The sequence below is a fragment of the Bos mutus genome, chromosome 19 (assembly GCF_027580195.1).
Source record: "Bos mutus isolate GX-2022 chromosome 19, NWIPB_WYAK_1.1, whole genome shotgun sequence".
NCBI lineage: Eukaryota > Metazoa > Chordata > Mammalia > Artiodactyla > Bovidae > Bos > Bos mutus.
The window spans coordinates 6,221,807-6,280,221 of NC_091635.1; the positions used below are offsets into that span (position 1 = coordinate 6,221,807).

At 59.8% G+C, this 58,415-nt stretch overlaps 4 protein-coding genes and 2 pseudogenes across 7 annotated transcripts; 3 read left to right on the forward strand and 3 right to left on the reverse strand.

Annotated features, from left to right (window-relative positions):
• The first annotated feature begins 269 nt into the window (after positions 1-269).
• On the forward strand, positions 270-36,884 carry KIF19 (kinesin family member 19). Of its 4 annotated transcripts, XM_070389025.1 has the most exons (20): positions 270-408; positions 1,964-2,044; positions 13,483-13,593; positions 14,243-14,330; positions 14,614-14,750; positions 15,982-16,107; positions 16,458-16,652; positions 18,384-18,530; positions 20,166-20,288; positions 21,989-22,154; positions 22,790-22,964; positions 23,074-23,272; positions 24,369-24,639; positions 24,731-24,852; positions 25,318-25,454; positions 25,699-25,804; positions 25,946-26,033; positions 34,289-34,683; positions 34,837-35,044; positions 35,295-36,878. In XM_070389025.1, the coding sequence occupies exons 1-20, from the start codon at positions 370-372 to the stop codon at positions 35,423-35,425; spliced, it is 3,045 nt and encodes a 1,014-aa protein (XP_070245126.1). In that variant the 5' UTR covers positions 270-369; the 3' UTR covers positions 35,426-36,878. The 4 variants fall into 4 exon arrangements, 3 of the variants coding, with proteins under 3 accessions (XP_070245126.1, XP_070245128.1, XP_070245127.1); XR_011467862.1 differs by lacking the exons at positions 34,289-34,683; positions 34,837-35,044; positions 35,295-36,878 and adding exons at positions 26,691-27,083; positions 27,237-27,372; XM_070389027.1 differs by lacking the exon at positions 18,384-18,530 and having other exon boundaries at positions 35,295-36,884.
• LOC138983960 (BTB/POZ domain-containing protein 17-like) lies at positions 29,718-32,415 on the reverse strand (annotated as a pseudogene).
• A 447-nt stretch (positions 36,885-37,331) lies between the features above and the next one.
• On the reverse strand, positions 37,332-39,066 carry LOC138992072 (BTB/POZ domain-containing protein 17-like; annotated as a pseudogene).
• An 84-nt stretch (positions 39,067-39,150) lies between these two features.
• LOC138992073 (kinesin-like protein KIF19) lies at positions 39,151-43,408 on the forward strand. Its single transcript, XM_070389231.1, has 8 exons — positions 39,151-39,165; positions 39,541-39,805; positions 39,919-40,016; positions 40,482-40,618; positions 40,866-41,001; positions 41,864-42,259; positions 42,413-42,620; positions 42,875-43,408. Exons 1-8 carry the CDS (start codon positions 39,151-39,153, stop codon positions 43,003-43,005), a joined length of 1,386 nt encoding a protein of 461 aa, XP_070245332.1. The 3' UTR covers positions 43,006-43,408.
• A 535-nt stretch (positions 43,409-43,943) lies between these two features.
• LOC102267675 (BTB/POZ domain-containing protein 17) lies at positions 43,944-54,890 on the reverse strand. Its single transcript, XM_070389028.1, has 3 exons — positions 53,354-54,890; positions 47,550-47,826; positions 43,944-45,818 (listed from the first exon to the last, which is right to left on the reverse strand). Exons 1-3 carry the CDS (start codon positions 53,775-53,777, stop codon positions 44,744-44,746), a joined length of 1,776 nt encoding a protein of 591 aa, XP_070245129.1. The 5' UTR covers positions 53,778-54,890; the 3' UTR covers positions 43,944-44,743.
• Positions 54,891-55,116: 226 nt separating this feature from the next.
• Positions 55,117-58,151, forward strand: GPR142 (G protein-coupled receptor 142). The gene is given in 4 exon segments (XM_005910889.3): positions 55,117-55,256; positions 56,011-56,169; positions 56,991-57,282; positions 57,284-58,151. Coding segments are annotated over 4 exon segments (1,053 nt in total). The 5' UTR covers positions 55,117-55,231; the 3' UTR covers positions 57,861-58,151.
• The last annotated feature ends 264 nt before the right edge of the window (positions 58,152-58,415 follow it).

Below are 58,415 nucleotides of genomic sequence, written 5' to 3' on the forward strand. Positions count from 1 at the left end.
GGACGGACGGACGGGCAGGCAGGCGGACGGGGCAGCCGATGCGCGTGGCCCGAGCGGGCAGAAAGAAGGCAAGGAGCACGGGCGCCCACGGGGCGGATGCAGAGCCGGGCCGAGGGCCCGGGGGTCGCCCAGGCCGTTCGCAAGTTCGGCCTCCCGGGTGGAGACGTCCACCTCCCGTTCGCAGCGCGAGGGGGGCGGGTCGCCTTCGGGGCCCGCCCCAGGCCCCGCCCGCCCCGGTCCGCGCCCTCGGCCGCGCGCGCCTTGTTGGTTTCGGGTTGTCAGGCAGCGGCCGCGCGGCCCCGGAGGCGGTGGGCGTGCGGCTCAGCCATGACCGCGATCTCGGCCTGAGCCCTTCCGCCCACCGCAGGCATGAAGGACAGCGGGGACTCCAAGGACCAGCAACTCATGGTGAGACCCCTCCTCCTTCTCTACCCCATCTCTGGCCCCCAGAACCCAGACTCTGCCGGCGGCCCCCAGACTGTACTGGGTGTTTCCACTAAGAGGACACTTAAGACCAGGGGCTGCGACGATCCTGAGCAACTTTGCCAAGTCGTGGATATCAAGAAGGAAGGCATCCTGGCCACCCTGCTAAGACCTGAGAAGTTGGCCAGGCTTCAGTCCCATCCCCCTTTACACCTTCCCACCGGGGGACACCCTACGGCCAGACTGCTATATGATCCTGAAGAGACAGGGGCAGGGGGCGCCCGACCCATCTTCTGGAAAAGGAAAGTGGAGGTTTCCTGGTGAAGGAGGGTACCTGGAACTGGTGGGGTCAGGAGGTTAGAGGGTTTTGAGGACCATAGGTGGGCAAGAGTCCCCACGTGCCAGAGGAGCGGGCACAAGATTGAGGGTGGCTGGTTATTGAGTTGCTGTCCATGTCAGGACTCTAAATATTTCAAAGAAGTGCTGGAAGCCACCTAGATGGCCCCCCAGGGTCCTGGGGACTGAGGCAGAGGAGGAGGTGTGAATGGGGGTCCAAGAAGCAGCTAGAGACAAAGACAGATTTCTGATTATCAACAGGGCCAGGTCAGAGTGATGAGGGTGGGGGAGACTCAGTGATCCCAAGGCCGAGGCGCCCTCCCAGCCCCTAACTTCTGAGATCTGGGGAAGCTCCTCCACCAGCAGGTGGGTGATGATGTAACTGAAGGATAAGGCAACCCCAGCAAGCCCCAGGCTCTGGAACATCCTGTCTGGCAGTTTAGAATTGTCTCTTTGCAAATGGCTTGCCTTGGCAGGTGTGGACAGAGGGGCTGCCCCTCCCATCTGTGGAGTTTGACTGAGGAGGCAGGAGGGCACTCTGACAATGAAGTGCCTCTGAGAGTGAAGGCTTCTTACCGGGCCTGCAGATGGCTAGTTATACCCACCCGCCCAGCAGGTGTTTCCCCTTGATCAGAAGAAGAAACACCTCCCCCTTCTTTTGGGGAGACCCACACCCAAGATGGGGACCCATCATCTCTCTCTGGCCGGAGGACAGAGAGAGGAGGGAGCCCCTGATGGCGCTGTCCTTGGGTAGGGATGTAGTCAGCACGAGGAGGGGAGGTTCCCTGGGCCTCCATCCCACCACCTGGCCGCCACGTGCAGCGCATCACTCACAGACGCACAGACAGGCTGCCCCGGTGCCAAGGGCTCCAAGTTCAAAGCCCAGGGGAGCTGCAGGTGCTTAATTCGGGCATGTGACTGATGCAGCCGGGAGGAGCAGACGGCTGTCTCCTCTGGGGCACAGGCTCCTGGGAAATTTATAGACACAGACACAGCCCACACGCTGTGGACCTGGTGCCCTCGCCCTGGATGGTCGCCTTGAACCACCAAGTTTTCCTCAAGATGAACCGGGCGTGGCTGGCTGATCAGAGAGGAACCCACGGGGCTTGTCTGAGGGAAGGATCCTGGGGTCCTCTCATCCTTCTCTCAGGGGCCCAGCACAGCCCTCTCCATCTAATCCCGGGGGTCTGACCTCCCCTCCCAGGTGGCGCTCCGGATCCGGCCCATCAGCGTGGCAGAGCTGGAAGAAGGAGCCACCCTCATCGCCCACAAAGTGGACGAGCAGGTACAAGGGGACTGTGGCCGGGAGCCGCAGAGCAAGGCAGGGGTCTGCTCTCATCTAGTGGGGGCAGGTACCTACTCACCTGGTGGAGGCAGGAATGACCCCTCCTCTACTCTCTGAGCTCTCGGTTGTACTATTGATAGCATCGTCAAGGAAACCACCGCCCTTCTTCCAGGAAGCCTCCCTAGATTGATCCAAAGAGAGCTAAAAGCTTCCCTGGTCCAGGGGGAAGTGAGCTGAGCCCTTTCATCCAGCCCGGAAAAAATTCACATACCTTCCATGTACTCATGACTTAACTTCCCCACCTTAATGGATCTGCTCCCCATAGGGCATGTGTTCCTAGGGTCACCAGACTGTTCATGGTTTGCAGAGTCTTTGGACGTCTGTTTGCTCTCTCGGTCTTCCTGTCACTATTATGAGCAGGGCAGGGCAAGCTCCACCTCCACTTACACAAGAGACAATAAATATTTATCAAGTACCCACAACACACTGGGGATAGTGCTAGGAGCCAGGAAACCACGGTGAGCAGAAAAGACCCTGTCTTCCTTCCATGGCTTTCTTGTGATGAAACGTATGAGTGTGTAGCCAGCAAGGGCTGCAAAGAAATGTATACTGCTGTGGGAGTAAGAGGGAACTTGACCTTGTCTCGGAGTCATGGAGGACTTCCCTGAGAAAAGATGCTTGAGCTGAAAATGCGGGATGAAGAGGAGCTCTTTAGGAGTGTGCTGAAGGGGGAATTTCAACCAGAGGGGCTTGTGTGTGAAAAGGCCCTGGGGTGAGAGGGGTGGTGGTACGCTTGGGTAACTTAGAAAAGGCCAGCGTGGCTCAGGCTGGAGAGAGCAGGGGTGAGAGGAGGCTGGAGGTGCGGGCAGGAGCCACATTGTCCCCCACGGCCGGGCTGTTTTCTGCTTGTTTGTTTGCTTGCTTTTAAAGGAAGGTTTTATTTTTGACATTTCAATCTTTTAAAAAATTTTTTTATTTTTGGCTGCATCGGGTCTTATGTGGGATCGTCATTGTAGAGCGCGGGCTTCCCTCTAGCTGTGGCCCCAGGGCTCAGCAGTTGCAGCACGCAGGCTTAGTTGTTCTGAAGCCTGTGGAATCTTAGTTCCCCAGCCAGGGATCAAACCTGTGTCCCCTGCATTGCAAGGTGGATTTTTAACCACTGGACGAGCAAGGAAGTCCCAGCCAGGATGTTTTTTGGGGTAGGCAGTTGAGGATCCAAGTGCGGGCTGGGGGTGGGCACCGTGGTGGGGGCAGCAAGGGCATTCTTGGTGCCTGGGTAGAGGCATCATGCTGCTCTAGCCTATGGGGACCCTGAAAGCGGCCACTTGCCTCCGGGAGCTCCGTAGCTGCTGCCGGCTTCTCCTGAGCTCCAGGGCTCATCAAAGCGGCAGAGTGTGCTGGGGAGCGGTCAGAGGAGTCGGGGTGGCCCCGCGTGGTGCAGAGAGAGACGCAAAGTGAGCACTTGCTGCCCTTGATCCTGGAAGGTGGACTCAGGAAGCCCGACGGCCATGATAAGAAGAGCACAGGCAGGCAACACAGCACGAGCTGCCGGCCTGCCCCTGGGGTTCCCACGAGCTGTGGGCATGGCGGAACTGGGTGGCACCAGCCTCCTGATCTCTCTTCCTCTGTTCCCCCTTGGAAAGGGGTAGCCTTCCTCAAAGACCTCAAGGAGAGCAGGGGAGGGCTGGGAGGCCCCACCTAAAGGCCAGCAGGAGCAGGATGTACGCACACAGCAGTCGTGCAGGGTGGGCTCTGCCTTCTACCAGCCGTGTGGCCTTGGCCAGGTTGCTTCCAGAAGCCTCAATTGCCTCCTCTGTGACTAACCCTTCCCTAAAGACTCTTTAGGGAGCGCACTGATGTGTGCACAGTGCTCCCCCAGATCCTGGGATGCAGTAGGCATTTAGTAGCTGTGAATTATCATCTGCTGGGCTTCCCTGATGGCTCAGATGGTAAAGAGTCTGCCTGCAGTGCAGGAGAGACCAGGGTTCGATCCCTGAGTTGGGAAGATCCCCTAGAGAAGGGAATGGCTACCCGCTCCGGTATTCTTGCCTGGAGCATTCCACAGACTGAGGAGCCTGGAGGGTTACTAGTTCATGGGATTGCAAAGAGTTGGACATTATTGAGCAACTAACACACACGTCATCTACTGTAAGTTCCCTACCTACTAAGGAGTTCCATCCCGAGAGCACATTCGTAAGTCCACTTTGTGCGTAAGTCCGACAAAGTTAGCCTAGGTACACAATTAACACCATTGGCTATGTAGTATTGTACTGTAATGGGGAAGGCAATGGCACCCCACTCCAGTATTCTTGCCTGGAAAATCCCAAGGACAGAGGACCCTGGTGGGCCGCAGTCCATGGGGTCGCTAAGAGTCGGAAACGACTGAGCGACTTCACTTTCACTTTTCACTTTCATGCATTGGAGAAGGAAATGGCAACCACTCCAGTGTTCTTGCCTGGAGAATCCCAGGCACATGGGAGCCTGGTGGGCTGCCGTCTATGGGGTCGCACAGAGTCGGACACGACTGAAGCGACTTAGCAACAGCAGCAGGAGCAGCATTGTACTGTAATAGGTTTATAATGCCTTTCACCCAAATAATATATTTAAAAACAAACACAAAAAATAAAGAAAGCCTTTTTAATCTGACAGTACGGTGCCTTGAAAAGGACAGTAGTGTGTACAGGGGCTGGCGAGGAGTGAACAAGCAAGAAGGGTTACTGACTGGAGGGGGCGAGGAGGTGGGAGATGGTGGAGCTGAAGGATCGTCAGCAGGAGGAGATGGAGGGCAGGCTGCAGTGTCATGCACGCCTGGCGCTGATGGCACAGGCTCCAGGTCCTTGCTGGAACCAGGTGTACCTTGGCATCTTTGAATGTTCGCACCTTGAAGGCTCAGTGTAGGGGACTTACTGGATTAGTGAGAGAAAGTGCCCGGGGTTCCTGGACTGGCTGATGAGAGGGGCCATCCATGAAGGGCCAGGGAGCTCCAGAGGAGAGCCCTCCTTCCCGGCAAGGCCACTGCCTGTTGGTCCCACGTGTCCCCAGGGCTGCAGGGACAAAGATGCTGTCTCTCTGCGCTGCTCCTGGCTCCCAGCCGGACTGGGGGCTGAGGACATTAACCGATGCTGATGGAAACGCTCTGGTCCAGGGCACAGCCCGTTGTGTGCCCACACACGGCAAACACAGGCTCCTTTCTGTCCCTGCCAGTAGAGAGGGAGGCTGGACTGCGCCTCCGAGAAGGTCCTGGGCTGGGCAGTGCCGACGGGCCTGCTCCTTTCTCGGCTTAGACATACAGAGGGTGGTCTGAGCGGCGTGGGCCCAGGACTCTCAATACGGACTCCAGGCCCTGCAGGGGGAGAACACTAGGCTTCTGCCCCCAGCATCTTCTCTCCCCACTGGGTTCAAAGATGCACTTGCCTGCGACTTCCCTGGCGGTCCAGTGGTTAAGACTCTGCCCTTCCCCTGCGTAGGAGTTTGATCTCTGGTCAGGTGACTAAGATAAAACAAGGATGCACTTGCCTGGCCTGCAGTTTGGGAGAAGCCACAGTGCGTGGCAGGCTGGGCACCTCTCAAAAACCAGCCACCACTCAAGTGCTCCGTTCCTCTGACCAGTAAGACCCCGGGCGGCCGGAGGTAAAGACACACAAGTCCAAGAAGCAGAATGGCGGACTTCTCTGGTGGCCCAGTGGTTAAGACTTTACCTTCCAACGCAAGGGGCGTGAGTTCAACCCCTGGTTGGGGAAGTAAGATCTCACATGCCTCGAGGCCAAAATTTAAGAAAAGGGCAAACTCCCAGTCTGGCCAGGCCCTGCACCCTGACCTCCGTGGCTCTTTGGTGACCCCCCAGGGCTCGTCTATGTCCCTGGCCCCCCAGGCCTGCATCATTGACCCCGACAGGGCTCGGGGCTGCAGGCTTGACCAGCCTCACTGATGGGCCAGCTGTTCAGCTCCTCCTTCTTGAGGTGTAGAGCCTGGTGACTGGCAGGGAGAGCGTGGGAGCAACCCCAGCATAACACGGCCATGGAGCCGCTTCCCAGCAAAGGTGCCGCTGGCCCAGGCAGCCTGCACAACGCCCCGCCTCCACTAAAGAGACTTCTGCTTGGGAAGCAGACCTGCCCTTGACCCAGCGGCTTCAGTTGCCCCCTTGCTTGTGGCCCTTCCTCACAACCCAGCCCCACAGAGGGGCTCCCAGCCCAGTCTGCCCTGGCCTGGGCTTCTAGGCTCTTTCTTCCCTCTGTGGTGGAGGAGTTACTTGCCCCCGTGCTCGGGCCAGGGGGTGGGGAGCAACCCAGAGGTCACACTACTGAAGCCCGGCCCTTGGTGGTCAGCAGGGAGGCCGTGCTGTCAAAGCCTGCCAGTCGGCGGTCCTAGTGGGGAGAGGTGGGCCTAGGCGTCCGTCACCTGCTGGCATGAGGGGGGTCCCAGCACAGCCTTGCTTGGAGCTGGGGGTTGTTCTCCTGGGACTGAGAGAGTCCGTGTTCCCCTGGCTTTGCAGAGGTGGACACGGGCAGGGCAGAGTGTCCTCTGCGGACCAGAGGCCGGTGCGTGCATTCTGAGGAAGCTGGAGCCAGGTTTGGATTTGTAAAGAGGAGGTTCAGGTGCCTGTGGTCTTACCTGCCCCACCCACCACCCCCGGGGATGTTGATTTGGGTTGACGGTTGATTTGGGGCGTCATCATAGCGCTGTCAACACAATGCCTTCTTACATGTCTCCAGGGCTTCCCTGGTGGCGCTAGTGGTAAAGAACTCACCTGCCAATGCAGGAGACATAGGAGATACAGGTTCGAGCCCTGGGTCGGGAAGATCCCCTGAAAGAGGGCCTGGCAACCCACTCCAGTATTCTTGCCTGGAGCATCCCATGGACAGAGGAGCCTGGTGGGCAACAGTCCATAGGTTCACAGAGTCCGACACAACTGAAGCGACTTAGTATGCACACGTAGACGTCTCCACGGGTTCCTGGATGCCCAGTGCTTCCCCAGTGCCTGGTGCGTGGTCGGGATTTAAGAGATGTTAGTTTATCTCAAGGGCTGACAGTCAGGATGGTTTCAGGCCCCGGAGATAAGTGAGACCCTGGCCCACCTCCTGCCCACCCGCTTCTGGCTTCAGGGCTTTCTATCTGGTGGTCCCCAGTTGGTCACTGCCACATATATATGTTCGGGGAAGAGTCCAGTAGGAGCTCAGTCTCCTAGCATTGGGGGTTGGGACTAGACTCTGATGCCAGACCCTTCAGGGAGTGCCCCTGATGACTGTAAAGTGGGGGAGGGCAGCCTGAGAGGGCGGTGGGGCCCAGGAGTCCCAAGGCTGGAAAAAGAAGCTCCCAGAACAAAGAGCTTCCTTCTCCCCACCCCACCCCCACTGCCCCGAGGAGCCCACAGCCCACTGCCTCTCCCCTCAGCCTCCCCGACTGTGTTTATCTGCAGGATTTAAGTCACCTGCCCATATGCATAATCCCATAATTAGCCTCAAAGCCCAAGTGTCAACCTCCCTGTACCCCTGGGGGTCCTGTCTCAGGAGTCAGGCGAGGGGCTTCCTAGTCTCTGTTTTCTCATCAGAAAGCAGGATGTTAATAACCTGCTCTGCCCGGCCCTAGAGCTGTTGAGAGGATTAGAGCGATCCTGTGAGGGTGAGGCTATTGTGAAAGATAAATAGAGGATAAGGTGGCAGGTGCTGAGCGTCAGAATCCGTGAGTGTTGTTCGGGAGCCAGGGCGTCTTCAGTCTGCTCACTGCCCCAGGGGCAGGGCCTCCCTGCACGCCCACCGCCCACCGTCTGGTTGCTTCCCGGCTCTGTGACCCCAGAGGGCCGAGCCTGGTGGAGCGTGACTTGGGAGAGGATTTGGGGAGCCTTTCCCTCCACCCTTAGCCACACCACCACGCATCTCCCCAGCCCCCTCCCAGCCCCAGACAACCACTTTCCATCTCTGTAGATTCGCCTGCTCTGGACAGTTCGTGGAAACGGGGTCCTGAAATGTGTGGTTCTTCGTGTCTGACTGGTTTCACTGAGCATGTTTTCAGGGTTCATCCGCGTTGTCGCCTGGGTCAGAGTGTCATTCCTTTTCGTGGCTGGATAGGATTCCATGCTGCTCTGCATCTGATCGACCTCTCCTCAGTTGAAGGACATTTGGCTTGTTTCCTATGTTTTGACTGTTATGAATAATGCCGCCAGGATGCAAGAATGCTTACACTTAGCGCCTGAATGGGTGCACGGCAAGCTGTGTGCTGTATTGTTGTGCTCAGCCATCTCTGACTCTGGGACCCCGTGGACTGTAGCCTGCCAGGCTCCTCTGTCCATGGGATTCTCCAGGTAAGGATACTGGAGTCGGTTGCCGTTTTCTCCTCCAGGGGATCTTCCAGACCCAGGGATCAAACTCGCGTCTCCCGCATTGGCAGATGGATTCTTTACCACTGAGCCACAAGAGCAATGGTTAAAAAGGCAGATCTGTGGGCCCAGTTCCCCAGAGTTTCTCATTCCGTGAATCTGGGCAGTGCTGGGAATCTGCATTTCAGAGGCTTCCAGGAAGACGGTGATGAAGGGATCAGCAGACCCTCGAGAAAGGCAGCCCTGGACCATGTCGGTCACGCCTCTGCTTACCCAGGTCCTCACAGTCCTGTAGGAAGGTGGGGACCTGGCCAGGATATCAGCCAGGTGTGGCTCTGTTGGGAGCAGTTGGCTGGACCTCGGTGGCTTTATGAGCTCAGCATTCTAATCTTTTTTCATCTAGCCTCAGGGCTGTCAGGGCCCTGTAACACCCTTCCTGGGATCAAAATCTCCTTTCTTGAGTACCCACAGGATGGTACAACTAGAAATCTGACCAGCCATGAATTTTCCTTCTTAAAGAACAAACAAATGCAGAAACAGCTTTACAGAGGTGATATCCAGCTGGAATCCGGCTTTTGTTTTGCTGTGTCTGGTTTACAGCCCGAGAATAAAGGAGCTGTGGGCTTAGTAACCTGGACTGGAAATGATGTCTCCTGAGCTAGGCACCCCCTCACATTCCTGTTCTCTGCTGGGGCTTCCCGAGCAGGTGAGGGGTGATGGGGTGATTTCTTCTCTCAAGGCTATGGCCCTGTGGGTCCTCCCTGACTTCTGGCCAGGGTGAACGTGAGGCCCAGAGAGGTGGTGCAGTCTTCCCGGGGTCACCCAGCAGTCTGAAGCCTGAACCCAATTTGCACATCGCCCCCGGCTCAGAGAACTTCGCTGCCAGTTTGGTGGCTTGAGGGGGAACAGCGGTTTTCAAGCGGGGGTAATTGTGCTCCCCCGGGGGGCATGTGGCAATGTCACCCCTGGAGGAGGCAGTGCCGGGGCCTCCAGTGCCGGAGGGCTGCTGCCAACCATCCTACAACGCCCGGGACAATTCTCGCTCGCAGTGGTCCAGCCCAAAGCATCAGAAGCGCCAAGACTGAGGAACCCTGAGCCATCCACAGGCCAGAAAGACGTGGTTAGTGCTGCTCAGCTGATCAAAACCCCGCAGCTTAGCGCTGCTCAGCAGGAAGAAGTCCCCACACGCTTTGTTCCTGGTATTTCTCACCTAGGAGATGCTGGGGAGGAGCCTGGCACCTTCTGCGGCCCCATCTATGGATGACATGTCCCTCACCCAAGTCTGAGGCCCCCCCTAGCTCCCCAGTGGATCTTGGGTTTCCCAGCCCAAATCTAGAGCTGTGCAAAGATCACAACTGGCCTTGAGTCAAGAATAGGTCTGGGTGTGGGGCAGTGAGGGCAGGGAGAGGCAAGCCGGGGCCTCTGCGGAGTCAGGGGGCCTGGATCAGCGGAGACAGGGCCCTGCCATGTGCTGCCACCTGGCCCAGCCCCAGCCACGCCTCCCACCCCACCCCCTGCCAGTATGGGGGGGCCCTGTGCCTCTTGTGTGGTCAACGTCCCCCTTGAAACCTCCCAGAGGCAGGTGTCCAGCATGCTACAGGTTGAACATGGACACTTAAGACTCAAGGATTTTGTGAAAGGACGCTCCCAGGCTGAGCCCACTGCCTCCGGGCTGAGGGAGGGCCTGCCTCCGGGCAGGGGGTTGGGGGGTGATGTATCAGTTTCCAAGGCTGCTGGACCAAAATACCACAGTTGTTCAGTCACTCAGTCGTGTCCGACTCTTTGAGACCCCACAGACTGCAGCACGCCAGGCCTCCCTGTCCTTCACCATCTCCCGGAGTTCTCTCAAACTCATGTCCATCAAGTCGGTGATGCCATCCAGTCATCTCATCCCCTGTCGTCCCCTTCTCCTCCTGCCTTCAATCTTTCCCAGCATCAGGGTCTTTTCTAAGGAGTCAGCTCTTTGTATCAGGTGGGCAAACTATTGGAGTTTCAACTTCAGCATCAGTCCTGCCAATGAATATTCAGGACTGATTTCCTTTCGGGTGGACTGGCTTGATCTCCTTTCCTCTACATGTGTTTGTGTCCTAATAGCCCCCTTTTATAAGGACACCACCGGACCTTATAAAAGGGCCACATCCTAACTCAACTGATTACATCTGCAACAACGCTATTTCCAAATAAGGGCACACTCGGAGGGGCTGGGGAGTTGGACTTCAACATTTAAATCTGGTGGGGGGGGCACAGCTCAACCAAACAGAGGAGCATCCCCCCGCCAGGCCTCTGTTATTCCAGAGGCAGGGACAGGAGGCCTGGTTAGGAGCCTGGGTTCTGGAACCCAGTGGCTTTGAATCCAGTGAGCTCTGTTGTTGGCAGTGCAGCCTTGGGTACCAGTCTGACTCCCCATTACAATCTTGCGATAATGAGGGCCTGCTCTAAGTTGTCGGAGAAGATGAGAAAGTGTGCAAAGCATTTAGCACTGCACATGGCCCCAGTGTGGCTTTATTTAGAAAGCTTTCCTTGGGGACTTCCCTGGTGGTCTAGTGATTAGGACTCTTGTGTTTCCACTGCAGAGGGGCATGGGTTCAATCCCTGGTCAGGAAAGTTCTAGAAGCCGCAAGGTGTAGCCAGAAGAAACAAAACATTCCCTGGGCCGATGCTGGGTGCCAGTCTGGGTGACTTTTCGGAGCTGCTTTGGGCAGGGGGGCGGGGCGGGCAACACGTGCTCACAGAGGGGCCCCTAGGTCTCCTTCTGTGGTCATCTTGGGTCTGTGCTCTCGGAATTCCTGGCAGTGAGGACAGGAGGAAAAGTTCCTGAGCTCTCGTTCCAACCCTGAGAACTGCTGGTGATTCTGTGCTGAGGTCACCTGCCCACAGCCTGCCTGTCACATCACGGCCTTGCTCGTGTGGCCCCCTTGACGCTTTCCCACCTCACGTTCCTCCGCCAGTTCTTGCTCATCCTTTAAGACTTGGTGCTGGGACTTCCCTGATGGTCCAGTGGTTAAGACTTTGCATTTCCAGGGCAGGGGGCACAGGTTCAATTTCTGGTCAGGGAACTGAGCTCCTGCTTGCTTCATGGCATGCCGGAAATTTTTTAAAAATAAAGTAGATATGCAACAAGGACTTACTTCCTGATGGCTCAGTTGATAAAGAATCTGCCTGTAGTGCAGGAGACCCTGGTTCGATCTCTGGTTCAGGAAGATCCCCTGGAGAAGGAAATGGCAACCCACTCCTGTATTCTTGCCTGGAGAATTCTATGCACAGAGAAGCCTGGTGGGCTCCAGTCCATGGGGTCGCAAGAGTCGAACACAACTTAGCAACTAAACCACTAAGCATCAGGGATTTACTGTATAGCACAGGGAACTATATTAAATATCTTATTAAAAAAAAAAAAAAGAGTTCTGGTACCTCCTCTTCCAGGAAGCCCTCCTGCAGTGGAAAAGCTGGGTCGTGTGCCCCCTCTCTGCACTCTGCCTGCCTCCCAGAACCCAGCGCTTGTTACTAAAATGGTCTGTTCCCCGCTGTACTCTGAATGTCAGGCAGGAAATCACATCTCTCTCTGACCCGGAGGGTATCACTTAATGCCTGGGTTACATGCAAGGTGCCCAGCAGTTGTGGTCACTCGGCCCAAACTCACTGTGCTGCCTCCGTGGCAGCCCCGAGCACCCCACCCTCACCCCAGCCCTCCGCAGCTCAGCTCCAGTTCACCTGGCCGAGGGGCACAAGGGCTCCATTGTGTGCCCGAGTGGACAGGGAAGGGGGTGATGCTCTGAAGAGTGGGGTGCGGGCAGGGGTCCAGACAGATGGAGACCCAGACGAAGCCCTCTTTTAAGAGGGGCTCGTGGCAGCCGTGCTGACAGTGTCCTGATTCAGGAGGCTGGATGTCAAAGGAACCAGATGCCCACGGTGCCCATGAACTTGGCAGTGCCGAAGGTCATCTGAAGGTGATCAGTGGGGGATGGGCATCTGTGCAGGCTGCTCACCCTCCCCTGCACTGAAAGCCCCCAGAGGGTGCCCCTCGGGCCACTGGCGCTCCTGGTGTGCCCAGGAGCTCTGACACCGAGGGTGAGAGCCATGCAGCTGGTCAGGTTCCCTTGCATCCCTCTTCTGGGACACATGCCTGGGGACTTGTGGGCGGATATTTCTTCATTTGGGTCTGACACTTGATCAGGGCTCCTGCTGCTGGTATTAGGGCCCGAGCCAGGAAGTGGATCCTGGGAGAGGCTTACATGGCCCTGGGGCTGAAGCCCAGAGGAGGTGGCTGGAGACAGGTGTGCACCCCAGATACACTGCAGGCCCCAGTGCCCTGCACTCGACTCGCTGTGGCCACCCAGGCTTTAGCAGTCTGTGAGGGGGGCCGGGGCAGTGGCCTCCTCGTTTTCCCTGCAGCAGTCTGTGAGGGGGGCCGGGGCAGTGGCCTCCTCGTTTCCCTGCACAGAGCCCCAGCCCAGCCTGTCTGGGGCGTCTCCTCTTGTGACTCTGGAATCCCACCTGACTGACTAAGACCTCTGCGTGAGGGTCCCGGGCTCGGGCCTCCTGGGAAGCTGTCTTACCTCTTCCTTCTTCCCTCCACTGCAGGTCTCAGAGGAGGGCCCTGCTGGGACCTGGGAGATGGGGTGGGGTGTCTTTAGGCCGGTTTAGATGCCGTGAGCACCAGCGTGTACCTGCTGGGAGGAGCCTGGTGGGAGCCCCAAAGCTGCGGTCCTCCCAGCACCGGGGGCTCCTGAATCCTGGTGCTGGATGGGGGTGCACCCAGAGGGACCCCTATACATCTCCTGAGTCCACGGTACTGGACCGGGCTCCCAAATCAGCCTCCTCTGTCTGCCCCCCAGGGGCCAGCCTCACTCCTTGTCTCCTCTCAAGCTCTCTTTGGGCCGTCACTGGCCCTGACTCCCCTGCTGACCCCGGAAGGGAGCTCTGAGACCTTGGGGTGGTCCCAGGGCAGCCCGTCCGCTCAGTGTCTTGTCCTATGTTGGGACTTGGTTGACCTTGACCCTGGCGCTCCCAGACGCCATCCCTCTCTCATCCGGCCCCTCCCACTCCTTAAGGTCAGTGGTCAGTGTGGACATTGGGGTGGGCCTGGGGCTCCTGGGTGACTGCTCGCCTCCCCTTGGGACCTTTGCAGATGGTGGTTCTTATGGACCCAATGGAGGATCCCGATGACATCCTACGGGCGCACCGCTCCCGGGAGAAGTCCTACCTGTTCGACGTGGCCTTTGACTTCACTGCCACCCAGGTGAGGGGGCGCCTGGGCCTGGGGACACACGGGATCCCCTCTCTGCCCTCTGACTGACTTGAGAGGGAGCCCTTAGGGGACCCTGGCACCGAGCCCCAGGAGACCCTCCATCACTCACTCTCTCCCTGCCGCATCCCCACATACACACGCATGTGTGAGCCTGCATAGCGCATACAGAGCCGTCTGCGTGGACACACCACGGTCAGCACACAAATGCCACCCTCCACAGGGACCCACACAGCACTCCCCACAGGTGGCCCCTAGGGGAGCTGCAGGAAGGTGCTTGAAGCCCATCTGGTGCTGGGAGGGGCGCCTCAGGGAAGCTGACACCCTCCCAGGGACCCCCATCTCACCCATCCGTGGATGCTCCAAGGAGCAGGTGTGAGGCGTCCTCTGGGCTGGGGGCTGGGAGCCAGCTGTTGGTGGGGAGGGTCTCAGGTGTCCTGAGCACTCTTGCAGGCTGGCATTCCCTGCCCCCCCGACCCATGGGGGGAAAGCAGAGACAGCCATCCCCCTTCCCACACCCACATCTCAGGGCCCGAGGGCTCCAAGGATGAAACTGCCTCTTGGGCATCAGGGTGAGCCCGCGGGCCCGTGTGCTCTGCCCTGGCTGTGCCCAGGGCCCTGATGGATCTCCTCTTTCCTACAGGAGATGGTGTATCAGGCCACCACCAAGAGCCTCATCGAAGGCGTCATCTCAGGCTACAATGCCACTGTCTTTGCCTATGGCCCCACAGGTGAGGGCGAGTGCCCCCAAGAATCAAGCTCCTCACCCTCTACCTCAGAGCTTGTCTGGCCCAGGCCGCAGCAGGAATCAAGGACGTGGCCGATTGAAACTGCCCTCTCCCAGAGCCCTTTAGACCCAGAGCCCCACCCCCAGCCAAGGATGCCATCTTCTCCCCCTACCCCACCTCCCGGCCACCTGGGAGGCTCCAGCCTTGAGGACACCCCCAGGTTTGCCAGGGGCCCCCGTGCTCCCAGTCTCCATCCTGCTCACCCACCCATCCTGCTCTGCCCCAGGCTGCGGGAAAACCTACACCATGCTGGGCACAGACCACGAGCCCGGCATCTACGTTCGGACCCTCAACGACCTCTTCCGTGCCATCGAGGAGACCAGCGATGACATGGAATACGAGGTGTCCGTGTCCTACCTGGAGGTGAGCCCTCGGCCCACCCCGTCCTGTGGGCTTGGGCCAGGAGGTCCACAGGCCCGGGCTGGTTTACCTCCCAGGGGTCAGGTCAGGGGGCAGTTTCCTGGGGGCGCTCGTCACGGCTGCTCTCACACGTGCATGTGGTCGGCCTGACTTTATAAAAACTCAGAGAGGTTAGGCAACTAGATAGCCACAGTTCCGCGGTCACACAGTAAGTGGGGGAACAGGAATTCAGACTCAGGACCCTGCGGCTTTAGAGCCGGGCCCTGCCCACTTGGCTACTCCAAAGCTACCTGGTCACTGCACACAGACCTCAGCCAGCCTCCCAGAGGCCATCCTCTGGACCCACTCCTCCACTTCCCTGGTGGCTCAGATGGTAAAGAATCTGCCTGCAATGCAGGAGACCCAGGCTTGGGAAGATCCCCTGGAGAAGGAAATGGCAACCCACTCCATTCTTGTCTGGAGAATCCCATGGACAGAGGAGCCTGGTGGGCTACAGTGCATGGGGTCTCAGAGAGTCGGACACGACTGAGCCAACCCTGTTTGCTTTGCCAGGCTACCTGTAGGCACTCTGTATATGTAGGTACAGGTGAGAATGTTACATACACAGACAGGCTTAGACCTGCCAGCCTTCTCCACCTTGACATAGCCCCCGATGCCCACCTGTGGGAGTGCTATCACTAGGCAATAGCAGATCAGTGTGGGTGGGGGCCCACAGAGGCCAGAAGCGGCGGGAGAGCCACTGGGCTAGGCTCCATCTGGCTCCTGGCCTCCCTGGCTCCCTCTGGAAGCTGATAATCTCCTGGGTGACAGCTCAGGAGGGGCAGCGAGGCATTGCTGCCAGCACCTGCTCCAGCCAGCATCGTGTTGACTTAGACAGCAAAATGCACTTCGATGGCCGTGGCTAGGGAGGCTGGGTGAAGGTACCATAAGGGTTGCCTAGCAACCACCAGGGCTTGGCCATGGGTTAGGTCCTATCCTCTGCCTGGTGCCCGGCCGGCCTGCTACCTTCTGTACCGTTGGCTCTGGCAGCCCAGTATTTCCCCCCTGGATGCTGAAGCCCCCTTATGCCCACCCCATAGGAAGGAAGGAAGGGGTCCATCTCCTTAACCCAGGGTTTCCCTGAGAGGAGCCTGGAGCTCTCGGGAGGGATGGAGAGCCCGGCTGTTGCCTGAGCCTCCTGCTCTTGGTCTCCCGTTAACGTCTGTCCCCTGCCCCTCCCAACCGGTCCCATCAGATCTACAATGAGATGATCCGGGACCTGCTGAACCCTTCCCTGGGGTACCTGGAGCTGAGGGAAGACTCCAAGGGAGTGATCCAGGTGGCTGGAATCACTGAGGTCTCCACCATCAATGCCAAAGAGGCGAGTCTTGTGCAGCCAGTCGGGTGGTGGAGGACACTAATCTCTGTGTGTGGGGGTATGACCAGAGGCGGCAGGGCTCTGCAACCAGGGAGCCACTGCAGTTCAGGTGGCTGGAGCTGGGGCAGACACAGAGGACCCTGGATGACACGCCCCCGGCCACGCCGACCCTGGGACCGCCAGGCACCCAGCCTCCCAGTTGACAGACAGGCCCTGAACACTCGGCCCCCACAGCACACGGGCGGCTGACCCAGCCCTGCCTTGGGCCCCTTCCCAACCTCGCAGAGGCAGGACTGGGGAGCATCCCCACAGGCCCCCAGGAGTGGCCTCCCTGCTCTGCCCTGCCCACCCAGATCATGCAGCTGCTGATGAGGGGGAACCGGCAGAGGACCCAGGAGCCCACGGCCGCCAACCAGACGTCCTCGCGCTCCCACGCCGTGCTCCAGGTGGCCGTGCGCCAGCGCAGCCGGGTCAGGGACGTCCTGCAGGAGGTGCCGCAGGGCCGACTCTTCATGATCGACCTGGCTGGCTCTGAGCGGGCCTCCCAGGTGAGGCCGGCTCCCCCCGGGGCTGGGGGCAGAGCTTGGGGGTGCGGGGCAGGGAGGCTGGCCCACCCCGCTCCCCAAGGGGTGGAGTGGGGACTGTCTCAGGGAGGGCGGGAGTGGGGGGTGCTCCAGAGGGGCGGGCACTGAGGGATGTCACAGAGGACAGAAAGGGTTGGCTGGGTGGGTTAGGGTACCCCAGGGAGATCCCCCCCGCCCCGGCCAAGGGGCTGTTTTGTGGGAAGGGGCCTGGGAGTGTGAGGGTCTCTCCAGGGAAGGAAACAGTGTGTGTCCCAGAGGACCTGGGGAAACAGCCAGGAGAATGAACGGGCCCGGTGAGGAGCTGGCGCCCCGGGGAGACGATGTCCCCTGAGGGAGGGGACCCTGCCCACCACATCAGGGAGAGAAAAGAGCCTGCCACCCACTTGTCAGTGTTCGTCCCTCCCCATCGCCGTTTGCCCAGCCCTGCCACCCTGGCCCCCTCTTGTGGGCAAATTCAGAAGTTTCGTGGTCGCCTGAATCCATGGGCATCTCACCATTAGCACTGAGGCAAACGCAAGCACCAGGGAGAAGCAACAAGGGTTTCATGTTGGAACACGTGGGGTTGGTTTCCACAGGGTGGAGTGGGAGAAACACATTTTCTTTCCATAAAGGCCTGAGGGCTTCCTGGAGGAAGGGGGCGGGGAGCAGCCAGTGGGGAGAGGGTGTGCCCTGCAGCCACCCGATCCCAGCTTCACCAGGCTGGGCAGAGATGTCTCCCAAGGGTGGCAGAGCCTCCTGGGACTTGGTCCTGTCCTGCTCTTACATCCATTCACGCACAAATTCATGCATTTCCTAATGCACAGGTTTCCTTTTTTTTAAATATTTACTTATTATTTATTTATGTATCGGCTGCTTCGGGTCTTAGTAATGGCACATGGAATCTTTAGTTGCAGCATTCAAACTCTTAGCTGTGAATATGGGACCTAGTTCCCTAACCAGGGATCGAACGCAGGCCCCCTGCATTGGGAGCGTGGAGTCTTAGACCCTGGAACCCCAGGGGGTTCCTCACACACCTTCTTATACACATATGCACGCTGTCACATGTACACATGCAACTCACACACGCTCACACACCCTTCCCCACGTACACGCAAACTTCCATCCTTCCCCTCTGGAGCCTGGCTCTCTCTCTAGAGCCGGGAGCCCACGGCCGTGAGGGCTCCCAGCTGAGCTGCCTGGGAAGTCGCGACATCTCGCCCTCGGCGCTGCCCTTAACTGTGCCAGTGGGTCAGTCCCCAGGCAGACGAAGAGCCAGGCTCTCAGCCCTCCGTGGGAGCATCCTGTCCCCTGCTCTTGTCCAGCTTGCGTGCTCAGTTGCTTTGGTCGTGTCCAACTCTGTGACCCCATGGAGTGCAGCCTGCCAGGCTCCTCTGTCCATGAGATTTTCCAGGCAAGAGTATTGGAGTGGGTTGCCACGCCCTCCTCCAGAGAATCTCCTAGACCCAGGGATCGAACCGGTGTTTCCTGTGTCTCCTGCATTGCCAGGCAGGTTCTTTACCACTAGCACCCGCCTAGGAAGCCCCACTCTTGTCCAGAGACCTTCTTGTTCTCTGACCTTCTGGAATGCCCTCCCTGGGCAGAGGGCAGACCAGGTCCTCAGCGTCTCTTCCTTGCAGAGCCCTGGGGGATGGGGAGAGGGTTTACAACCCAGGATGGCCTGGGGTGGGGAGTCATACCTGCTGCTCGCCCCCCCAGACACAGAACCGTGGGCAGCGCATGAAAGAGGGGGCCCACATCAACCGCTCGCTGCTGGCCCTGGGCAACTGCATCAATGCGCTCAGCGACAAGGGCACCAACAAGTACGTCAACTATCGCGACAGCAAGCTCACCCGCCTCCTGAAGGTACCAGCTGCCACCGGGCCTGGGCCCTGGGCACCCGGGGTGGGGCTGCCAGCTGCACAGAGAGAAATACAGGATGTCCAGCTGCATGTGAATAAATAACAGATAAATAACGAAATCTGGTTTGGGTATCAGTATGTATGTCCCATGCCATCTTTGAGACATACTTATACTTTAAAAAAAGCTCACTCATCCAAATTTCAGATCTAAACTGGGTGTCCTGTGTGTTAGGGGTTTCCAGGTGGCTGAGGGGGTAAAAAAAAATCTGCCTGCAATGCAGGAGATGGGGGTTTGATTCCTGGGTCAGGAAGATCCCCTGGAGGAGGGCATGGCAACCCACGCCAGTACTCTTGCCTGGAGAATCCCATGGACAAAGGAGCCAGTCCACGGGGTCTAGAAGAGTCGGACATGGCTGAAGCAACTGAGCACGCGCTCGCCGGCCCCTGTTTGCGAACAGCGGGGAGGAAAAGAGGTTGCATCTGAGCATCTGACCGCCCCCCTCCCACCCAGGGCTGTGGATTTGAGGGAACTGGGAGTCATCTGGATTTGGGGGTTCAGGTGGACAGTCAGTCTCGTGGCTCCCAGAGGCTGCTGTTGTGGGGTGAGGGGCGCACTCCTGGCTGGTCTCTGAATGCACTGCTTCACCCCGCCACACCCAGTTCCTTTTTGGAGAGGAGGGAGCCATTCTGCATGATTTGTGGGATCTTAATTTCCCGACCAGGGATTGAACCCTGGGCCCTCAGTAGTGAAAGCATGGAGTTCTAACCACCAGACGGCCAGGGAATTCTCCTCAGTTCCTTTTATCGGGTAGCGTATCTGAGTTAGGGGGTCGTTAATCCCATTTGCAGACGAGGACACCGAGGCACCAAGAGGCTAAGTAACCTCCCCAAAGGCTCCCGCCAGTAAGTGCTGGATGGAGGGCCCCAGCAGAGGTCTGGCTGGGCTGATGGCAGAGCTGCAGGTGACCTAACGCCGGGCATCAGCCTGCCAGCATCACTGCACCTGCAGGCTGGGGGTGCGAGAGCCGGCTCCTGCCACCTAGAAACCGGAGGGAGCTGAGGGTTAGGGAGGTGAAGGAGCTTGCTTGAAGTTGCTCAGCTGGTCACTGCCACGCCCAAGGGCTTTGCCCCCAGGCCCCTGTAGCCCCGCACACTCTCTCCGTTGAAGAGGGCAGGGCTAAGCCCGGGACAAGGGAGGCAGTGGCCACAGGCCCAGTTCACTCCATCACCAGCCTCGCTCCAGCCAAGACAATGGCACCTTCCGCCGTCAACAAACGGGGTGACCTGGATGGCCCGAGGAGATGGCGGAGAAGCCCAGGACCCCTCAGAGCTCTTCCCGCTCTGGTTCCAGCCAACCTTTCCTCATCCTCATGTATATGAGCGGGGGAGGAGGAGAGCTGGGAGGCCCTGACTCAGATGCTGGAAATTTTCTAACATGAGCTTTGGAGAAGAAACGGAGAGGGAAGAAGCGGGGAGGCGGCAGAGGGGGCGGGAAGGTCCACGGGGTGCTCGGCACCAGCACCTGTGAGTGTGTGAGAGAGAGAGAGATGCACACACATGCCACGAGGGCATCACGAGCGGGAGCAGGGTCCAGGGAGGCAGCCCCCTGCTGACCGATGCCCGCCCCCGGCCCGCCCAGGACTCCCTGGGGGGAAACAGCCGCACCGTGATGATCGCCCACATCAGCCCAGCGAGCAGCGCCTTCGAGGAGTCCCGGAACACCCTGACCTACGCCGGCCGGGCCAAGAGCATCAAGACCCGGGTGAGGGGCCCCTGCTCTGTGCCCCCAGGATCTGCCCTTCTGGGCCAAGATTCAAGCCCCCTGACTGACTCCAAGGCCTGCCACCCCCAGCCCCCCGAACACACACACTGGACTGAGCCGCCACTGATCTGGCCCCCTGTGACTTGCCAGGAAGCCCACAGCTTCTGAGGGGCTCCTTCTCTTTTCAAACTTTATTTGGCCACGGTCAGTCTTTGTTGCTACGTGTGGGGTTTCTCTGGTTGCGGCGAACTGGGGGCTCCTCTCTAGTTGTGGCCACTGTGGTGGGTTCTCTTGTGTGACGTGGGCTCTGGGGCGTGTGGGCTCAGTAAGGGTGGCTTACGGGCTTAGCTGCCCCGTGGCATGTGAGATCTTCCCAGACCAGACACCAAACCCATGTCCCCTGCATCGGCAGGCAGACTCTTAACCATCGGACCTCCAGGGAAGTCCCGGTCCTCCTCTTGCTCAAAGTCTGTGCTCATCCCCAAGGTCTGTGCCCCGAGCCCCACCATCCCCTTCCATCTTCTGTTTTCATCTTAAAAGATGCTCATTCAGACCTTTACTCCTCCGAAGGCCCTAACCCCGACAGTTCCAATAGTGACTGTTACTGAGCACTTATACTGTGGGCCCTTTATCAGTTCATCTCATGTGACCCTCGAATGAGGCAGGCGTTATTTCTGTCCTCATCTTACAGCCGAGGACAGTGAGGCTGAAGGGAGCTAAGCGGCTTCCCGGCTGGGGAGGAAGGGCACTGAGCTCTGCCCAGTTTTCAAGGTTTCCCTACATTTTCTGATCAGTGTGTTAGAATCCTGGCTATCTATGAGGTCATCTGGGCCCACCCATGTGAAGAGTCTAAGAACCTAACCAACATTCTCCTAACATAGCAGTTTTCCAGCTACTGTGTCAGGAGCTGGATGCTTTATCTCTACTCTCTCCATTAAGTACTTAATGGTGGGAAGAGACCCTTAAAAGAGCGAATTGATAGTTCAGAATATTATTAATAGCAGTCACGCCAACAGCAGGGAGGCCAGTGGGATCCCACGGACCTCTTTAGAGACCGTGAGTGGGAATCTGAAGGGTGAAGAGGAGACTCCAGAAGGGAGGGAGCAGTAAAGACAGAGGCTCCTAAGGCAGGGAGGAGGTGGTGTTGGCGGCAGAGGTGGGGTGAGGAGAATGCTTCCTCCACTGGAGCAGTGAGCCAGATGAAACTAGAGAGAGCAGTGTGCCTTCAACACCAAATGAAGGAATCAGGACATTCTCCCAGCAGTAGGGAGCCAATGAAGGTTGAGTGGCACAGAGAGCCGGGGCTTGGGGGTGTGGCACATAATTTTAGGAGTATGCCTCTCTGGTGGGGGCATGTAGTTTGATAGGTTGTAGGGTCGGAGGCAGGGCTTCCCTGGTAGCTCAGGTGGTAAAGAATCCGCCTGCAATGCAGGAGACCTGGGTTCAATCCCTGGGTTGAAGATCCCCTGGAGGAGGGCATGGCACCCACTCCAGTATTCTTGCCTGGAGAATCCCATGGACAGAGGAGCCCGGCAGGCTACAGTCCATGGGGTCGCAGAGAGTCAGGCACAGCTGAGTGACTAAGCAGAGCATAGAACAGGGTTGGAGGCGAGGAGGTCATTACTGTCAACCAGCAGAAAAAGAGGGTCCCCACTGGCAGGCCCTGGCCCCCAGGTGACTGTACCCCGCCCCCTCCCCAGGTGAAGCGGAACCTGCTAAGCGTCTCCTACCACATCGCCCAGTACACGAACATCATTGCTGACCTGCGGGGCGAGATCCAGAGGCTCAAGCGCAAGATCGAGGAGCGGGGTGGGCGGAGCCCGGACCGAGCCCAGCTGGGGCGGGGCGACATCCGCCACATCCAGGGTGTGTGCCTGGGTCTCCGTGAGCCAGAACCCGTCTCCCAATGCCCCTCAGGGTGCTCTGCGGTCAGACAGTGCTGGCTTCAAAGCCGGACTCGGGCTCTTTCTGGCTGAGTAGCCTTTAAGCCACCCGTCCTTCAGCTGTCAAACAGAATCGTGATCTCTGCCTCAGAGACCTCACCCGAGGATTCGGTGGTATCAGAGTGAGAGTCACCTGGGCATTTAGCTGTGTGGGGGCTTCACTCTGGGGACTGCAGTGAGGGCTGTCAGACTGGGCCTGGCATCGCCAGGAGGGATACGGTTCCCTAACAGATTTTCTGTACTTGCTTTGATGATCTTGCAGCACATGGCAGTAAAGTGTCTAAGGGGTGCCTTTTACTAGGTGACAGAAAGGCACTCTAAAGGCTGGTGGAAGCCCAGTTCATACAGGGAGCTGGGAGTCACCTTTGGGTCACTGCCTGAAGACAATGTGGAAGGTGGAATGTGGGAGGGGGTAATCTAGGAGGTCTTCCTGGAGGAGGTGGTTGCACAGAAGTCTTTTGGGGAGAAAGAGAGGGGGAGGGCCCAGGCAGACCCAGACTTTCCTGGGCTGACCTTTCCTCCTCCACTGACCTCTCCCATCTCCCATTCAACGGGCAGCCGAGGTCCAGCTGCACAGCGGGCAGGGCGAACAGGCTGCAATGGAACACCTTCGTGAGCAGCTGATCAGCACCTTCCAGGAGCAAATGGACACACGGAGACGCCTGCTGGAGCTGGAAAACCGCGGCATGGAGCTGGAGATGGACACCTCCCACCACCTGCTCACCATTGCCAGGTAAGCACAGCTGGCCTGGGATGGGAGCCGGAGCTGGAGCCGCACCTTATGCCCCCCAACCCTCCATGGCCTGAATCCCCCGTCTCCTTTGGGGTTGGGGCTGTGGCAGCTGGAAGCATGAGAAGTCACGCCGGGCACTCAAGTGGCGGGAGGAGCGTCGGAAGGAGTCCTTCACTAAGGATGACACCAGGAAGGACTCGGACAACGGTGACAACCAGCCAGACATCGAGGAGCCCGCCGAGGTGGTGTCTGCCCGCGAAAGCATCGCTACCTTGATGACTGAGCAGAAGAAGCTGCGAAAGCAGAAGGTGCCTAGGGCTCTGGGTCTGGGAAAGGGGGTTGAGAGACTCAGCAGGAAGGGGCTGGGGGAAGCTTGTGGGAGGAGTGAAACCTGGGCTCTCAGGCCACAAATCCCCTGTGACTTTGAGTCTCTCTTTCTCATCTGAGAACTTCGCTGGTGGCTCAGATGGTAAAGAATCCACCTGCAATGCAGGAGATGCCACTTCGATCCCTGGGTCGGGAAGATCCCCTGGAGTAGGAAATGGCTACCCACTCCAGTATTCTTTCCTGGAGAACCCCATGGACAGAGGAGCCTGGTGGGTCACAGAGTCAGACACCAGTGAGGGACTAACGCTTTGTGTGTGTGGACTCAGTCGCTCAGTTGGGTCCGACTCTTTGTTACCCCCTGGACTATAGCCCACCAGCCTCCTCTGTCCATGGGATTCTCCAGGCAAGAACTCATCTTTAAAATGGGAGTGGTCAACCCTAGTGGGGTTGATGAGAAGAGTAAATAAATCCTTTCACACATTAAAGACTCAGAAAACTGTTAGCCAACATTTTAATGAGGATTTTCCAGATCTCCCTTCTCTGTTCTGGAGCATAGCCATACCAGGGGGCTTCAGGGTCCACCAGTCCAGAGGGCATGAGATGGGCTGCGGTTGAGCTGGTCCACGGAGCTCATTTCCCTGGATTCCCTGGTGGCTCAGATGGTAAAGAGTCTGGCCACCAATGCGGGAGACTGAGGTTCCATCCCTGGGTCGGGAAGATCCCTTGGAGAAGGAAATGGCAGCCCACTCCAATATCCTCGCCTGGAGAATCCCATGGAAGAAGGAGCCTGGCGGGCTGCGGTCCATGGGGTCGCAAAGAGTTGAACAGAACTGAGCGACTTTACTGCACCCAGCTTGTTTCAGGGATGGGTTGCAAGAAGGTGGGCACAGAGGGGTCACTCAGGAGCAGTCCCCGGGTGCAGAGTACAAGACACAGCTTCGAAAAGCAGGCCACGGAGTGGGGCTTCAGCCGGCCGCACAGCATCCGGGGGCTTGGAAGGGCGAGGACCCGCTCAGCGGCGGGCGCGGGCGGCCCCTCATCGGGCACCTGGTGCTGACGGCCCGCTCGGCTCCCCAGCTGGCGCTGGAGCAGCGGTGCCGAGAGCTGCGCGCGCGGGGCCGCCGCCTGGAGGAGACGCTGCCGCGGCGCGTCAGCTCGGAGCAGCAGCGCGAGGCGCTCGGCCTGCTCTGCCGCGTGCACGAGCTGGAGCTGGAGAAGGCCGAGATGCAGTCGCAAGCCCTGCTCCGCGACGGCGCGCTCCGCCACCGCCGCGAGGCCCTGCGCCGCCTGGAGCAGCGCCTCAGCCTCTGCGAGGAGATCATCCGCGCCCAGCGGCAGCTCATCCAGGGTAGGGTCCCCGCGCTACCTACCCCGCGAGTCCGACCCGCTAAGGCCCGAGAGCGCGCACTGAGCCCTGCCTCTCCGCTCCCCCACCGCAGACTGCAACCTGGCCGTGCCGCAGCATCTGAAGGAGCTGTACGAAGTGTACCTGCGGGAGCATGAGGAGGGCAACCTGGAGCGTGCCACCATGATGGACCGCCTGGCTTCTCGGGCCCTGCAGGTGGGCGCCCGGGCCGCACCATGCGCCCCTGTGCTAGGGGCAGGGCTGATGCCCAAGGCGGCGCCTTCCAGCAAGTAGGCTGGCCTCGGGACCGGGCTGGCTGGTCCCCAGAAAGCTGACACCTCCTCCTTATCCGACACAGAGCCTCGCCAAGCTCCCCTCCCGTGGTGTTCTTCTCCCGCACGTGTCCCCATTCAGGGTCTGAGGGTCAGGGTTGGCCATCTGAGATATCACTAAGGGCCCCAGATGCCCTCGCAGGAGCCCAGGCCACCAGGCGGTGCCCCTGGGGATGCCTAGCAGACCACGGCTGGCCCCTGGGGACTCAGAACACAAGCCCCCCTGTCTTCTGGGGCTCCCAGCCCAGATTACAGCCCCAGACACTCTGTGTGCCTGTGTCACCCAGGCTGTTTACTTGGTCCGAGACCAAGTCTTCTGACTCCCCTCTCCCTCCTTTCCTCTCCCCAGGACAGCGCCTTGCCCAAGATTAGCCCCCCAGGAACTGTGCCGACCCCGGAGGAGTCTGACCTAGACAGCGTCAAGATGCCGAGCTCCGAGTCCCCACACCAGCACGGAAGCTTCCTCCCTCTGCTCGGCACTGAGAGGTGAGCTGAGGACCACTTCCAGCCATCCAGCCCGCCTGAGCCACCAGGCCGTGTCTCAGAGATGCCAGCCCAGACCTGGCTTCAGGGAGGATGGAGCAGGAAAGAGGGGAGGGGGGCACAGGTCTGGAGCCAGGACTTTGGGGTCCTCGTTCCCACAATGTAACAGTTCTCAGGAGGGGTGGCAGTGGGACCCCCATGGTACCAGCCTGGGCAACAGCTGCCCATCCTCCTCTGCCCACCTCAGTGAAGCCAACCACCCGTTCAAGACCAGCTCCCGGGCCTGGCAAGCGAAGGGCTCCTGTCTGCCCACCCCACCCCCAATCCGGGTGGGCAACCTGGTGACACAGGAGGTGAGCAGTGGGCCCCACGGGTGGGAGTACCCAGGAGAGACATCCAGTGGTTGGGATGGAACTTTTCCAAAACAGCCCTCTGAGGACATAGGGTTCCTGCTGGGTCCAATGGCTTCTCTTCCCAACCCATTCATCTCACAGGCCACCACTCAGGTGGGACTGAACGGCCAGATCAACTCCTCCCCTGAAAGCATCGAGAATCTGTCGGAGATCCCCTTGTCCCACAAAGGTGTGTCCCCTGCCTCCCCCGACACCCCATCAGCCTGAGCCTGGCATGATCTCAATAGCTCAGCGCACGCAGCCGAAGCCCCTTCCTTCCCTCTCCTCTGCTGAACACACCCAGGCATCGTTCTAGAAAGAGAGGCACCAGTACCCAGAGAAGAGTAACCACCTGCTCTGTCCACACAGAGCAGGGGACACAATTGGAAACCAGAATGGGGAACACATGGTACTTGGGGTCACGCCCCCTCCACTTCCCACTCGGAAATAATTGTAATAGCAAATAGAGTCCGAATCCTCCCTACCCTGTGGCCACAGGTGACCCTCATATCTCAGCAATCCATCCTCAGAACCTGGGACTTCCCTGGCAGTCCAGTGGTTAAGACTCAGCACTTCCACTGCAGCGGGTGAAGGTTCGATCCCCAGTCAGGGAACTAAGATCCCGTATGCCGTGTGTCATGGTAAAAAAAAAAAAAAATCTTCCCAACCCACTGAGGCTGGTTTTACCATCATCAGTTTACAGATGAAAAGAAGGCTCAGAAACTTGCCCAAAGTTTCTCAAACAGCAAGTTGGGGTGAGCTGCAGCAGAGAAAGGGGTGTTGGAGGTGCAGGGGGGGGGAAACGTGGCCTTGATCCCGGGGTGGGTGCCCCTCTGTCCCGCCGCAGGGAGGAAGGAGACCGCGGCCGACACCAAGAGCATCGCCGGGAAGGCTGCCCGGCACCGCTTGCAGGCCCTAGGGGAGGGGGCGCCAACTGCTGGCACCCACCATAAAGCAGAGCAGCCTGTCCCTGCACTTGAAGGGCCAGACTGATGACGTGCGGCCGCCCGGACCGCTGGCCTGCAAGCGGCCGCCCAGCCCCACCCTCCAGCACACCGCCAGCGAGGACAGCCTGTCCAGCAGCACAGGCGAGGCGCCATCCCGGGCAGTCGAGCGTCATGGCGATGGCCCTTGTCCCCCGCTGCAAGGCCAGAAGAAAAGCCCAAGAAAGAAACGAGAGGAGTCCCTGGAGGCAAAGAGGAAGCGGAGGTCCCAGGCCTTTGAAGTCACAGGACAAGGGGTGAGCCTAGAGGGACAGGAGCTGGGGGTGTCTGGGCCCCCTCCTTGCCGGGTTCTGAAGGCTGGACTCCTCCAGAGGCCCCAGGGTACCACTAGCTGTGCACCACTCTCCATGGAGTTTCCCCCAACTGAACCCAACATCTCCTTGTATCAGATCCCCACGCAGCTCCCAGCTCATCTGGCTCTCCAGCCAACACAGCTGTCCCGCCCCAAGATGCACGTTGCTGGACCCCGGCCTGTGGAGAATCACACTGAAGAACAGAGGATGCCAGTGGTTGGACACCTGACCCTACCATCAGACCCTGGGAAAGACCACGCTGCCTGGCCAGGTCAAACTCCCCTCCGTGCCAGAGCTTGGGTGAGTCCCAGCAAGTGTCGGGGGCGGGATAGCAATGGGGAGAGGGGAGCCCTTGGCCAGGCCAGGGAGGAGACTGGTTGAACTCCCTGCCCCTATGGCTGCCCCTTGCTGGAAACTGGGTTCCTGAAGACTATTAGTGGGACTGGCCTCTGGGGGGGAGGTGCCCCTAGGGAGTTCAGAGCCACTGTGGGTGACGAGAGGGGCATGGAGAGGCATGCCTTAAAGCAGAGCTCCTGGCCCTTCCCGTTGCAGGCCCCGAGGACACCACCCCTGTCGCTGCCCCCTCCAACCCAGGGGATGTTTCCGAACGGGTTGCTCGGATGCCCCGCCTGCCCTATGGCACAAGCACCCAAGGCAAAAATGGGCACTTTGGGCACAACTGAGGGGCCCTGCCCGGAACCGGCCCTCCTGCCCGCCAAGGCTTGATGGGGTGTGGCAGTAATGGGAGACGGAGGCTGGGCAGATGGGGATGACCTGGCGTCAGGAGCTCGGGATCTCAGAAGGCTGGGGCCCCTGGGACCCAGGAACCATGGGGGTGCCTGCCCCCACACTTCCGTGCCTTCAGTGCCAACGGGAAGGGGAACTGAGCCCAGGAGGCATGGCCTGGATGGCAGGGCTCCCTGGCTTCCCAGCCCTGGATCCCCGGGCTCTCTGGGCAGAGACTCCTGTTGCCGAAACTCTTCTCTAAGATCTGCAACCAGATTGGCCTGAGGAATGTGGGGCGGGGATGGAGCAAGGAGGGACTGTTCATGGGATTAGGGCTCCTGGGCCCACATCTGGGACAAGGGCATGCTGGATGGCTGGGGAAGGGCCCGCCGGGCATTTCCCTTACTGTGGCTGGGGGCTGGAAAGGAATCTAGCTTTGTTACTCAGCAGTCGTTTCCACCTTCCCCCTGCCCCAGAACTGCTTGTTAACAATAAAAATCCCATTTGAGTTTTGTTGGTTGTTCCGGAAACTAGACCTTGTCTGAAAGGTGGGGTGGTCCTGACAGACTGGGCTTCCGTTCCCCGGGTCGTGCTAATGGTAAAGAACCTGCCTGCAATGCAGGAGATGCAAGAGATGTGGGTTCAATCCCTGGGTCAGGAAGATCCCCTGGAAGAAGAAATGGCAACCCACTCCAGATTCTTGCCTGAGGAATCCCATGGGTAGAGGACTGGCGGGCTCCAGTCCACAGGGCTGCAAAGAGCCCGACAAGGCTGAGCGACCGAGCACATCACTGATTAAGATTCAACCCAAGTCCCCTCTTCCCACCACACCCTCTTCTTCTCCGGCTGGTTGTAGAGCACCAGTCAACAGACTCCTGGGGGAAAGTGTTTTTCCTCCGGACTCTGAGGTCTCTGCCCAGACCCCCTCCCAGGAGAGGTCAGAGACTTAGGGTTGTGCTTACCCCTCCCACCCCAGGAAGCCAGGGCTCAGAAACTGCTCAACTGAGCCCCTCAGTTTCAGGTGAGAAAGCTCCCCCAAGGTGCACCTGGCCATCTCGATGCTTTTACCTGCCCTGTCCCCTGTGGGGACGGGGGCCCTTGGGGAAAAGGTAATGAACGATGGGGAGTCCCTGACCTGTGGAGCCCTCCTTGGACTGTTTTTGCCCCCAGAACTGGGTGGTTTAATCACCCCCTTGCCGCTCCGAGCGCTGGTTTATTCTACCAAGAGCTCTGGCTTCCCACGTAGTGCTGGTGATAAACAATCCACTTGCCAATGCAGGAGACGCAAGAGACACGGGTTCGATTCCTGGGTTGGGAAGATCCCCTACAGGAGGAAAGGGCATTGCCCTCCAGTATTCTTGCCTGAAAAGTTCCACGGGCAGAGGAGCCTGCCAGGCTACATACAGTACATGAGGTGGCAAAGACTGAAACACTGCTGAGCACACACATACACACCACCAGGAACCTTCCTTTCAGGTCAGTGAGAAAGCAACTCCTGAAACCAGGCATCTGGTCTACCACCCACCACCTGGCTTCTATCCACCCAGCTCTCAGGCCGCTAGGGCCTGGTCCCCCAGCAGGCCAGGACAGACACCTCCACTGGCCATGCCAATCCTGGTCCCTCTGCGCCATCTCTGCTGCTGCTGCTGCTAAGTCGCTTCAGTCGTGTCTGACTCTGTGCAACCCCATGACGGCAGCCCATCAGGCTCCCCCGTCCCTGGGATTCTCCAGGCAAGAACACTGGAGCGGGTTGCCATTTCCTTCTCCAACGCATGAAAGTGAAAAGTGAAAGTGAAGTTCTACTGGGCCTTTATTTTCCTGATCCAGAGGCCTCTGGAAGGCTCAGCTTCCCACCCCGGCCCGCCTGGCTACTTGGGGGTCCGGATGAGGGTGTGATAGACGGGCTTGACAATGAGGTGGAGATGCAGGGCATTCTCCACCAGGTACTCGGAGTTGCGCCGCTGCAGGTCGGCGTGCGCCAGGAAGTCACCGGCCTCCTCGCTGCTCTGGTGGAAGCTGTAGGCGTGGCGGACCAGCAGGCGGCCGTGGTGGCGCGCCCCCACCAGCACGGTCTTCTGGAAGCTCACGCCCGCCGCGTCGCCGCCGCTGCTGGCCGGCGTGACCACCAGCCGGGGCCGGCCGTCCTCGGGGCGTGCGAGGGGCAGCGCTGTGCCCGTGGCGTCCGCGTAGACAGGCCGCAGGCTTACCGGCAGCCAGCGTGGCGAGAAGAGCACGTTCCAGGTGACCCGGCGGCCCGAGTCATGGCTGCTTGGGCCCAGCTGCGTCTGGAAGCTGGTGCTGCGATCGTCGCGGGCCGGGTTGTTGATGACCCACGGGGCGCCCCAGGCAGGCGCGAGGTAGTTGTGGGGCAGGATGGCGCACCGTTGACGTCGAAAAACTTGGCGTAGTGCAGCGGCGAGGCGGCGTGGAACTGGTAGGCCTGAAGGAGCAGGTCGGCCACCGCCGGGCCGTGGCGCGCCAGGGCGGCCGAGCGCGCCTGAAGCTAAACAGCTGCGCCGCAGGGATCACGGGGTAACGGATGGCGCGCAGCGCGCGCTCGGCCACAGCCGGCGGCGGCCGCGCGCGGCCCAGCCACGCCTCCAGCGCCTGGAAGAGCTCCAGCTCGTCCTGCAGCACGAGGTCCGAGCGCGCCAGCAGCTCAGGGCTCACGGCGCCCCACTCGGCGCTCCCCGCCACGGCCGACAGGTTCCAGGCCAGGAACTGCAGGCAGCTCTGGCGCAGGGCCTCGTCCCCGGTGCTCACCGCGTAGTGGTACCAGCCCACCGCCGGGCCCGCGCCGCCCGCCAGGTGCGCGCGCATATAGTCGGCCACGCCCCCGCTGCAAGGAGGCCACGCGGTACTTGGTGGCCAGCTGGTGCAGGGGGATGGCCTGTGCCAGCAGCACGGTCAGCTCTCCGCAGTAGAGGTACCTGCCAGAGAGGTACAGAGATGGAGCGCGGTCAGGGAGGCCAGCGGTTACCCTATCCAGCGCTGCCTCCTGAGTCCCGAGGATACCCGGCCTTGGGCAGACAGTATCGTCATTAAGGGAGCCAACAGAAGGACCTTCCCGCGCGCATCCTACTTCACCGCCTCTTCTTTCCGGTTTCTCGTGGGACGTGGAAATAAGCAAGCATTTATTGAGCACAGGCGGCTCAGTGGTGAAGCATCCGCCTGCCAATGCAGGAGACGCAGGTTCTGTCCCTGGGTCAGGAAGATCCCCTGGAGTAGGAAATGGCTACCCACTCCAGTATTCTTGCCTGGAGAACCCCATGGACAGAGGAGCCTGGTGGGTCACAGAGTCAGACACCAGTGAGGGACTAACGCTTTGTGTGTGTGGACTCAGTCGCTCAGTTGGGTCCGACTCTTTGCTACCCCCTGGACTATAGCCCACCAGCCTCCTCTGTCCATGGGATTCTCCAGGCAAGAACTCATCTTTAAAATGGGAGTGGTCAACCCTAGTGGGGTTGATGAGAAGAGTAAATAAATCCTTTCACACATTAAAGACTCAGAAAACTGTTAGCCAACATTTTAATGAGGATTTTCCAGATCTCCCTTCTCTGTTCTGGAGCATAGCCATACCAGGGGGCTTCAGGGTCCACCAGTCCAGAGGGCATGAGATGGGCTGCGGTTGAGCTGGTCCACGGAGCTCATTTCCCTGGATTCCCTGGTGGCTCAGATGGTAAAGAGTCCGCCCGCCAATGCGGGAGACCGAGGTTCGATCCCTGGGTCGGGAAGATCCCTTGGAGAAAGAAATGGCAGCCCACTCCAATGTCCTCGCCTGGAGAATCCCATGGAAGGAGGAGCCTGGCGGGCTGCGGTCCATGGGGTCGCAAAGAGTCGAAAAGAACTGAGCGACTGCACTGCACGGAGCCTGTTTCAGGGATGGGTTGCAATAAGTGGGCACAGAGGGGTCACTCAGGAGCAGTCCCCGGGTGCAGAGTTCAAGACACTACTTCGAAAAGCAGGCCTCGGAGTGGGGCTTCAGCCGGCCGCACAGCATCCGCGGGCTTGGAAGGGCGAGGACCCGCTCAGCGGCGGGCGCGGGCGGCCCCTCATCGGCCACCTGGTGCTGACGGCCCGCTCGGCTCCCCAGCTAGCGCTGGAGCAGCGGTGCCGAGAGCTGCGCGCGCGGGGCCGCCGCCTGGAGGAGACGCTGCCGCGGCGCGTCAGCTCGGAGCAGCAGCGCGAGGCGCTCGGCCTGCTCTGCGGCGTGCACGAGCTGGAGCTGGAGAAGGCCGAGATGCAGTCGCAAGCCCTGCTCCGCGACGGCGCGCTCCGCCACCGCCGCGAGGCCCTGCGCCGCCTGGAGCAGCGCCTCAGCCTCTGCGAGGAGATCATCCGCGCCCAGCGGCAGCTCATCCAGGGTAGGGTCCCCGCGCTACCTACCCCGCGAGTCCGACCCGCTAAGGGCCCGAGCGCGCGCACTGAGCCCTGCCTCTCCGCTCCCCACCGCAGACTGCAACCTGGCGTGCCCGCAGCATCTGAAGGACCTGTCACGGGAAGTGTACCTGCGGGAGCATGAGGAGGGCAACCTGGAGCGTGCCACCATGATGGACCGCCTGGCTTCTCGGGCCCTGCAGGTGGGCGCCCGGGCCGCACCATGCGCCCCTGTGCTAGGGGCAGGGCTGATGCCCAAGGCGGCGCCTTCCAGCAAGTAGGCTGGCCTCGGGACCGGGCTGGCTGATCCCCAGAAAGCTGACACCTCCTCCTTATCCGACACAGAGCCTCGCCAAGCTCCCCTCCCGTGGTGTTCTTCTCCCGCACGTGTCCCCATCCAGGGTCTGAAGGTCAGGGTTGGCCATCTGAGATATCACTAAGGGCCCCAGATGCCCTCCCAGGAGCCCAGGCCACCAGGCGGTGCCCCTGGGGATGCCTAGCAGACCACGGCTGGCCCCTGGGGACTCAGAACACAAGCCCCCCTGTCTTCTGGGGCTCCCAGCCCAGATTACAGCCCCAGACACTCTGTGTGCCTGTGTCACCCAGGCTGTTTACTCGGTCCGAGACCAAGTCTTCCGACTCCCCTCTCCCTCCTTTCCTCTCCCCAGGACAGCGCCTTGCCCAAGATTAGCCCCCAGGAACTGTGCCGACCCGGAGGAGTCTGACCTAGAGAGCGTCAAGATGCGAACTCGAGTCCCGCACCAGCACGGAAGCTTCCTCCCTCTGCTCGGCACTGAGAGGTGAGCTGAGGACCACTTCCAGCCATCCAGCCCGCCTGAGCCACCAGGCCGTGTCTCACAGATGCCAGCCCAGACCTGGCCTCCCAGGGAGGATGGAGCAGGAAAGAGGGGAGGGGGCACAGGTCTGGAGCCAGGACTTTGGGGTCCTCGTTCCCACAATGCAACAGTTCTCAAGGAGGCGTGGCAGTGGGACCCCCGTGGTACCAGCCTGGGCAACAGCTGCCCATCCTCCTCTGCCCACCTCAGTGAAGCCAACCACCTGTTCAAGGCCAGCTCCCGGGCCTGGCAAGCGAAGGGCTCCTGTCTGCCCACCCCACCCCCAATCCTGGCGGCACCCTGGTGACACAGGAGGTGTGCAGTGGGCCCCACGATTACCTGGATGTGGGTGGGAGTACCGGGAGGGACACCCAGTGGTTGGGATGGAACTTTTCCAAAACAGCCCTCTGAGGACATAGGTTCCTGCTGGGTCCAATGGCTTCTCTTCCCAACCCATTCATCTCACAAGCTGCCACTCAGGTTGGTCTGAACGCCAGATCAACTCCCTCCCGGAAGCATCGAGAATCTGTCGGAGATCCCTTTGTCCCACAAAGGTGTGTCCCCTGCCTCCCCCGACACCCCATCAGCCTGAGCCTGGCATGATCTCAATAGCTCAAGCACGACGCAGCCAAGCCCCTTCCTTCCCTCTCCTCTGCTGAACACACCCAGGCATCGTTCTAGAAAGAGAGGCACCAGTACCCAGAGAAGAGTAACCACCTGCTCTGTCCACACAGAGCAGGGGACACAATTGGAAACCAGAATGGGAACACATGGTACTTGGGGTCACGCCCCTCCACTTCCCACTCGGAAATAATTGTAATAGCAAATAGAGTCCGAATCCTCCCTACCCTGTGGCCACAGGTGACCCTCATATCTCAGCAATCCATCCTCAGAACCTGGGACTTCCCTGGCAGTCCAGTGGTTAAGACTCAGCACTTCCACTGCAGCGGGTGAAGGTTCGATCCCCAGTCAGGGAACTAAGATCCCGTATGCCGTGTGTCATGGTAAAAAAAAAAAAAATCTTCCCAACCCACTGAGGCTGGTTTTACCATCATCAGTTTACAGATGAAAAGAAGGCTCAGAAACTTGCCCAAAGTTTCTCAAACAGCAAGTTGGGGTGAGCTGCAGCAGAGAAAGGGGTGTTGGAGGTGCAGGGGGGGGGAAACGTGGCCTTGATCCCGGGGTGGGTGCCCCTCTGTCCCGCCGCAGGGAGGAAGGAGACCGCGGCCGACACCAAGAGCATCGCCGGGAAGGCTGCCCGGCACCGCTTGCAGGCCCTGGGGGCCGAGGGGCGCCAACTGCTGGCACCCACCATAAAGCAGAGCAGCCTGTCCCTGCACTTGAAGGGCCAGACTGATGACGTGCGGCCGCCCGGACCGCTGGCCTGCAAGCGGCCGCCCAGCCCCACCCTCCAGCACACCGCCAGCGAGGACAGCCTGTCCAGCAGCACAGGCGAGGCGCCGTCCCGGGCAGTCGAGCGTCATGGCGATGGCCCTTGTCCCCCGCTGCAAGGCCAGAAGAAAAGCCCAAGAAAGAAACGAGAGGAGTCCCTGGAGGCAAAGAGGAAGCGGAGGTCCCAGGCCTTTGAAGTCACAGGACAAGGGGTGAGCCTAGAGGGACAGGAGCTGGGGGTGTCTGGGCCCCCTCCTTGCCGGGTTCTGAAGGCTGGACTCCTCCAGAGGCCCCAGGGTACCACTAGCTGTGCACCACTCTCCATGGAGTTTCCCCCAACTGAACCCAACATCTCCTTGTATCAGATCCCCACGCAGCTCCCAGCTCATCTGGCTCTCCAGCCAACACAGCTGTCCCGCCCCAAGATGCACGTTGCTGGACCCCGGCCTGTGGAGAATCACACTGAAGAACAGAGGATGCCAGTGGTTGGACACCTGACCCCTACCATCAGACCCCTGGGAAAGACCACGCTGCCTATGGCCAAGGTCAAACTCCCTCCGTGCCAGAGCTTGGGTGAGTCCCAGCAAGTGTCGGGGGCGGGATAGCAATGGGGAGAGGGGAGCCTTGGCCAGGCCAGGAGGAGACTGGTTGAACTCCCTGCCCCTATGGCTGCCCCTTGCTGGAAACTGGGTTCCTGAAGACTATTAGTGGGACTGGCCTCTGGGGGGGAGGTGCCCCTAGGGAGTTCAGAGCCACTGTGGGTGACGAGAGGGGCATGGAGAGGCATGCCTTAAAGCAGAGCTCCTGGCCCTTCCCGTTGCAGGCCCCGAGGACACCACCCCTGTCGCTGCCCCCTCCAACCCAGGGGATGTTTCCGAACGGGTTGCTCGGATGCCCCGCCTGCCCTATGGCACAAGCACCCAAGGCAAAAATGGGCACTTTGGGCACAACTGAGGGGCCCTGCCCGGAACCGGCCCTCCTGCCCGCCAAGGCTTGATGGGGTGTGGCAGTAATGGGAGACGGAGGCTGGGCAGATGGGGATGACCTGGCGTCAGGAGCTCGGGATCTCAGAAGGCTGGGGCCCCTGGGACCCAGGAACCATGGGGGTGCCTGCCCCCACACTTCCGTGCCTTCAGTGCCAACGGGAAGGGGAACTGAGCCCAGGAGGCATGGCCTGGATGGCAGGGCTCCCTGGCTTCCCAGCCCTGGATCCCCGGGCTCTCTGGGCAGAGACTCCTGTTGCCGAAACTCTTCTCTAAGATCTGCAACCAGATTGGCCTGAGGAATGTGGGGCGGGGGTGGAGCAAGGAGGGACTGTTCATGGGATTAGGGCTCCTGGGCCCACATCTGGGACAAGGGCATGCTGGATGGCTGGGGAAGGGCCCGCCGGGCATTTCCCTTACTGTGGCTGGGGGCTGGAAAGGAATCTAGCTTTGTTACTCAGCAGTCGTTTCCACCTTCCCCCTGCCCCAGAACTGCTTGTTAACAATAAAAATCCCATTTGAGTTTTGTTGGTTGTTCCGGAAACTAGACCTTGTCTGAAAGGTGGGGTGGTCCTGACAGACTGGGCTTCCGTTCCCCGGGTCGTGCTAATGGTAAAGAACCTGCCTGCAATGCAGGAGATGCAAGAGATGTGGGTTCAATCCCTGGGTCAGGAAGATCCCCTGGAAGAAGAAATGGCAACCCACTCCAGATTCTTGCCTGAGGAATCCCATGGGTAGAGGACTGGCGGGCTCCAGTCCACAGGGCTGCAAAGAGCCCGACAAGGCTGAGCGACCGAGCACATCACTGATTAAGATTCAACCCAAGTCCCCTCTTCCCACCACACCCTCTTCTTCTCTGGCTGGTTGTAGAGCACCAGTCAACAGACTCCTGGGGGAAAGTGTTTTTCCTCCGGACTCTGAGGTCTCTGCCCAGACCCCCTCCCAGGAGAGGTCAGAGACTTAGGGTTGTGCTTACCCCTCCCACCCCAGGAAGCCAGGGCTCAGAAACTGCTCAACTGAGCCCCTCAGTTTCAGGTGAGAAAGCTCCCCCAAGGTGCACCTGGCCATCTCGATGCTTTTACCTGCCCTGTCCCCTGTGGGGACGGGGGCCCTTGGGGAAAAGGTAATGAACGATGGGGAGTCCCTGACCTGTGGAGCCCTCCTTGGACTGTTTTTGCCCCCAGAACTGGGTGGTTTAATCACCCCCTTGCCGCTCCGAGCGCTGGTTTATTCTACCAAGAGCTCTGGCTTCCCACGTAGTGCTGGTGATAAACAATCCACTTGCCAATGCAGGAGACGCAAGAGACACGGGTTCGATTCCTGGGTTGGGAAGATCCCCTACAGGAGGAAAGGGCATTGCCCTCCAGTATTCTTGCCTGAAAAGTTCCACGGGCAGAGGAGCCTGCCAGGCTACATACAGTACATGAGGTGGCAAAGACTGAAACACTGCTGAGCACACACATACACACCACCAGGAACCTTCCTTTCAGGTCAGTGAGAAAGCAACTCCTGAAACCAGGCATCTGGTCTACCACCCACCACCTGGCTTCTATCCACCCAGCTCTCAGGCCGCTGGGGCCTGGTCCCCCAGCAGGCCAGGACAGACACCTCCACTGGCCATGCCAATCCTGGTCCCTCTGCGCCATCTCTGCTGCTGCTGCTGCTAAGTTTCAGTCGTGTCTGACTCTGGCAACCCCATGACGGCAGCCCATCAGGCTCCCCGTCCCTGGGATTCTCCAGGCAAGAACACTGGAGCGGGTTGCCATTTCCTTCTCCAACGCATGAAAGTGAAAAGTGAAAGTGAAGTTCTACTGGGCCTTTATTTTCCTGATCCAGAGGCCTCTGGAAGGCTCAGCTTCCCACCCCGGCCCGCCTGGCTACTTGGGGGTCCGGATGAGGGTGTGATAGACGGGCTTGACAATGAGGTGGAGATGCAGGGCATTCTCCACCAGGTACTCGGAGTTGCGCCGCTGCAGGTCGGCGTGCGCCAGGAAGTCACCGGCCTCCTCGCTGCTCTGGTGGAAGCTGTAGGCGTGGCGGACCAGCAGGCGGCCGTGGTGGCGCGCCCCCACCAGCACGGTCTTCTGGAAGCTCACGCCCGCCGCGTCGCCGCCGCTGCTGGCCGGCGTGACCACCAGCCGGGGCCGGCCGTCCTCGGGGCGTGCGAGGGGCAGCGCTGTGCCCGTGGCGTCCGCGTAGACAGGCCGCAGGCTTACCGGCAGCCAGCGTGGCGAGAAGAGCACGCCCAGGTGACCCGCGGCCCGAGTCGTGGCTGCTTGGGCCCAGCTGCGCCTGGAAGCTGGTGCTGCGATCGTCGCGGGCGGGTTGTTGATGACCACGGGCGCCCCAGGCAGGCGCGAGGTAGTTGTGGGGCAGGATGGCGCACCGTTGACGTCGAAAAAACCTGGCGAGTGCAGCGGCGAGGCGGCGTGGAACTGGTAGGCCTGAAGGAGCAGGTCGGCCACCGCTGGGGGCCGTGGCGCCAGGGCGCCGAGCCGCGCCTGAAGCTGAAACAGCTGCGCCGCAGGGATCACGGGTAACGGATGGCGCGCAGCGCCGCGCCGCCACAGCCGGGCGGCGGCGCGCCGCGCCCAGCCACGCCCAGCGCCTGGAAGAGCTCCAGCTCGCCCTGCAGCACGAGGTCCGAAAGCGCGCCAGCAGCTCAGGGCTCACGGCGCCCACTCGGCGCTCCCCGCCACGGCCGACAGGTTCCAGGCCAGGAACTGCAGGCAGCTCTGGCGCAGGGCCTCGTCCCCGGTGCTCACCGCGTAGTGGTACCAGCCCACCGCCGGGCCCGCGCCGCCCGCCAGGTGCGCGCGCATATAGTCGGCCACGCCCCGCTGCAAGGAGGCCACGCGGTACTTGGTGGCCAGCTGGTGCAGGGGGATGGCCTGTGCCAGCAGCACGGTCAGCTCTCCGCAGTAGAGGTACCTGCCAGAGAGGTACAGAGATGGAGCGCGGTCAGGGAGGCCAGCGGTTACCCTATCCAGCGCTGCCTCCTGAGTCCCGAGGATACCCGGCCTTGGGCAGACAGTATCGTCATTAAGGGAGCCAACAGAAGGACCTTCCCGCGCGCATCCTACTTCACCGCCTCTTCTTTCCGGTTTCTCGTGGGACGTGGAAATAAGCAAGCATTTATTGAGCACAGGCGGCTCAGTGGTGAAGCATCCGCCTGCCAATGCAGGAGACGAGGTTCTGTCCCTGGGTCAGAAGATCCCCTGAGTAGGAAATGGCTACCCACTCCAGTATTCTTGCCTGGAGAACCCCATGGACAGAGGAGCCTGGTGGGTCACAGAGTCAGACACCAGTGAGGGACTAACGCTTTGTGTGTGTGGACTCAGTCGCTCAGTTGGGTCCGACTCTTTGCTACCCCCTGGACTATAGCCCACCAGCCTCCTCTGTCCATGGGATTCTCCAGGCAAGAACTCATCTTTAAAATGGGAGTGGTCAACCCTAGTGGGGTTGATGAGAAGAGTAAATAAATCCTTTCACACATTAAAGACTCAGAAAACTGTTAGCCAACATTTTAATGAGGATTTTCCAGATCTCCCTTCTCTGTTCTGGAGCATAGCCATACCAGGGGGCTTCAGGGTCCACCAGTCCAGAGGGCATGAGATGGGCTGCGGTTGAGCTGGTCCACGGAGCTCATTTCCCTGGATTCCCTGGTGGCTCAGATGGTAAAGAGTCCGCCCGCCAATGCGGGAGACCGAGGTTCGATCCCTGGGTCGGGAAGATCCCTTGAGAAAGAAATGGCAGCCCACCCAATGTCCTCGCCTGGAGAATCCCATGGAAGGAGGAGCCTGGCGGGCTGCGGTCCATGGGGTCGCAAAGAGTCGAAAAAGAACTGAGCGACTGCACTGCACGGAGCCTGTTTCAGGGATGGGTTGCAATAAGTGGGCACAGAGGGGTCACTCAGGAGCAGTCCCCGGTGCAGAGTTCAAGACACTACTCGAAAAAGCAGGCCTCGGAGTGGGGCTTCAGCCGCCGCACAGCATCCGCGGGCTTGAAGGGCGAGGACCCGCTCAGCGGCGGGGCGGGCGGCCCTCATCGCCACCTGGTGCTGACGGCCCGCTTTCGGCTCCCCAGCTAGCGCTGGAGCAGCGGTGCCGAGAGCTGCGCCGCGGGCCGCCGCCTGAGGAGACGCTGCCGCGGGCGCGTCAGCTCGAGCAGCAGCGCGAGGCGCCGGCCTGCTCTGGCGGCGTGCACGAGCTGGAGCTGGAGAAGGCCGAGATGCAGTCGCAAGCCCTGCTCCGCGACGGCGCGCTCGCCACCGCCGCGAGGCCCTGCGCCGCCTGGAGCAGCGCCAGCCTCTGCGAGGAGATCATCCGCGCCCAGCGGCAGCTCATCCAGGGTAGGGTCCCCGCGCTACCTACCCCGCGAGTCCGACCCGCTAAGGGCCCGAGCGCGACTGAGCCCTGCCTCTCCGCCCCCCCCACCGCAGACTGCAACCTGGCCGTGCCGCAGCATCTGAAGGACCTGTACGGCGTGGCCTGCGGGAGCATGAGGAGGGCAACCTGGAGCGTGCCACCATGATGGACCGCCTGGCCTCTCGGGCCCTGCAGGTGGGCGCCCGGGCCGCACCATGCGCCTGTGCTAGGGGGGCAGGGCTGATGCCCAAGGCGGCGCCTTCCAGCAAGTAGGCTGGCCTCGGGACCGGGCTGGCTGATCCCCAGAAAGCTGACACCTCCTCCTTATCCGACACAGAGCCTCGCCAAGCTCCCCTCCCGTGGTGTTCTTCTCCCGCACGTGTCCCCATCCAGGGTCTGAAGGTCAGGGTTGGCCATCTGAGATATCACTAAGGGCCCCAGATGCCCTCCCAGGAGCCCAGGCCACCAGGCGGTGCCCCTGGGGATGCCTAGCAGACCACGGCTGGCCCCTGGGGACTCAGAACACAAGCCCCCCTGTCTTCTGGGGCTCCCAGCCCAGATTACAGCCCCAGACACTCTGTGTGCCTGTGTCACCCAGGCTGTTTACTCGGTCCGAGACCAAGTCTTCCGACTCCCCTCTCCCTCCTTTCCTCTCCCCAGGACAGCGCCTTGCCCAAGATTAGCCCCCCAGGAACTGTGCCGACCCCGGAGGAGTCTGACCTAGAGAGCGTCAAGATGCCGAACTCCGAGTCCCCGCACCAGCACGGAAGCTTCCTCCCTCTGCTCGGCACTGAGAGGTGAGCTGAGGACCACTTCCAGCCATCCAGCCCGCCTGAGCCACCAGGCCGTGTCTCACAGATGCCAGCCCAGACCTGGCCTCCCAGGGAGGATGGAGCAGGAAAGAGGGGAGGGGGGCACAGGTCTGGAGCCAGGACTTTGGGGTCCTCGTTCCCACAATGCAACAGTTCTCAAGGAGGCGTGGCAGTGGGACCCCCGTGGTACCAGCCTGGGCAACAGCTGCCCATCCTCCTCTGCCCACCTCAGTGAAGCCAACCACCTGTTCAAGGCCAGCTCCCGGGCCTGGCAAGCGAAGGGCTCCTGTCTGCCCACCCCACCCCCAATCCTGGCCGGCACCCTGGTGACACAGGAGGTGAGCAGTGGGCCCCACGATTACCTGGATGTGGGTGGGAGTACCCGGGAGGGACACCCAGTGGTTGGGATGGAACTTTTCCAAAACAGCCCTCTGAGGACATAGGTTCCTGCTGGGTCCAATGGCTTCTCTTCCCAACCCATTCATCTCACAAGCTGCCACTCAGGTCGGTCTGAACGGCCAGATCAACTCCTCCCCCGGAAGCATCGAGAATCTGTCGGAGATCCCTTTGTCCCACAAAGGTGTGTCCCCTGCCTCCCCACACCCCATCAGCCTGAGCCTGGCATGATCTCAATAGCTCAGCGCACCAGCCGAAGCCCCTTCCTTCCCTCTCCTCTGCTGAACACACCCAGGCATCGTTCTAGAAAGAGAGGCACCAGTACCCAGAGAAGAGTAACCACCTGCTCTGTCCACACAGAGCAGGGGACACAATTGGAAACCAGAATGGGGAACACATGGTACTTGGGGTCACGCCCCCTCCACTTCCCACTCGGAAATAATTGTAATAGCAAATAGAGTCCGAATCCTCCCTACCCTGTGGCCACAGGTGACCCTCATATCTCAGCAATCCATCCTCAGAACCTGGGACTTCCCTGGCAGTCCAGTGGTTAAGACTCAGCACTTCCACTGCAGCGGGTGAAGGTTCGATCCCCAGTCAGGGAACTAAGATCCCGTATGCCGTGTGTCATGGTAAAAAAAAAAAAAAATCTTCCCAACCCACTGAGGCTGGTTTTACCATCATCAGTTTACAGATGAAAAGAAGGCTCAGAAACTTGCCCAAAGTTTCTCAAACAGCAAGTTGGGGTGAGCTGCAGCAGAGAAAGGGGTGTTGGAGGTGCAGGGGGGGAACGTGGGCCTTGATCCCGGGTGGGTGCCCTCTGTCCCGCCGCAGGGGAGGAAGGAGACCGCTGCCCGACACCAAGAGCATCGCCGGAAGGCTGCCCGGCATCGCTTGCAGGCCCTGGGGGCCGAGGGGCGCCAACTGCTGGCACCCACCATAAAGCAGAGCAGCCTGTCCCTGCACTTGAAGGGCCAGACTGATGACGTGCGGCCGCCCGGACCGCTGGCCTGCAAGCGGCCGCCCAGCCCCACCCTCCAGCTCGCCACCAACGAGGACAGCCTGTCCAGCAGCACAGGCGAGGTGCCGTCCTGGGCAGTCGAGCGTCATGGCGATGGCCCTTGTCCCCCGCTGCAAGGCCAGAAGAAAAGCCCAAGAAAGAAACGAGAGGAGTCCCTGGAGGCAAAGAGGAAGCGGAGGTCCCAGGCCTTTGAAGTCACAGGACAAGGGGTGAGCCTAGAGGGACAGGAGCTGGGGGTGTCTGGGCCCCCTCCTTGCCGGGTTCTGAAGGCTGGACTCCTCCAGAGGCCCCAGGGTACCACTAGCTGTGCACCACTCTCCATGGAGTTTCCCCCAACTGAACCCAACATCTCCTTGTATCAGATCCCCACGCAGCTCCCAGCTCATCTGGCTCTCCAGCCAACACAGCTGTCCCGCCCCAAGATGCACGTTGCTGGACCCCGGCCTGTGGAGAATCACACTGAAGAACAGAGGATGCCAGTGGTTGGACACCTGACCCCTACCATCAGACCCCTGGGAAAGACCACGCTGCCTATGGCCAAGGTCAAACTCCCTCCGTGCCAGAGCTTGGGTGAGTCCCAGCAAGTGTCGGGGGGCGGGGATAGCAATGGGGAGAGGGGAGCCCTTGGCCAGGCCAGGGAGGAGACTGGTTGAACTCCCTGCCCCTATGGCTGCCCCTTGCTGGAAACTGGGTTCCTGAAGACTATTAGTGGGACTGGCCTCTGGGGGGGAGGTGCCCCTAGGGAGTTCAGAGCCACTGTGGGTGACGAGAGGGGCATGGAGAGGCATGCCTTAAAGCAGAGCTCCTGGCCCTTCCCGTTGCAGGCCCCGAGGACACCACCCCTGTCGCTGCCCCCTCCAACCCAGGGGATGTTTCTGAACGGGTTGCTCGGATGCCCCGCCTGCCCTATGGCACAAGCACCCAAGGCAAAAATGGGCACTTTGGGCACAACTGAGGGGCCCTGCCCGGAACCGGCCCTCCTGCCCGCCAAGGCTTGATGGGGTGTGGCAGTAATGGGAGACGGAGGCTGGGCAGATGGGGATGACCTGGCGTCAGGAGCTCGGGATCTCAGAAGGCTGGGGCCCTGGGACCCAGGAACCATGGGGGTGCCTGCCCCCACACTTCCGTGCCTTCAGTGCCAACGGGAAGGGGAACTGAGCCCAGGAGGCATGGCCTGGATGGCAGGGCTCCCTGGCTTCCCAGCCCTGGATCCCAGGGCTCCCTGGGCACAGACTCCTGTTGCCGAAACTCTTCTCTAAGATCTGCAACCAGATTGGCCTGAGGAATGTGGGGCGGGGGTGGAGCAAGGAGGGACTGTTCATGGGATTAGGGCTCCTGGGCCCACATCTGGGACAAGGGCATGCTGGATGGCTGGGGAAGGGCCGCTGGGCATTTCCTTACTGTGGCTGGGGGCTGGAAAGGAATCTAGCTTTGTTACTCAGCAGTCGTTTCCACCTTCCCCCTGCCCCAGAACTGCTTGTTAACAATAAAAATCCCATTTGAGTTTTGTTGGTTGTTCCGGAAACTAGACCTTGTCTGAAAGGTGGGGTGGTCCTGACAGACTGGGCTTCCGTTCCCCGGGTCGTGCTAATGGTAAAGAACCTGCCTGCAATGCAGGAGATGCAAGAGATGTGGGTTCAATCCCTGGGTCAGGAAGATCCCCTGGAAGAAGAAATGGCAACCCACTCCAGATTCTTGCCTGAGGAATCCCATGGGTAGAGGACTGGCGGGCTCCAGTCCACAGGGCTGCAAAGAGCCCGACAAGGCTGAGCGACCGAGCACATCACTGATTAAGATTCAACCCAAGTCCCCTCTTCCCACCACACCTCTTCTTCTCTGGCTGGTTGTAGAGCACCAGTCAACAGACTCCTGGGGGAAAGTGTTTTTCCTCCGGACTCTGAGGTCTCTGCCCAGACCCCCTCCCAGGAGAGGTCAGAGACTTAGGGTTGTGCTTACCCCTCCCACCCCAGGAAGCCAGGGCTCAGAAACTGCTCAACTGAGCCCCTCAGTTTCAGGTGAGAAAGCTCCCCCAAGGTGCACCTGGCCATCTCGATGCTTTTACCTGCCCTGTCCCCTGTGGGGACGGGGGCCCTTGGGGAAAAGGTAATGAACGATGGGGAGTCCCTGACCTGTGGAGCCCTCCTTGGACTGTTTTTGCCCCCAGAACTGGGTGGTTTAATCACCCCCTTGCCGCTCCGAGCGCTGGTTTATTCTACCAAGAGCTCTGGCTTCCCACGTAGTGCTGGTGATAAACAATCCACTTGCCAATGCAGGAGACGCAAGAGACACGGGTTCGATTCCTGGGTTGGGAAGATTCCCCTGCAGGAGGAAAGGGCATTGCCCTCCAGTATTCTTGCCTGAAAAGTTCCACGGGCAGAGGAGCCTGCCAGGCTACAGTACATGAGGTGGCAAAGACTGAAACACCGCTGAGCACACACATACACACCACCAGGAACCTTCCTTTCAGGTCAGTGAGAAAGCAACTCCTGAAACCAGGCATCTGGTCTACTCCCACCACCTGGCTTCTATCCACCCAGCTCTCAGGCCGCTGGGGCCTGGTCCCCCAGCGGGCCAGGACAGACACCTCCACTGGCCATGCCAATCCTGGTCCCTCTGCGCCATCTCTGCTGGGCCTTTATTTTCCTGATCCAGAGGCCTCAGGAAGGCTCAGCTTCCCACCCTGGCCCGCCTGGCTACTTGGGGGTCCGGATGAGGGTGTGATAGACGGGCTTGACAATGAGGTGGAGATGCAGGGCATTCTCCACCAGGTACTCGGAGTTGCGCCGCTGCAGGTCGGCGTGCGCCAGGAAGTCACCGGCCTCCTCGCTGCTCTGGTGGAAGCTGTAGGCGTGGCGGACCAGCAGGCGGCCGTGGTGGCGCGCCCCCACCAGCACGGTCTTCTGGAAGCTCACGCCCGCCGCGTCGCCGCCGCTGCTGGCCGGCGTGACCACCAGCCGGGGCCGGCCGTCCTCGGGGCGTGCGAGGGGCAGCGCTGTGCCCGTGGCGTCCGCGTAGACAGGCCGCAGGCTTACCGGCAGCCAGCGTGGCGAGAAGAGCACGTTCCAGGTGACCCGGCGGCCCGAGTCGTGGCCGCTTGGGCCCAGCTGCGTCTGGAAGCTGGTGCTGCGATCGTCGCGGGCTGGGTTGTTGATGACCCACGGGGCGCCCCAGGCGGGCGCAAGGTAGTTGCGGGGCAGGAAGGCACTGCCATTGACGTCGAAAAACTTGGCGTAGTGCAGCGGCGAGGCGGCGTGGAACTGGTAGGCCTGAAGGAGCAGGTCGGCCACCGCCGGGCCGTGGCGCGCCAGGGCGGCCGAGCGCGCCTGAAGCTGGAACAGTTGAGCCGGAGGGATCATGGGGTAACGGATGGCGCGCAGCGCGCGCTCGGCCACAGCCGGCGGCGGCCGCGCGCGGCCCAGCCACGCCTCCAGCGCCTGGAAGAGCTCCAGCTCGTCCTGCAGCACGAGGTCCGAGCGCGGAAGCAGCTGCGCCAGCAGCTCAGGGCTCACGGCGCCCCACTCGGCGCTCCCCGCCACGGCCGACAGGTTCCAGGCCAGGAACTGCAGGCAGCTCTGGCGCAGGGCCTCGTCCCCGGTGCTCACCGCGTAGTGGTACCAGCCCACCGCCGGGCCCGCGCCGCCCGCCAGGTGCGCGCGCATATAGTCGGCCACGCCCCGCTGCAAGGAGGCCACGCGGTACTTGGTGGCCAGCTGGTGCAGGGGGATGGCCTGTGCCAGCAGCACGGTCAGCTCTCCGCAGTAGAGGTACCTGCCAGAGAGGTACAGAGATGGAGCGCGGTCAGGGAGGCCAGCGGTTACCCTATCCAGCGCTGCCTCCTGAGTCCCGAGGATACCCGGCCTTGGGCAGACAGTATCGTCATTAAGGGAGCCAACAGAAGGACCTTCCCGCGCGCATCCTACTTCACCGCCTCTTCTTTCCGGTTTCTCGTGGGACGTGGAAATAAGCAAGCATTTATTGAGCACAGGTGGCTCAGTGGTGAAGCATCCGCCTGCCAATGCAGGAGACGCAGGTTCTGTCCCTGGGTCAGGAAGATCCCCTGGAGTAGGAAATGGCTACCCACTCCAGTATTCTTGCCTGGAAAATACCATGGACACATAAGCCTCGTGGGCTACAGCCCTTGGGGTCCCAAAGAATCAGACAGGACTTAGCTGACTGAGCACGTCGATGATTCCTATATTGAGCGCCCACTGAGTGGTTGAGCTCTGTGCTAGGACAAGAAAGATGTAGCTCCTACCTTCACCAGGTGTACAGTGTGGGTTCGGATTCATATTCCGCCAGTTACTTGCTATAAGAGTGGGCAAGCCATTTAACTTCGCTGTTTGCCTCTGGGAACAAAAGATGTTTCCCAGGATCCCTTAGATCACATGACTAAATTCTAGCTAATGAGATGTCCACAAAGGCACAGACTGGGATTGGGGGAAAGGCTGGTTAAACAGAACTGACTAGGGTAGAGATTGATGCTAAAGCTGAAACTCCAGTACTTTGGCCACCTCATGCGAAGAGTTGACTCATTGGAAAAGACTCTGATGCTGGGAGGGATTGGGGGCTGGAGGAGAAGGGGACGACAGAGGATGAGATGGCTGGATGGCATCACTGACTCAATGGACCTGAGTCTGAGTGAACTCTGGGAGTTGGTGATGGACAGAGAGGCCTGGAGCGCTGTGATTCCTGGGGTTGTAAAGAGTCGGACACGACTGAGCGACTGAACTGAACTGAGGGCAGAGATTATTGTCGTTCAGTCTGCCAGTCGTGTCCGACTCTTTGCGACCCCACAAACTGCAGCACGCCAGGCTTCCCTGTCCTTCACCATCTCCTGGAGCTTGTTCAAACTCTTATCCATTGAGTCGGTGACGCCATCCAACTATCTCATCCTTTGTCGTCGCCTTCTCCTCCTTCCTTCAGTCTTTCCCAGTTAGGGGGTAGAGGAAAGATGCTTTTGTCCTTCTGTGCTATCTCTCTTTCTGTTGCCTGGAAGTTTGAAGAAATGACCAATATTCTGCAGCCATCTTGTCTAAACTATTAAAGCAGGGTCATTTTCTCAGACTAGAGTGTGGGCAGTGTCCCTGTGCAGAACGCTAGCACGAAGCAGCCCCCTAGCCCTGTGGTTCAAAACCTGGCCAGACAGCAAAACCACACAGAGACATTAAAATAAGAAACAGTGGCCCAGCCCTAAATGTGAAGCTCGGGATTCAGGGTGGGGCCTAGAAGTCTATAGTCCTTAAAAGCTCTCAAGGCCAGGTTTGGAAACAGCTTTGAAAGTATTTGGTAACTAACTTCAAACCATTCAGAGCTTTCAGTCAGGGGAGTCATGCTGCATTTTGCAAGAAGCTGGTGCAAAGAGGGAAGAGGGAGGTAGTTGCATGGTCATCCTAATGCCATCCAGGGAAGGGGCAGGGCTAAGAGCCAGGGCTTCCATCACCCTTTGAGTAGAGAAGCCAGGGACGTGGAAAGGGATGTCTTCCCCCGATCCTTCCCCACCTGATGAACTTGTCGAAGACGGCAGCACAGTCCCGGGACTCCTGCAACACCACCTCGCTCTGGTTACTCAGCAGCTCCCGGAACTGCTCACTCTGCAGTCCCAGCAGCAGGCGGTGGGCATGGAAGACTCGGACCTCGTCGGTGCCCATGGCCTGCACCCGCAACACCACATCACTGGCATTGCCCTGCCGCAGCAGTTCCTGCAGGCGCTGGAGCAGCATCTGGGAGTGGTTGATGGAGGTGCCCGCTGACTCCCCGCCAACATCAGCTTTCTGGGCTGCAGCAGGAAGGAACAGAGCAGCCTGAGAGGGCAGCCTTCTGGGGTTGCAGACGGACCAGCTGGAGATGCCTGTGGTTGGATGTGGGCAGAGGGTAGGGGAAGCCTGGGGAGGCTGTGTGCTCCCATTTGTGCCTGTGAAGTGTGTGGATGCATGTGTGTGCAGACAAGCACATCTTAGACAGGGAAAGTCGTGAACCTGAGCAGACCCTGAGAAGATGCTCTTGGAAGGGGCTGGGGGTGGATTCCCGGCAGGGAGAGGTCATGAATCAGGATGGGACAAAAGGTCCAGAGCTGGATTTCCCTGGTGACTTGGTGGTAAAAATCTGCCTGCCCATGCAGGAGACACAGGTTTGATCCCTGATCCGGGAAGATCCCACGTGCCACAGAGCAACTAAGCCTGTGCTCCAGGACTATTGAGTCTGTGCTCTAGAGCCGGGGAGCTGAAAGTACTGAGCCTGAGGTCTGCAACAAGAGAAGCCACTGCAGTGAGAAGCCCTCGCACTTCGATGAAGAAGTGCTTGCTGCAACTAGAGAAAAGCCCACACAGCAAGAGACCCAAAAAAAAAAAAAAAAAAAAAAATTTAATGTCTAGAGCTGATCTCCATGATGCCAGACGCCTAGGCGAGGATTGAGGAACCTCTTGGTCCCCACCCCCTCGCCTCCTGAAGAATTGCCCACCTTACCCCTTGGAAGAGAATAGTTGGCCCAAAGCAGTGCATTCCCCAGCAAATGATCTATTGAGCACTTACAATAAGCCAGACACTCCCCTGGAAGCTCAGACCAGCACAGTGAACAAAACAAACCAGCTCCTTACACTCATAAAAGCACAACTTAGCTTCTTAGGCAATAAATACACAAATAAGCCTCTGGTTTTAGGCTGTGACCAGTAAGGGCGGTGATGGGTGGCGGCTCCTGTAGGTGCAGGAATCAGAGACAGGCTCCCTGAGGAAGTGATAAGGAGCCCTCCCAAGGCCCTGGGAGAGGCTGGGCTTGGTGCTGGGAAGGCAGAGGGGATCTGCCCACATTCTGAGTGGGAGGTGAGGGGCGGAGCAGGGGAGGGGGCTGCAGCCTGGGCGGGTGGTGCAGGCCCAGCCGCCCTCCTGGATCCTGATCTGGGAGGCAGGGGTCTACACTGGCCTTCCGGTGGACCCGAGAAAGCACAGAAAGAGCGGGTCCTGGACGGGACTCTCGAGGCACCTGCGCCTTGGGACTGGCATCCTCCTGCTTCCAGGCGAGGCACGCGGGACCCTCCTCCCCTGTTTCCAGGGACACCGTGAGGGTCAGACGGGGACACGTGCTTACGGATGGAAAACTCAGTGACAGAAAGCACCGCCAGCAGCTTCCCCAAGTGGAGCACGGACTGAGGAGTCCAGGGGAGCAGATGAGCCCCCCCTCCCCGCCCCGCCGTGCGTGTATGTGTGCATGCACGCAAACACACACACACACACACACACACACACACACACACACACACACACACACACACACACAGTCCCAGGGCCCATGTGGACTCTTGAGGAGGCTCCCAGGAAAGCAGAGCCTCTGTGTATGGGTGAGAGGCAGATAGAGGGAGGGAGAAAGGGTAAGAGAGGAGCCCTGGTTATTTTCCAGCCCCGCCATCCCCCAAGCTGTCACAGTGAAGGCTCCAAACGCTGATGGATCCCACTCTCCCCAGCCTGGGCCCAGCTGCCAGGGACAATGGGCAGTGGAAGGGTCTTCCTGTGGTTAAGCCGCCTGCCTGCCCAGCCCTCCTGCCCTCGGAGGCCAGCTGCCCTCCTCCACGGAGCTGCCTGATCAAATCAACTCTGTGCCTGGCCCGGCCGGCTGGACACCGCCCCCTCCTGGCCGTGGGCAGTTGGAGCCCGAAGGTCTTGCCCCTTCTCCCTGCCCACTGCCCACTCACCTGCACGAGTGACCAGGCCCACCAAAGTCAGCATGGCCCAGAAGCTGGCCCAGGACCCAGGCTTGGCAGAGCCCAGCCTGCACATCTTTGCACCCTGCCCCCAAGCCCACGGGAGGAACGGCGGAGCCCAGACCTCTCCGCGCGCACATCCCTCCTCCTTATATAGGATCCAGCCCAAGGGGATGGCCGCCCCCCTTTCCCGGCTGGCCTCCCTCCCCCCACCCAGCCTCTGCCTTGGATTGGTGGAAACTGGCCCCAGCTGTTACCCAGGCAACCAGTTGAGCTGGAGAGCGGCCTCCCCAGGCGCTATTGTGCTGCTCTCGGGCCCCTGAGGGGACCAGATCCGGCGGCTTCCCCCTCGTCTCCTACCACCCGGCACAGCTAGTCACTCCTCTCCTGGGAAGTCGAAGGCTCTCCAAAGGGCAGGCAAAGGGCTCCAGAACCAGAGGCAGCCACCAGCCCAGAGGGTCCCCAGCCCCCTCCCCTGACCCCCCACCCTGGCACAGAGTACACTTGGCAGCATCGTGGCTGGAGCACCATGGTGAGTCAAGGACTGCAAAGGAAGGGCCTGGAAGAGGAGAAGGCAGCAGTCCAGGCCCCGCCCCTCCCTCCTGTGTTGGGGTGGGCTGGCTTTCCAGAAAAGAGGACAGGGCTCTAAGTAGGGCCCGTGGGGCAGCTGATGTCATTCTCATGTCCTTCGTTGAAGAATGATCCTGGCGTGCTCTGAGGAGGGTGATGGGCCTTAGGGACATGGGGGCTGTGGCCATCACACCCCCCCGCTCCAGGTCAAGGTGAGCTAGGATGGCGGGGCCGGGCATAGAGCAGCTGCACCCCACGCTGTGCACCCCTGCCCCGAGCACCCCCACCCAGAACCGGGCTGGCCGCCTCGCTTGAGGCTGGTCCCCTGCAGGCATCCCGCCAGCCGTCTGACCAGGAGCTGCCCTGGAACCTTCTTCCTCTAATTCACCTTCTCAAGTGGTCTCGGGTCTTTTGGTTCACCTCCTTGGAAGGTTTCTCTTACCAGCTTCTGTCCAACTTCCTACTGTAATTTTTCCCATCTCAAAGTTCCACAGAGGGGGCTTCCCTGGTGGTCCAGTGGTTAAGACTCCATGCTCCCAAGGCAGGGGGGCCGGGTTCCATCTCTATCAGGCAACTAAGATCTGGCTTGCTGCAACTAAGACCAGTGCAGTCAATAATAATAATAATAAAAATAAAAGCTGCAGGAGACACACAGCAGAGCCAGGACCCACCCTGACAGTGGACACGCTGGGTGACAGTGTCAGCTGGGTTCGTGCAGGGGAGAGCTCTTCTAAGGACAAAGGAATAGAGAGAAGAAGGTGGGGTCTGGAGCCCAGGGGGGTGGGTGGGCGGCGCTGGTGGGGCCTCACCTTTTCCAGGAACAGGTAGGGCCTGGCCCAGACCCTCACGGGAGGGAGTCCTTCCAAGTTGATAAACTGAAACGGTGTGTGTGTGTGGCGGGTATGTGTGTGTGTGTAGGGGGCTCCTGGGAGATCCAGCTTAGCCTTTCTCCCAAGGCCAGGCCCTTCACTGGGGCTGGGTCAGAGCCCGCCCTCCCTTGCTCTCTGAATCCCAGGGACCGGCTCAATGCATTGATCTCTGCCCCGGCTGGCACAGAGAAACACAACAGCTCCACCCCCCACCCCTCTCTGGAGCCACAGAGAGAGCTGGAATTGGGTCTGGCACCTGCTGCGTCCGGGTTGGCAGAGACTCGGCTGTCCGGCCCAGCGGAAACCCCTCCCGGCTGTCCTGACCTTCACACCCAGCTCCCTTCATCCAGATTCGCCACCCCCTGCCCACTGGCTGTATGCCTGCCCTTCCCGGGGGCTGTACCACTTCCCTGACCCAATCCAACAAGACAGCCTCAGTGTGAGGGGAGGGCGGGGTCAGGGCCAGTGCTGTTCAATAGGATGTTATTGATGATTTTTTACAAAGACAATGCTGAGAGAACCCACTAGTCAGAAAATGGTCTTTCAGTAAGAAAGTCTCCTTGAGGCTCAGAAGTGTGACCCACCTGTGCTGGAATCTCCCACCCTCCACCTAGGAGCCAGGGCACCTGTGTCTTCTTAGCCTCTTGACGATGGTCATGTACACCCCCAAGCTAAGCTGTATCGGCTAGAGTTAGATGGACGGCATTTCAAGTGTACAGGAATTGGGGAGGGCCCAGGTTACCCAGAAAACCCAGCAGGGTCACCTCTGACTCCCCATCTCTGGGGGCCTCGCCTCTTCTGGTTCTAACTTGTCATCCCTGAAACTCCTCTACTGATCTAAAAACTGACTTTCCAGCGACTGCCCTGGTGATCCAGCAGCCAAGACTCCAAGCTCCCAGTGAAGAGAGCCTGGGTTCAATCCCTGGTCAGGGAATTAGTCCCATATGCTGCAACTGAGAGTTTGTGTGCCGAAACTAAAGAGCTCGCATGCTGCAACTAAGATCCAGTGCAGCCAAATGAATTTTAAAAAACGAACAAAAAGGCTGACTTTCCAGGAATACGCATTTTCTGTTTACATTTTCTTAGTCTGAGGGTTTCTGAAGTGTGTGCATGCATGTGCGTGTGTGCTGTGCACGTGCGCCCTCGTGTGTGTGTGTGCCATCTGTAAGAATGCACACGTGTGTAGGTGTGCACGCATGTGTGTGTGTGTGTGCAGTCTGTAAATATGCATGCATGTGTTTGTAGGTGTGTGTGTGGTGTGGAAGTATACACGCCTGTGTTTGTGTGCGTGTGGTGTGCACGCACCTTGCACAGAGAGTCTTGGAGCTGGAGAGAGGAAGCGGGGCATCCACCCTGCCCAGTCTTGCAGATGGAAGGTCAGAGACAGTTTTATCTTGCCCTGTGCATCTGGAAGCTCCGTAATTCCTCGAGAGCAAGTCTGAGCTAGAACAATTCCCGGAGACCAGTGTAACTTCCCACCTAAGACAAGAGTATCTATGACCCAAGGGGCTTGTCTGAGGTCTCCTGGCCCGGACAGGGGCTGAGCCTGGATTCAGATGTTGCTTTTCTGCTTTTCTTTCCGTAGCCCCATACTGTCTCTTCTGGGAAGCTATATCAGTAGCCACAGGCGAGGCAAGGAATCGCTAGTGTTGGTAGAGTAAGCTTGGGGCAGGATGCAGAGTTTCTGAATCTGTGGCAAGGGTGAGCGGACACGGGAGAATGGAGGGGTGGGTTCCCAGCCCTGTCCCAGCTGCAGCCTCCCTTGTACCTGTGATGTCTCACTTCCTGAGCTAGGGTGCCCCAGAACACTTAGATTGGGAAACAAGGCATCAGGAGTCTAGGTTCCAGGCCGCTGGAGTTTGGGGGTGGGAGGCGCAGCAATGACAAACAGGAAAGAATTGCTCCTCAAAGTGACTGACATGATATGGAAAGCTTCGCCCGAAGCCAGGCTGTCCCGTGGTGGTACCCATCTTCCAGCCTCAGCATCCTGCGTCATGCTGCCCACCCACCCCCAGATGGAGGGCCTTGTGCATCCGAGGGGTGTATCTACCTGACCCACTTCCCCTCCCGGTAAAGCTACCTGAGCACCTGCTCTTCCGGTAGGAGGGAGTGACCAGAAACGGCTCTGGAGGAGGGACAAGGCCGAGTTCAAACTCCGCCTGCTGCCACTTACGTGCTCTTAGCCTTATCCGACTTGCTGGACTTCTCTGAGCTTCAGTCCCCTCTCGTGTGAAGTTGAGGTGTCCCAAGTTAGCTTGCGGGGCTGCTGGGAGGGTGACCCGTGGGGAATAGGGTGGGTCCTCGGGAGATGTTGGCAGAGACCCCTGCACCTGGCTGGAAGTGGCCCCCTGCTCACCCACAGCCTCCTGGTGCAGGGAGGTGGTGGCCTGGGGACTTCTCTGTGCCTCTTGCACCCTCTGTTGCTGGAGTCCCGGACACTCTGCCTGGGGACCTGAGTGCCTACGTGCCTCCCACGGGACCTGACCAAAGCCAGTGGACTCTTGGGGGTATGCAGTGCCAGGACCTGGCCACCGGGGAGCAGCAAGACTTCTGTAAGTTCCGAGGCTGGGTGTGAAGGTGAGGCTGGAGGTGGGCATCCTGGTATTTCCAGCCCCAGAGTGGGATTTAACTTTGTTGTTGTTCAGTCACTAAGTCGTGTCCGATTCTTTGCAACCCCACCGACTGCAGCACACCAGTCTTCCCTGTTCTTCACCATCTCCCAGAGTTTACTCAAACTCATGTCCATTGAGTCGGTGATGCCATCCAACCATCTCATCCTCCGTAGTCCCCTTCTCCTCTTGCCCTCAATCTTTCCCAGCATCAGTGTCTTTTCCAACGAGTCGGCTCTTCCCATCAGGTACCCGAAGTTTTGGAGCTTCAGCATCAGTCCTTCAATGAATATTCAGGGTTGATTTCCTTTAGGATGGACTGGTTTGATCTCCTTGCTGTCCCAGGGACTCAGGTCTAACTCAGGGAGCCCAGAGACTGGCTCTGCGGCATTCCCAGAGGGTGAGTGTGGGAGGCGATTCCAGGCTGGGCCTCAGCTCGCCCCAGACTCAATCCGCATACTGTCCTGGGCGCCCACTGCTGGCTGTGCTGGTGACTCTTCCCCACGTGGGATGGGAGAGCTGGCCAGGCTCAAATTCCAGTCTCTGGACTGCAAGCCACGCCGGATGGTGTTTATTTGCTAGTGACCGCTTGAAGGACAGTCCATTTCACCAGGGCTAGGAAAACAAGGGCTTGTGGGGTGCCGCTGGGTCTGGGTTTCCCAGAGCTGCTGGCAGCTGGGTCCGGCTCCTCCTGGGGGTCCCAGCCAGCGTTGGGCACAGCTTCCTGCCATCCTTCCAGGCCAGCAGCACCCCCACCCCACCCCAAGGTAGCTTCCTTCTCGACCCACCACCCGCAGCCACTGCACAACCGATTCCTTCCAGCCTGGCCCGGGGGCTCCTCTCCAGATCCGTGTCCTGACCAGGGCAGCCTCGGCGCTCCCTCCCCAGCACGGGTTGCCCCCCACTCCTCTCTGAGTCAGCTCCTGGAACACATCTGCCTTTCTTCAGAGTCCTCGCCCCCAGGGTTTCTGACAGCCAGACTGAGCCCAGGCCGGTTCCCAGTGCCCTTGGAGCACGGGGCAGGCCATCCAGAGTGCCAGTGCTACCCTTCCCAAGGCCACCCTCCAGCCTCGCCCCTTCCCTTCCCAGGCTACCTCGTAATCCTGCTTTGCTCCAGATGGTATCGACTGTTCAGGCTCATCCCCCTGGGCCTCGGGCCCCACCCTCCCCCTCCTCCCCTCCTCCCCTCCTCCCCCTCTCTCCTCCCCCTCCCTCCTCCCTCTTCCCCCCTTCCTCCTCCCCCTCCCTTCTCCCCCACCCTCCTCCCCCTTCTCCCCCTTCCTCCTCCCCCTCCCTTCTCCCCCACCCTCCTCCCACCACCCACCGCTTCACACGTGCTGACTGCAGACTCAGTGCTGCTGGAAGAATCGTCAGGCAAACAACTGAGAGCGAGCTGCAGGCACCCCCGGAAAAAGCCACAGGGTGACCCAGGACCCAGGAGCATGCGGCTGGCAGGAGATGAGACAGGTAAGGTGCCTAAGACCCAGGGTGGGCAGGGAGAGTGAGGTGGCAAGGTCAGCAAGGAATCTGGAGGTAGGGTGGGAATGGGGAGCTTGAAGTGGAAAAAATCAAGAGCTGGAAGGTGAAACCTAAAATCTGAAAGTGTAGACTAGGTGGGGAGGGACCAGAGCATGTTGTCTGGTCCTCATCCCAGATCGGCCACCAGCTAGATGTGTGTGATGGCAGACAGGTCACACCTGACCCCTCTGGACTCAGTTTCCCTGTCTGAAAACCAGGGCCCTTCCAGCTCCAGTGGTACTAGGAGACAGAGAGAGAGAGATGCTCTTTGGGGTAGAAAGGAGAGAACTTGGTCACATTTCTCCTTGAAGAGGAGGCAGCTGTTTGCTACAGCAGCGCGGTTGCCATGGTTACCGTGGGTCCGGGTCAGTTACCCAGGATGCCTTACGAACACGGTGCTCAAGCCCCAGTTCAGACTGTCTGACTCAGGCTGCCTGGGAACCAGGCGATTCAGAAATAATCTCTAAGATGGCAAGAAAGGCCACTGAGTACTTCTTCCCATTGATAGTGGAGCCAGGCCCCGAGGGGGTGGGCTGGGGTGGAGAGGACGTGGCTGTCGGGATTGCGTTTGGCTGGACCTGACTAGGGGCTCTGCATGGGGCCAGGGTGAGTAAAGACCTCAGGGCCAAGGTCATGGTGGGGCTGCTCCAGGCCAGGCTGGAAAGAGACCAAAAGTTCTAACCTGCCATTCTGCACCTCCTAGCTGCCCAGCTATGGGTGACCCTGCTGCCCACACCCAACAGCAGTGGGCTGAGCCAGGAGTTTGAAGGCCATCGGCCTGAGAGCCCCGTGACGTCCCCTTGTGTGGCTGGGGTCATCCCTGTCATCTACTACAGTGTCCTTCTGGGCCTGGGGCTGCCTGGTGAGTGGGGAGTGAGGTCTGGGGTCCAGGGCTGGGCCAGAAATTGGGGTCCTCCTTCAGTGGGTGCCAATCCTCCATGCTGACCCCTGAGACACAGGATCGTGGATTCCTTCCTCTTGCCTTGTGGGGGTGCTCTGGGTCACTGCAGAGCCAAGCATAGAGCGGAGTAAAAGCGAGGGTGCTCAGTGGCTGTCGTGTCTGACGCTTTGTGACCCCATGGACTGTAGCCCACCAAGCTCCTCTGTCCATGAGATCTTCCAGGTAAGAAGCCTGGAGTGGGTTGCCATTTCCTTCTCCAGGAGATCTTCCCAATCCAGGGATCGAACAGGCAACTCCTGTATCTCCGGCATTGCAGGCAGATTCTTTACCGCTGAGCCATTGCAGAAGTTTGGCGTGCTCAATAGCTAAACCCAAGTTTTCAACAGAGCAGACAGCCCCCTTCTTCCCCCAGGAATGGGGATCTCCTAGAATGACTAAGTTCATGCAGAACAGCCCAGAGCATCACACTGAAAGCTTCTTGCACCATCCGCTGCATTCAGAAAGCAGAGCAGGGGTGTGGTATGGATGCAGGAGAGGATGGGTGGAATTAGGGAATGGCTCATCCCTGCCTGTAGCCTGGTAAGGCAGTGGCCTGCAGTGCCATGGCTGGACAAGGCAAGGCTGATCTGCTTAACCTTTCCAACAAAGTGAGCTTTAAGAAGGTTCCAGAAAGAGGAAAAGAGAGGCAAGAAGCAGCAGGCGGGGAGGGACGATGAGAAAGCACAGCCAGGCAGCCCTTCTAACCTCTGACCCCTCCCCTCCCTAACCTCGGTGACCATCAGTCAATCTCCTGACCACGGTGGCCCTGGCCCGCCTCGCCACCAGGACACGGAAGCCCTCCTACTACTACCTTCTGGCACTCACAGCCTCGGACATCGTCACCCAGGTGGTCATCGTGTTCGTGGGCTTCCTCCTGCAGGGAGCTGTGCTGGCCCGAGAGGTGCCCCAGGCCGTGGTACGCACAGCTAACATCCTGGAGTTTGCTGCCAACCATGCCTCGGTCTGGATCGCCGTCCTGCTCACGGTGGACCGGTACAGTGCCCTGTGCCACCCCCTGCGCCACCGGGCCACCTCGCCCGGGCCGGGCCCAGCGGGCCGTCGCCGCTGTCCTCGGCGCTGCGCTGCTCACTGGCATCCCCTTCTACTGGTGGCTGGATGTGTGGAGGGACGCGGACCCGCCCAGCACGCTGGACGAGGTGCTCAAGTGGGCTCACTGCCTCATTGTCTATTTCGTCCCTTGCGGCGTTTTCCTGGTGGCCAACCTGGCCATCGTCCGCCGGCTGCAGCGGAGGGGCCAGAGCAGGCCGCGGCCCCAGGTGGGCAAGAGCACCGCCATCCTCCTGGGCGTCACCACGCTCTTCGCCCTCCTCTGGGCACCCCGCACCTTTGTCATGCTCTACCACCTGTACGTGGCCCCCGTCTACCACGACTGGAGGGTCCACCTGGCCCTGGATGTGGCCAACATGGTGGCCATGCTCAACACCGCCGTCAACTTCGGCCTCTACTGTTTCGTCAGCAAGACTTTTCGGGCCACTGTCCGAGGGGTCTTCCAGGACGCCCACCTGCCCTGCACCCTGGGGTCACGGTCAGCGGGCATGGTGGCAGAGCCTATGCTGAAGCCTCCGGGACTCCCCAAGGGGGCAGAACTGTAGAGGAGGAGCCCACGCAGGGAGCTTGGGGTGGCTCATGCTTGGAGTACTGGGGTCTGTGGTTGTGCCCACAAACTTTATCAACACTCTCCATTGCAATCTGGGGGTGGGGAGAGAGGTTTCTCACTTCAGGGGTGGCTCCCCAGGAAGCTAAATTAATGTTGGTGGGTTGAATGAACGAATGAATAGATGGACGGATGGATGAATATGAATTGCTTTTATCCCACCCCTTCCTGGAGCCCACCTCTCATTCCCTGCGTCAATTACTTCTTTGGCTTCTGCTGGCAATGCCGGGGAGAGAGGAAGATGTCCCCAGGATTCCAGGCCTTTCCTGGGCCAGGGGGAACCATGTGTGGGGGCTGAACAATGGGGAGGAGCTGTCTGGGAAAGTGGTCTTAAGTAGACTCAATGTCCCAGCTCTGGGGCGATATAAAGACCTTGGGGTCTTGAGTGTCCTGGACTGATTTTGATTGACTCCCTGCCCTGGAGCCAGAATAGGTTCAGGGGCCCCAAACAGCCCGGGGCTGCAGTCTTCATGGTTGCCAAGGAGCAGGACTA

Excerpts from the sequence above, each read along its gene's own strand:
- LOC102267675 (XM_070389028.1), bottom strand. The coding sequence starts at position 53,777 with ATGCCCACCTCCAGCCTCACCTTCACACCCAGCCTCGGAACTTACAGA. Across the intron at positions 47,827-53,353 it reads TCGGATAAGGCTAAGAGCAC|CCCAGAAAGCTGATGTTGGC; the intron begins GTAAGTGGCAGC and ends TTCCTGCTGCAG. Across the intron at positions 45,819-47,549 it reads GTCTTCGACAAGTTCATCAG|GTACCTCTACTGCGGAGAGC; the intron begins GTGGGGAAGGAT and ends CCTCTCTGGCAG.
- LOC138992073 (XM_070389231.1), top strand. Across the intron at positions 40,619-40,865 it reads CCTCTGCTCGGCACTGAGAG|TGAAGCCAACCACCTGTTCA; the intron begins GTGAGCTGAGGA and ends TGCCCACCTCAG. Across the intron at positions 42,260-42,412 it reads TTGAAGTCACAGGACAAGGG|ATCCCCACGCAGCTCCCAGC; the intron begins GTGAGCCTAGAG and ends TCCTTGTATCAG.
- KIF19 (XM_070389025.1), top strand. The coding sequence starts at position 370 with ATGAAGGACAGCGGGGACTCCAAGGACCAGCAACTCATG. Across the intron at positions 14,331-14,613 it reads CTTTGCCTATGGCCCCACAG|GCTGCGGGAAAACCTACACC; the intron begins GTGAGGGCGAGT and ends GCTCTGCCCCAG. Across the intron at positions 35,045-35,294 it reads CCCTCCGTGCCAGAGCTTGG|GCCCCGAGGACACCACCCCT; the intron begins GTGAGTCCCAGC and ends TTCCCGTTGCAG.